Source organism: Denticeps clupeoides, chromosome 14 (genome assembly GCF_900700375.1).
Source record: "Denticeps clupeoides chromosome 14, fDenClu1.1, whole genome shotgun sequence".
In the NCBI taxonomy this organism is placed as follows: Eukaryota; Metazoa; Chordata; class Actinopteri; order Clupeiformes; family Denticipitidae; genus Denticeps; species Denticeps clupeoides.
The window spans coordinates 21,069,108-21,125,666 of record NC_041720.1 but is presented as its reverse complement, the minus strand read 5'-3'; the positions used below and the strand labels follow the sequence as shown (position 1 = coordinate 21,125,666).

The window sequence follows — 56,559 nt, the reverse complement described above, 5'->3', positions numbered from 1 at the left end:
CTCTCTCCTCTCTCTCTCCTCTCTCTCTACTCTCCATCTCTCTCTCCCTACACACTCGCCCTCTCTCTCTCTCTCTCTACACTCCATCTTCTCTCTACACTCTCTCTCTCCCTACACAATATTCATTTATAATTAGCAGTAACAGGAAAGGAAATAAAAACAAATAAATGCAAATGCCCCAAGGCAGTGGTGGGGCAGTGGTGGCCTTAGCGGTTAAGGAAGCGGACCCCGTAATCAGAAGGTTGCCTGGTTCGATTTCCCGATCCGCCAAGGTGCCCACTGAGGGTGCCCGGGCGCCTGTCATGGTGCCCACTGCTCACTCAGGGTGATGGTTAAATGCAGAGGACAAATTTCACTGTGTGCATAGTGTGCTGTGCTGCTGTGTATCACAACGACAATCACTTCACTTTACTGGTGGCAACTCGCCCTCATCTTCTCTCGGCTATACTCCATCTCTCTCTCCCTACACACTCTCTCTCTCTACAACTAGCTCTCTCTCTTTATATATATATATATATATATACTACCATCTCTCTGTCCCTACACTCGGTCCTCTCTCTATCTGTCTCCCTAACACTCACCTCTCCTCTTTCTACTCCATCCCTCTCTCTCTCTCTCTCCCCTCCACTCCCCCGCTATCTGGCCTCCACTTCTGAGTTTTTGAGACTGTCTGCTTTCCTGGATTGTGAGGTGAGCTGTGGTTGTCTTACCTGCTTTCACTTTGTATTTTTGTCTTTTCTAGCATGACCGTAATTAAGTAATTAATTAGCCCCCCCGGTTATTATATGTACATAACTCCATAAAGCTCCAGTTGCAGTGGATCTGTGAAAGGCTCGGACCCATTAAACAGAACAAAGCATTTAATGGCTTATCAGGACTTGTTCATAGAATCATATAGACAATAAAGTGTCTACGGATATGAAAACTATGTTCATATTTTATTATTAAGGACAGACTGGTACGGTCTATGCAGAGACAGGCTATAATCTCCATCCACATGAATTATGGGTCTGAGAAATGCCTTGGGGGATTTGCATTTATTTGTTTTTATTTCCTGTTACTGCTAATTATAAATGAATATTGTTCCTAGGCAACCTTAAAATTGAGTTACATCTCTCTTCAACTCCTGATCAGATTACAAGATTTGACGGTGTTTAATAATCTGAGAAAATGCTAATACATGAGTACTCATCATTTCTGAATAGAAGTAAAAGATTTAATTTTATGAAGAAAAGGGAAATAATTATGAATTGCAGATGATAGAACAATTCTGACTGCAATAATTTCAATTGCCCCACTTCTCCCCATCCACAAGACCACACCACTAAAATGTGGTCAACTGCTTATTTGGTCTAAATATCAATTCTGTGCCACCAAAATGATGTAATGATGAAATGAGTTCTTTGATTAACCCTAAAAAAAATGATTACACAGGACAACCGTGAAACCAAGTAACCCCTTCCGGACCGGATCATGACAATGAGCACTTTCAAACGGCAGCTCAAGACCTTCCACTTTAGAGAAGATTTAGATGAACTTGTAACCTTCTTCTGTATAGAAACTAGAACAGAGTGAATAAAAAGATTGTATTCATAGTTGGGGGTCCTAGTGAAGCAGAACTGATCTCTTCATCCATGGTGACATGGAAGCACGTTGTAAGTCCCTCTGGATCAGTAAATGTAAATGTAAACAACATGGGATATTTTTGTCTGTAACCCTTCAGATGTGTGTTTGATTGATTCGATTACAAGAAACTAATCATTTCGTTTCATTTTAACCTTAACATAATGAACATTCATACTAATATGCTTATTGCTGTTTATGTACGCAAGATTGACAGCTCTTGCACTCCTGACTTGCCAGATTTGAGGGGGTTTGTACTTGTGCTCCACAATCCTCGCCCATCACAAGGAGGTATAAAAATAGGATTCAGAATAGCATTATTGGTACATGATGTCATCTGAGGTTTTACTATAATTATAATTAGAGTGTAGAGCATAGAAGTGCATGAACTGTGACCTGCCGAAATTGGTGATTGCTAAATAATGGCAACTAAACTCTGATTGACAGATGAGCTGCTTTACAGCATTCCTCAGGAAATAAAGGTTATTGACCCTTTTTCTAAGCAGCTTGCAGAATACAGATCAATAAATCAGTAAATGAACTGGTGCTGTGGTCCTTCGTGTGGGGAATTAAAAATACACAACTCTGGTCATGAAAAAATGTCCCTTTGAGGGGCAAATGTCCCATTGCTTGTTGATGGTTTGTGAAAAAATACTTCATTCATCATCAACCAAATGTGGGACAGTTTGTTGACAGAATTGTGGAAAAATTATTTTTTTCCTAATGGAAAATACATTTCAATATTTCTCTCACATGTTTTTTGCTAAAACGGAATAAAACAGAATAAAAATTAAGTACAATACCACGGTCAGTAGGGCTGAACAACACAATTGGAATAAATGGGTGGGTGTGTTGGACGAACAGTCTTTGAGGAAGAGACCAGCGCTCTGGTGGCAGCAGCAGCAGCGACGCCCGGTGGGGCAGATGGTGAATGCAGCTGAGTGGGCGGAGTTTGGGCAGACGACGCTCTGCTTTCCAAGTAAACTAATTCTGTCCTCTTTGGACACCCCCACCCGTGTCCGTTGGCCTGCACCGAAGAACCACAGTCGCATTCAGTTGGTGTCCCTGTGTGACAGACAATCATGCGCACAAATCAGATGTGTCCCATGTTAAGGCCACACCCACAATTGTGAGAAAGTACTCGTGGTATGCTAGGTAGAGAATATTCATATTTCAATATAGTGAATATAGAAAATTGTTCAGACCCAGCTGCCAGAAAGACGGAAATGGAAATCTGGTGATGATGTCACTCAGATTTCTGTGATGTCCAAAGTCGCAGCAATCCTCGTCACTTCCTGGCCACCATGGATCGGACCACCAAGCTGAGCCCACATCTGGAAGCACTGGCCCTTCATTCCTGCAGTTTGGGAGTCAGAGCTTCACCCGTTTCTGATAGAGGAGGTTAATAAAGAGATGGGAGTGGGCGTGGCCTCTCTAGTCAAAAACAACTCTTTCCCTTTTTGGATGCAACCTTCACAGTCGCTCCAAATGTATCTACTGCCTTAAAAGATCAGTGTTTTCCAGCGATCCTAAAACACTTGCAAGACCCCTATGAACACAAAATGAGCACAAAAGTAAAAAGAGACATCATGTGAAAATGGGGGATGGGGCAGAGTGCGCAGCGACAGCAACTCGGAAGCGTAATCAGTGTCACCCTGTATTTGCTTTGTGTCACTTGCACACTTGATTTAATCGTGATTCATTTCTCTCTCACATGAGTGGCCCTTCAGTTGTGATGGCTGGCTCTTTGAAGAGTGTCCTCTGAGACAGAGGCAGGGGTTGACCCCTGGGAGTTCATGGGCAGAAGCAATCGTGGTGGACAGTCCAACTTCCGTGTGTCACGTGACCATTGCTTGGGGTTGGGAGAAGGTCATCAGCAGAACATCATTCACACATGGCATCACTGTGAAAAATCACAGCAATGAAGATGAAAGTCTGTGGTTTTCATGGTTCATGTCTTCAACAGAACATAAGATTCTTGCTACCTTGCTATCTCCAATCATCAGCCTGTAAGTAAGTCCTCACACTAAGCCATATTGACTGGTCCTGCTGCTAACCTCTTTGTGATTTTGCTTTAGTTCAGTTTTGCCCTGCACTTCCATAATATGTCCTCCCCATGTCCTGTCCTTCATCATTCCTACCTGTTGTCTGTATCTGTCTGACCTGTATGGGCCTGGATTATAATTATAATTATAAAGTGTGTTGGTGACAGACAGCCTACTCAGACCACCATGGTTGGTCCCCATGTAATAATATTCTGTATTTCATATGTAACCAATATATAAATATATCAAATAGAATATATGACAATATATGAAAATATTGCAATTATTGCAATTTTCTCTATTGAATAAATACAGTGTTATACTATTTAATGTATTATTATATATACTGAAAAAGGCATTGCAAATATATGGGGAAGTTTCTCGCATATTTAAATATATTTACCAGTGTATTGCAATATAAATTGTAGTATATAACAATTTACATTTGTGTTGTTTACACTAGACTGACGAGGACGACCCACAGCTACTCAAAAGACTGTGACCTACTGCCTCTTGGACAAGATCCACCGTCTCAGGACAGTCCATTTTAAATGAATGTATCTATTCACTTACTGTCCACAGCTGGGTCCTTCCTGTTCCAGGATGTGCTGTGGAAGCCATGGCACTGGTTAAATTTAGCTACAGTATTATGGACAGTGAATGAGTGGAGACTCATACCTAGAAGAATAAGCAGCAGTTTGCATCAGGGCTTCAGGGTGAAGGCACTGATCAAGGGAAGGGATTGCTAATACACATTGACACTGCAGGATAATGAAAGCGTCCAGCAGTCTTCTAGAGCACCAAACATGTGATCCAGCCTCAGGCCACCAGTGATGTTGCCACCAAAGAAGATTTTATACAGGTTTTGTAGTGGAGCCTTCAAGAAATACAACATGTGCTGGATTAGGTATTTCTCTCCATGTTTCTTTCAACAGATGTACATGAGTTATATAAATCATCTGATCAATCAATGAGCCATTGACAGTGATGGCCTGATGAAGGCCATGCAGGCGTATCTCCTGTGAACTGTGCTAAGCCTGAGAAGGCAAAACAACAATGCAGGGTTTACAGAGACATTATTGACCTCATTTTTCACTGTGGTGTGGACACATGGCAGAAATCTTCCACTCCACATGGCCTCTTGCCCTCTTTCTTTACCCCCCAGCTGAGCGGGAGGCAAGGGAGGTGGCCGCTCGCTGCCTGGGTCTCATTACATGTCACTGATGCCTCTGGAAGCCCGCTGGCTTTCAATTAGCCCTGCTAATTTGCTGCCGTTCTCCACATTGATGTTGTGTTCCCTGCTGTGTCATCCACAAATTCCAAGTATTTATGGATGAAACCACATTAATTTTGCATAGGGGCAGTAGCGGGTAAGGACATGAACCCATAATTGGAAGGTTGCGGGTTCAAATCTTGAAGCACCAAGGTGCCATTGAGGTCCCCTTGATGAAGGTACCGTCCCCACACACTGCTCCCCGGGTGCCTGTCATGGTGCCCACTGTCACCAAGGGTGATGGTTACATGCAGATGACAACAACAAAAAAAACAACAACATTTATTTCTTATATAGCCATAATCACATCCAGAATGTCTCAACGGGCTTTGACAGACCATTCAGTTGACACCCCCCACACTTGACCCTTCTGCACACAACCTTGGGAAGGAGTGATAGAGAGAGGGACCCCCTTCCAGGGTAGAGTGAGCCTGCAAGTGATGATTTGTCCAAGAAGAGAAAAAGTCCTACAGTTGTAGAGGTGGAAGTCCAGTATAGAGAATCTGTCTATGTTTGGAGGTACTGTACAGTGCAGAGTAGGTTTTAGTCCAGTGTCGTGGTGTACATTACGTGTCCATTCTGATGCTACTGGTCCATTTGAAGATCCCTGAAGATTTAGCTGTTTACTTTTCATGCTAAGACATCTCATCACCAGTTTGCTAGGGACTAGGATTCATCTGGTAGTCTCATCTGGAGGTGGTCTGGGCACATTTCAGTGTGTCACCGTGTGCTGTGTCCTGCAGTGTTTCACATGTCAAACGGCAACAATCTGGATTTTATTTGTCCAGTAAAATGGATTTTTTCTTGGATCATGTTTTGTGCAGACAATCTGTGTGTCATTTCCAACAACATGAGGGTTCATTAGCTATGAGGAAAAGCACAGGACCATGTCTCCATGACACTAATACGACTGCTTGCTGAAAAGGTTAGAGATTCATCCTGTGGTTGTTTGCAGAGCTGATTCATCTCTCATGCTGGAAACGGATGTGAAAGGTGTCTGTGAAGAACAGGTATAAACAAGAAACCAAAATTCCAGAGGAAATTTAGATGGGCCTGTCCGGGCTTTGGTCACAGCAGTGCACGTAGCCTCCTGAGCAGAGCAGGCGGTCGTATTAAAATGGCCGATGGGTCAGGCAGTCCCTTTAAAGCGTGGTGACGTTTGAAACATATTAACAAATTAGCATTTGAATGATCTAAAGTTTGACTATATGTCAAATTTTCAGTCTTGGCAAGATCTACAAGACAACATCAAACCATCTGGACACAAAGTCCAAAAAGGTCAATAAATTGCACGCAGACCGTAAATCTGACCAAGTCATATGTCAAACCGTCCGGAACAACAAGCCGCACGACCTGACATGAAAGCCGTGTGTGCTGTGAATCGTTTTTTTTAAATAGTTTGGTCACGATTTGGGGGCGTCCCGTAGTCCCCAACGAATGAGGTAAAATTATGATGAGAAACCTGTGTCTCCGAGGACTCTTGCTAACATTATCAAGCCAAGGATATTTGATTTGATTCACCCTGATTAAGCTTTAAAGAATTAGAGAATTAAAGCATTAGCAGTTTTGGCACTTTAGCAGATTCACCTTTTTCTGAAATGAAAGTATATCATTATATATATCATTTTTGGCCTGGTATATTTAATATTTTTTATAGATCAAGTCATTTTTAATGTTAACTCAGGAGCAAGTTTTGTTAATTATTTCCTGAGATGTTTTATAACTGAATATATGCAATATGATCGGCCTCATCATGTCATGAGTGGCTTTTCTGTTAAGTGAAGATGATCAAAATGCGAACCATTGTAAAGTCTAAACTAAATCACAGCAGATTTCCTTTCATAGCTTAAACATTTGGTGAAAGTAAAGTGATTGTCATTGTGAAGCACAGCAAGCACAGCACACGGTGACACAATGAAATGTGTCCTCTGTATTTAACCATTTTGAATAATATCAGGAGAAATGTGACCATATATATAAAAAAACATGTAAGGCAATGTAAAGGTTAAGTACACGCATCTAGTGTCACATTAAGTATTTTGCTTCCTTTGTCTCATTTAATGAATCATATATAATGTGAGCTTGTGAAAAGTTGACTGAAAGCCAGGTCAGGTTGGATATTGCAACATTTCTCCTGTTTCTGTCTAAAAATAAGAGAAATGCCATGAGCAATATTCATAAAAGAAGAGAGGTGAAGGAAACCATGCTAGATGTTGTCTTTTTTTAAAAGCGTTCAGGCACTCTGTGACAAGTCATCATTTGGTTGGCCAGTGGATCTTAGATGAGAAGTGTCGTGACCTTCAGTAAATGCACACTGTTCACTGTTTATTGACAGTGAGGAAGTAAAATGTTTTCACACCCACCCACCCACACAGAGATACCAGACTGTAAATGAAGCTGGTGAAGGATGGGCTTTCCATCGTCCAATTTGTCTCCTGGCCCTTGAGAAAGACGGTTGATTGGAATGGAGCGTAATCATGAGGAATATGGGCGGAAGGGAGCGTGGAGCAATGAATTACTCAGCGCTGATCGTTTCATGCCAATGGAATCGTCGTTAATGCTGACGCACATCCCATAGTGTGACTTCAAATGCATAAATCATATCACGTGCCTGTACCTCAGAAAGTCAGGGCAATAAATTCATGGTTCCATCTGATCCAGGGAACAGAACCACCGTTACATTAGACCAGCGGGGTCATTGCACCACACAGTTCACGGCGTCTTCAACATTTTAATGGTCATACGGGGTTAAAGATCTGGTCCTTGCTGGCTGCACTGCAATCAAAAGGGTGAAGCTAAATGTGAGCTGGTAAGAGACAGCAAGGAACCTTGGGTCAAACGGCAAGGACGTGTTGCGAGGAGGACATCTGCAGATGGACTGCTGTGGGTGTAACAACATCTGGGAGACATACGGTCACCAGAGGAGACACATGCAGTGGCAGACGTGTGCACACACACACACACACACACACATGCACTCCTCACCCGGTCTTTCTGAAATTTGAAATTTGTAATAAGCAGCAGACTGAGAAGAGTTGACGGCCATGTGATTTCCACTGGGTGAGATGCACCACCTACTGAATGGAATACTGAGTCCTGAGCTCGTCATCAGCTAGGGAACATAACGAACTTACAAAAAATCTTCATTTTAATGTAGTTTGTAAAGTTTCTACCCCTGATACAAGGCTTCCACCTGGTGGTCATAACATGTAACGGTTCAAATGCTTCAAAACTTCTGTAAAGGTGCAGTTCAGGCCATGACAAAAATGTTTAAGATTTAAGTGTGTGATTATAATGAACATATCCACTGCTTTTTATACATTAAAATGTGTGTATTATTTAAATAATAGATTAGAATGCAAGATAAATGATTGGTTATGTCAGATGAAAGATTATGCCAGAAGTAGTGATTAAACAGAGAATAGCCTGGCCAGTCTGTGTGTGTTCACTGCTCTTCTAAACTGGTGCGTCGATTACACCTTTTATCCAGTCAATGCACACACGTCTAACCAACCGGCCTATTCGAGGAAATATAAGCATTCAGTAATGACAGAATGATACAATATTTGGTTTGCATGGCAGGATTTAGGTATTGAAAGGTATTGAAAACAGGGTGTGAGGTCTAGTGGAACTGTGTAGACTTTCAGGATTGTCTCCAGGTGACGGATACGGCTGAAGCCAATTCTGACAGCTGTAAAAAAGTCTGCAGCGGCGCCATTTTCGTGGACTCGGTCATGAACTTGACTTTCTGTTTTTGTGTTTTTGACTTTTGTGTCTGCGGGCTCCCCTTTATCCCCGTTTTCAGCCATCGAGCTGGTTTTGGTTTCAGAATGTCCCGACTGCCCCTCCCCATCAGCTCGCCGTCGTGACATAGACACTGTATTTTAGTCTGGGTGCTGAACATTCATGGAGTAAATACAACATGAGTGTAGAATTAAATTCATTTTAAAAAGCACCTATTTTCATGCACAAGGCAAAATTAATTATGAGCATTTCTCTTCAAATTTTTCATCAGATACTCAAACAGTAAGGTGTTGATAACCTAGTGGTTAAAGCACTTGAACCATAAACTTACTACACTTACCGCCATCCATGTCCCTGAGCAAGACGTGTTCAGGATAAGTGCATCTGATAATGCAGTAAATGTAAATGTAAAATACAATAATAAAAAGATATGAAAGCAATTTTCTCAATTAAAATGATGACTCTTGTCCATAAAAAATCCTGTGGACATCTTGTGTATGGCCACTAAATTCCACAGTTGATGAAGCGCTCAGAAACAACATGGTATACAAGGTGAAGGGCACTGACATCTTGTTAATAGTGAGTGAGATGAAGCAGGATGGTGGCCTGTTGAAGTAGCAGTGAAATGATGTAAGCTGAAATAAAAATGTATTGATTTTCTTTCAGTTCCAGAAGAGTCAATTATGAATAAACAATCTCATCTTTAATACAGTGCATCTGGAAAGTATTTTCCACATTTTGTTATGTTACAGTCTTATTCCATAATGGATAAATATTTTTTTCTTCCAGAATTCTACACACAACACCCCATAATGTATTATGTATTAAAAATGAGAAAAACTGAGAAAGTACATGTACATAAGTATTCACAGCTTTTGCCATGAATCTCAGGTACACCATGTTTCCCATGATCCTCCTTGAGATGTTCTGCAGCTTTACAGTGTCATGGTGACTGCAGTGCATTGAGAGCTCTGACTGCTTGGTGGCAGAAGTGTCACAGTTCTGATGATGCGGAATGTCTGCCATGTGAGGGGTGGTGTGAGTCCTTCATTATATTCTGAGCTTAATGGATGAGGTGTTTCTCGTAGAGCTAGGAGATGCACTCTGACCTATCCACTGCAGGGTCTTCTGCTCAGCGACAGAGCAGTTCCGGTACCAGACAGTGATATAGCAGCAGAGAACATCTCAATGATCCCCTGGTAGAACGATGTGAGGATGGGAGGAGGGAGATTGGCCTTCTTCAGCTTCCTGAGGAAGTGCAGATGTTGCTGGGCTTTCTTGGTGGTGGAGGTGGTTTTGAGGCTCCAGGTGAGGTCGTCTGTCATGTGCACACCCAGGAACTTCACACTGCTGATGATCTCAACAGCAGATCCAGTGATGTGCAGTGGGGTGGGGACAGTCGGTTTCTTCCTGAAGTTGACAAGTATCTTTTTGGTCTTGGTGACATTGAGTGTCAGGTTGTTGCTCAGGCCCCAATCCACCAGATGTTTTATCTCCTCCCTGTAAGCAGATTCGTCGTTGTTGGTGATGAGCCCCAGTACTGTTGTGGCATCTGCGAACTTGATGATGTGATGTGAAGCTGATGGTCACACGGTCAGATCTCCAGAGGTCCTCTGTGGACAGAGGAGAACCTTCTCACGGTCATCCACTAATAAGGCCTGTATAGTAGAGTATCCAGACTTCCTAGTAAAAGGCACATGGCAGCCTGTCTGGAGTTTGCCAAAAGGCACTTTAAGGACTCTCAGACCATGACAAATAAAATCACCAGACCAACCAACACTTCCCATCCAACCTGATGGAGCTTGAAAGGTACTGCAAAGAGGAATGGGCCAAACTGGCCAGGAATAGGTGTGCCAAGCTTGTGGCATCATATTCAAAAGACCTGAGGCTGTAATTGTTGCCAAAGGTGCATCGACAAAGTACTGAGCAAAGTTTGTGAATATTTATATGCATGTAATTAATCTGAATCTGAACCTGACTCGCCAGAGCCGAGACCAGGCAGCAGACTGACCAGCTAAACCGAGCGTCTGCCATTTGTGTAGAGTCACCACCCAGCGTGTACACTATTGACACTTGATTGTCAATGAAATGATTACAGATCAGGGGTTTGATGTACTGTGCCTGACCGAAACTTGGTTAAAACAAAATTAATTTGTAGCATTGAACGAGTCTAGTCCTCCTGGATACAGCTATGTACACCAACCTCGCTTAACTGGAAGAGGAGGTGGCGTCGCAGTAATTTATAAGGATAACCTCGGTATTACTCATAAACCCGGACAAGGATTTAACTCTTTTGAGATTCTATATACCAATATAACTCATGTAGTCTCACAAAATAAAAATCCTAAATTCATTCCATTGATTATTATTTATAGACCCCCTGGACCTTATTCTGAGTTTCTTAGTGAATTTACAGATTTTGTCTCCAACTTAGTTGTATCTGTGGATAAAGCCCTAATTATCGGTGACTTTAACATCCACTGTGATAAATTAGAAGACTCACTAAGAACCGCATTCCTGTCTTTATTAGAGTTAACCAACATGTAACAGGACCTACTCACGAAGGTGGTCACACGCTCGATCTTGTGTTGACCTTCGGTTTAAATATAGAAGATATAGTTACTCTTCCGCAATCTGAAATGGTCTCAGATCATTTCCTCATCGCTTTTAAAATATGTCTCAGACACAACAAACTCAATCCCCCTCGTTATAGAGACAAACGGACAATTACATCAAGTACGGCACAGAGGTTTATTAACCAGATTTATCAACGCTGATAAACTCACCGTCAGACCCCGCTGAACTCGACCAAGCGACCAAATGTCTAGAATTAACACTGCGTAGTACGTTAGATATAGTCGCTCCCCTCAAAGGAAGATAGTAAGAGATAAAAACTTAATTCCTTGGTATAATGATCACACGCGCTCGCTTAAGAAGACCGCCCGGAAATTAGAACGCAAATGGCGTCAAAGTAAATTAAACATATTCCGAATAGCTTGGAAGGAGAGCCTACTTAACTATAAGAAGGCTCTTAGCGCGGCTCAATCAACATAACTCGTCTTTAACAAAGTGAAAGTGAAGGGATTGTCATTATGATACACACGGTGCACACAACGAAATGTGCTTTTAACCATCACCCTTGGTGACAGTGGGCACCATGACAGGCGCCTGGGGAGCAGCATGTGGGGACGGTCCCTAATAGACAAGAACAAAAATAATCCCAGACTCCTGTTAACACTATAGACAAACTAACCAGGAATAAGACAGAAACAGATACTATCACTCTGTATCACCTCCTCGTTCAACGTGTTTTCTTTATCTTCATGACCATTTACGTTGGTAGATTCTCACTGAAGGCATCAAAACTATGAATGAACACATGTGGAGTTCTGTACTTAACAAAAAAAGGTGAAATAAGTGAAAACATGTTTTATATTCTAGTTTTCTTTGCTCTGATTACTGCTTTGCACACTCTTGGCATTCTCTCGATGAGCTTCAAGAGGTCGTCACCTGAAATGCTTCTCCAACAGTCTTGAAGGAGTTCCCAGAGGTGTTTAGCACTTGTTGGTCCAGCTCACCCCAAACCATCTGGATTGGGTTCAGGTCCAGTGACTGTGCTGCGCACTCTATCACTCTTCATAGTTTTGATGAGTGAGAATCTACCAACGTTAAATGGTCATGAAAATAAAGAAAAAACATTGAATGAGAAGGTGTGACTTTTGGCAAGTTTCCTTCAAAATGATTAACTCGTCTCTTAGCACCGGCCACGTACCAAGTTCATTCAAGGTAGCAGTCATCAGACCCCAAATATCTTCTAAAAATACACATTAACAGATATTTCAATACAACCCGGATCCTGTTTTAATGTATGTATGTTTATATTATGGGGTGTTGTGTGCAGATTTGAAGTGATTGTCATTGTGAAACACATGTGCGGCACAGCACATGGTGCACATGGTGAAATGTGTCCTCTGCTTTTAGCCAATCACCCTTGGTGACAGTGGACACCATGACAGGTGCCCGGGGAGCAGTGTGTGGTGACGGTGCTCAGTGGCACCTTTGCATGGAGCATCATTATTTTTATTACAATTAGCAGAATAACGCGAATAATTCCGTAATACCTTTTCATTGGTTGCTGTGTTGCCTTCTGCCCACATACAGTACTGCTATTTTCTGATTGGCTGTTGTGTAGCCTTTTCTTTTTTTTTGAATGGCTGGTGATTGACGGCTCTAGAACCCAGGGCATGTTTCATAGTAAGGCGCTGATGTCCACAGTCTGAGAAATATGCATTTCATTTTTTACTGTGTAATTTAGCAAATGTAGCAAAAACTACACAAATACAGTAACGTGAGTAAATGTAATTCGTCACTTTCCACCGCTGCCTAACAGTTAGGATTAAGGGCAAACTATGTATCCCTGCTATCTAGCTTTGGTAGTTATGTAGATGTAATCCAGTGTAGAGAATACCCGATGTCTGTTTAACAGGCCATATATAGTCTGTCAGTCTTTTCATCGGTTTGATTAAAAGTTAAACTAACATTGCATTTGCGTATTATAATGGGATTTAACATTTAAATGAAGAATATATACAGGGTGGGCCATTTATATGGATCCACCTTAATAAAATGGGAATGGTTGGTGATATTAAGTCCTGTTGAGGGGGCAAACTTTTCAAGATGGGTGGTGACCACAGTGGCCATTTTGAAGTCGGCCATCTTGGATCCAACTTTTGTTTTTTCAATAGGAAGAGGGTCATGTGACAACTCAAATGTATTGGTCATTTCACAAGAAAAACAATGGTGTGCTTGGTTTTAACGTAACTGTATTCTTTCATGAGTTTATGACCACTTGTCACCAACCATTCCCATTTTAAGGTGTATCCATATAAATTGGCCGCCCTGTACATTGGAGTAAATTTCAGTTCACGTTAAAAGACCGACTTGATGACTGCATGTGCTGCTCAGCTTCACCACTAGAGGTCCTTCTTCCCCACTCTCCAGCACGGCATGATTGTGGTGGTCCTGCTGATCTGCTCGCACCGGCGTCCGGGGGGCGGAGGGCGGGTCCAGGCAGGCTGTAAATGATCGGCCGACGTTCCACGCCGCGCAGTGTGCGCGCCGGGCCGCTGAGCTATGGAGGTCGCCAAGGACGAGGACCGGGCCACCGAGCAGGCGGCCAACTTACTCGGGTCCGGACGGGACGGGGCGCGGCGTGCGGACGGCGGCAGGAGGAGCGAAGCCGGGAAACGCAGGATCATCGCCGGGGTGAGGGAGCCGCTGGCGCAGCCTCGCTGTTGCCAGGTCCGCCTTTTATCAGCTGCTGATCAGCTGCGCGCTTACTAACAACCGAAAAAGTTTACTTCCTTGTCCTTTTTAAACACACTTACAAGCTTTTTAAGTAGAACAGTAAAACATATGGCAAGAAAGTGGCTTCCATTTTCGCAGTTTGCTGATTTATATGAGTATCTGGCAACAGACTCTTGTAAGAAGACCCCTCGAAAGTTTACAGCGGGATGGAGTGGACAAGCAGGGGCTTTTTTTCCTCAAAACCTCAGAGTTGCACCAGAGGACGCAGGGTGTGGGACCAAATAGCCTGTTGCTTCCTGCCAGGATCAAATATTCGATCTAAAAGCATGTAATGGGTCGTTTTTGGACTCAGTAGCACCAACTGCTGAAACTGTGAGCTGTCTACAGAACACAGACACACACATTTATTTCAGGCTTTCAGATTATTCTGTTTGGTTTGGCATGAGGTTTTCTGTTGAAATGGTGTCCACTGATTTTCCAGAGCGACTCACAATCAGTAGTGACAGGGACAGTCCCCCTGGAGCAACTCAGGGTTAAGTGTCTTGCTAAGGGACACAAATTCATCATTTCACACTTGAATGTTCCGTGCAAGAACAGAACCATTGCACAGCGGACGTGCCTGCATATCAGGTTACTGCAACCCGAACCAGACGGGTATGCGGGCTAATGTTCCGACACCAAAGGCATGGGGCTGTGGGGTGGTGTTGGTCTGGGCCTTTTTGGGGTACCGCCCCAAGTCTAATATAAACAGACATTTTGCACACGCGCTCTCTCACATACACTCACACACACACAGACAGACAGACAGAGCGAGACCATGTGTTTCTATGCAGTCTGGGAATTTAATACGCTCTGGGTGCGTATTAAATCTCCTAATTATCATTTCTCCCTGCCACAATTAAAGAGAGCTGTCCCAGACGCAATCTCCTGCAGGCCGGGAGGATCACTTTAATTACAGAGCAAACGTCTTGCACACATGTGAGTGCAGATGGATGTAATAAACTCCCAAATGTTGCATCTTAACTCACTAAACCATACGAAGAAGATGTGGGCTCGCTGTACATGGACATCATATTGCATGCGTAAGCGTTTAGAGGTTCTTCCTGATGTATGCAAACCTTAGACAACATCTTTTGAAGGATATACAAAGCTGAAAGATGTACGAACTCAGAAATACCCTGCTGGCAACCATGAGATGGACCTTGGCAGTCTTTTTGTAGAGTAATAGCTTCATTGATTGTACTCAGTAGAATTAAAATGATGGATCTGATTGTACTGTGTTGTGTTGTTAACATCTGTCTGTATTTTCTGCTTCAGCTGTTGCTACTTTGCTTGGTGACTTCAGTCCTGGCTGTGGTTTTTGGCTTTAAGTCATTTCACCGGTGTAAAAAAATGGTGGGTCAATATTTTGATTTGAAGTTTTTCATGATTTTTTCATTGTCCGTTGCTGTTATCACCGTGAACTATGTTGTGCTTTGTGAATTAACATCTCCATAACCATGAAAATACACCAAATGGCAGTGAGATAGATAGATCTTATTACCATGGTTCAGAGTACAGCACGGCCTTAAGACAACACAGTTTATCCCTTAACCTCAAATAAGACTTCTACTCTACTATTATAACCTAGCAGGTAAGGAAAATGGTTGTGGGTTCAAATCCTGAGCTGCTCACACTGCTCCCCGGGCGCCTGTCATGGGTGCCCACTGTTCACTCAGGGTGATGGTTAAATACAGAGGACACATTTCGTTGTGTGCACATGTGCTGGGCTACAGTGTTTCACAATTACAGTCACATTTTTCATGCACACTGAAAAAAATCATTTTGTTCACATTTTACTTGAGTAGGGCGTTGTTTCTTTAATGAGGTGTGGCTGCCACATGACTATTTTAAGGGAGTGACATGACATGTCAGTGTTATGTCAGTGGTGGATTATAAAACTCTTTTAGAAATGTGATGGCGTCATGTTGCTTATTATGGACAGTTCTACTCACATTAGAATATAATTTTTTGGTTGAACAAATATTAGGATTATGTAAATGGTAATGCATTTGCACTCTAATTGTGTCAGCATCGTAGCCAATCTAAAGGCCAGGTTGGAACTAGTTGTATGAATTCTGGTTCTGAAAAAGATATTGTTACTGCGTGTGAATGCAGCTACATCGTTGTAGATGAAGACTCTACCTCCGTGGGAACTGATAATCTGTTGACTGGCAGCTGTGGTAAATTGGAATAAGTGGCTGAAATGAGTTTTTACTGTATTTGTACTCATTTGGCCCCCTGTATGCCCTTATATCTCCTCTATGACATGGCCGGGCTCAGAGAACAGCTGTAAATTCAGGTGCTTGTCTGCCCGGAACCCCTCTGGCCCCTCTGCCAGTGTTGATGCATTGTGTGAGAAGGAGGGTAGCTGCTGTGTGGACTACAGAGAAGTGTGTGTGGAACCTGGTGAGTGAGCCATCGCACTACATTCCTTTTCGTTTAGACACGTATTAGTGTAACTTTGGGCAAGTGTCAGCCAGGTACAGTGCTTTACGAAAGTATTCACCCCTTTTCCCCATTTTGTACATTCCAACCTGTAATTGAATCTAATGAATCTAATGTAATCTTAATTTATGTGATTGATCTGCAACGAAATAGTCTAAATTGGTGAAGTGAAATGAGAAAAAAATATAAAAAAAAAATTGTCATGTGCAAATGTATTCACCCCCCTTTTCTATGAAGCCCCTAAAAACGTTCTGGTGCAGCCAAACACCTTCAAAAGTCACATAACTAGTGAAATGAAGTCCTCCTGTGTGCAAGTGTCGCATGATCTGTCAGTATAAACACAGCTTTTCTGAAAGGTCCAGAGGTAAAGCAAGAGGCAGCACCATGAAGAACAAGGAGCGCTCCAAACAGTCAGGGACAAGTCTAGTTGTTTAAAATTACAAGTCAGGGTTGGGTTATAAAAAATATGATCCTCGAAGTGCCATCAAATCTTTACATGGAAAGAACATGGTACCACAACCATTCTGCCAGAAGAGGGCTGTCCACCAAAACGCACAGTAAGGAGGTATTAATACGAGGACCCTCCAGCACAGAGACCCTCCAGCTGAGACTGAACCATTCACTCCATATACCTGGTCTGAAAAAAAGGTATTACTCTTCTTAAAATAAGACAAGTTATGAATTTGACTCTGGTTGCTCTGGTCACTTTAGACTAAAGTTGAGCTTTTCGGTCACCAAGGAAAATGTTGTCTAGCACAAACCCAGCACATCCCATCACCCAAAGAAGACCATCACCACGTTGAAACGTGGTGGCAGCATTATGATGTGGGGACTGGGAAATGGTCCAAGTCAAGGAAAAGATGGATGGTGTCAATCAATTCATTCATGAAAGATTACAATGATGACTAATCATTCAAATGAGACAGAAAATGTTAATCTCTTAGGGCTAATAATTTAATGATTTAGCAATAGCTTGAATAGTCATGAGAAATGACACAAACTGAAACATAGCTATATAACGAATCAGTGTTCAGTAAAAGCCTCTGATTGCATAGTCCCACAAAATTCCACACATGAAAACATCCCAGATACCTTCAATCTGAGCAAGATCTTCTGGAATCTGTTCTGTGGTCAGATGCCACTGAAGGATCCCTGTTATGAGCTGCACTAAAATGCTCCAGGCACTATATTGACTGGCAGTAGAATGAGAGCAGTGTAATGGAATGCAGCTTGGCATGTGTTGACCTGGCACTGGGAGTTCAGAATGGTCTCCGGTGGGGGGAATCCCCTAGCCGTTTTTGAGGGCCCCATGTGACAGAAACCCCTTTTATGTGCTGAAAGCCGGTGTTTTTTAGGTAAGGATGTGGGCCGAGAGTGTTTTGCCATGCCATTCCCATGTAGGGCAGCACAGTGACTCCTGAAACAGACCCTTGGAGCCAGCGAGCTGCCCAGAGAGGAGCCATAAGTCTCTCACTAAGGCGCTAAAGTGCTTCCTCAGCATTCTGCACTATCCAGAGAACAAGGAGGCATGGTACATGATCATATATCCACTACGCACATGATTTCTACTGTACTTCCGACCACCCAAGTCTGAATGAGGGGTGGCCCTCCGATTGATCTGCAGCAACCAGCTGAATACTGCTCGCTCACTCCCACTCTCCAGACCCTCACTGCGTATAATCTGTAGTCTTAGAAGGAGGGCTACATCATCATCATCATCCTCCTCCTCAGGAAAGAGGGGCTATTCAGTGTCTTCTACTGGATAATTACTGGTTCCGTCCCCGAGAGACCAAAGGCAAGTTGTCTTGATCTGAGGGCGTACTCGCAGACATACTGGGGTTTATATACTGCCTGGTTACCGCTTCTGGGTGACAGTCCACTCGGTCGTTTGTATGACATTAAGGGAAAATTACAGGTTATTCTTTGAGGATCAATGTCCCACCAAGAAGATGCGTTTAGAAATGTATTCAAATGCACATTTTGGTTAGAACCACACCTCATATGAGTAAGTGAAGTATGATGTGAACTTCATGACATGAACTTCATCTTTGAGTGACCCAGTTCTAAACTCGTCTTCTTGAATTTGTCTTCTGAAAGTAGACAATTGAGGTGAAATCAGTGTGGACAATTTTGAGACTTAAGCAGCATTAGCAAAAAATGAGTTGACAGGACTTATCACGCAGGTGCCATGTTTGGTTTTTGCTCACAAGGTCGTGCCGACTGGCAAACAGCAGAGCGCTGCACTCAGAGCGCCAGTAAAGACCTTGGAAGTCGTGCTTCCGCTTCCAATCTGTCTCTATGTCCGTAATTCCGAATAGAACAAAGAATTTGATCTTATAAAGTTATCTCTGAAGCTTTTACTTTAAATCTCCAACAATTTACGGTAATTTGCCGTATCTGCTCCGTATCTCCTGCATGCTTGTTGCCACATCAGAGAAGGACACATTGTAAATAATGGATGTGGAGTTGGCGGTGGGTCATTCGTCCTTCTCCCCTTTTCACACGCCATTCACATCAGGTGAGCGTCCGTGTCATTCAGACCGTTACAATAAACGGCAGTCCGGGCGTAGAACCTGTTCGGAGCTGGACTGTCTGCGCCCTGCCGCCGGCGTCCCCAGTGTAAAGGAAAGAGAATAAATATCCAATTATTGCATAGTCAATCCAAACAAAGGTTTATTAAATCAGGGATTATACATTGATCGAACTGATTTAATCCCTGAGGAAGGTGGTTGCTGCAGGCCTGCCAGGTGCTGGTTTACCGGGGTGGAGGACCCCAACCAGAGCTTTTTACAGTGTCCATTGGCACAAAGCACCCCACATTAGAAAAGTGGTCAAGACCTCTAGAGAGCAGCCGAAGGTAACACCAAGGGTAAGCCATCTTGGTCAGCACTGAAGGTGAAAGTGACGTGATTGTCATTGTGAATCACTGCAGCACAGCACACAGTGACACGGTGAAATGTGTCCTCTGTATTTAACCACACACTGCTCCCCAGGTGCCTTTCATGGCTGCCCACTGCTCACTAAGGTGTAGCCATGACAGGCGCCTGGGAAGCAGCGTGTGGAGATGGTACCTTGATCAAAGGGAACCTCAGTGGCACTTTGGCGGGTTACAATATGCTGGGAAGTCGGAAGGTACCATTGTCCTTAGAGAAAGTAAATGGGGACTATACAGCCAAACCCTACATTTCCTCACATTATTCCATGCTAATCTGAGCTCTGAATTTTTAGTTAAAACGCCATGTGTCCCCTTTTTGTTTCTTTCCACCGACCCCTACCTGTCTTCCTGTTTCTCTTTTACGATGTGTTCTGTTTCTACCAGCTCAGCTCTGGACATGCTCGAAATTCCGGTGTGGCGAGGAGCGCCAGCCCCACAGCAAATGCTCCTGTGCCAGTGACTGTGCCAGCCTGGGTGACTGCTGTGCCAACTACAATAATATATGTGCAGGTATGCCGCAGTGTGGTTTTACTTCGCGTTTAGAGAGAATAGCCACGTATTCATCGCATGTCAGCGTGTTGCAGTATCTACACTGTTGTCTGTGTATCTAATGGAAATTTGCAGCATATAGTGTCCACAGCAAAGACCCGTCCCCTCAGCCAAGATATGTCCAACAAGCCATGACCGAAACATGGTCGAGACGTTCATTCAAAGCACCTTCACTGGTCCAAAATGTTCCAATAAACTAGACTGCGCTCTCCCAGCATTAATATTTAAGGCTCTTCTTCTTTTTTGAAAGGAGAGAAGAGTTGGGTGGAGGAGGAATGTGAAGACATCCAGACACCACAGTGCCCCGCAGGGTAACAGAAGCTCACTTTATTTCATGTTGTGTTGAGTGCATTTTTATTCTGGAATTATTTCATGTTATTTTCACACATGCGCCCTTATGATCGGGCACATGCAGACGGGGTTTTCACCCAGATACCTTTCTTGTCTGCATTGTTTTTCTGTATGAGTGGGATTTGTGTGTGTTTGTGTGTGGTTCTATTATATGATGTGGTTGTGTGAAAGTCACTCTTGTGCAATCAAACCTCTGACCCACCCTTCATCTGAACAACATTATTGTGAGAATTTCATGACTTTCATTCTGCAAGCTTTCACTTGGAGATCATCCCTCTGAGTGTAGATTTAAAGTGGCTCAGTCAGGGTCTGAGGCAGGAAATGAAACAGCAGGCACAAATAAGCCAGAATCGTACAGGTTGTCTATACACTCTATACACTCTTAAGTACAATAGTAATATACCAGCTTGAAATAAAGCTCCAGAAACTTACTGTGCTGAAGGCAATGTGTTTTCTCCAAATATCTTCTCCTTAACGTGTGTGTGTGTGTGTGTGTGTGTGTGTGTGTGTGTGTGTGATATATATATGTCACTCATTTGATGTTGGTTAGTGGGACCTTCCCCATGAAGAACAAGATGCACGCTTCAGTGTGTATACAGTGCAGTTTTTGATCGATGTCCAGTCTTATACTGTAACAACACAATGTGAGAAGGTGTCCAATGGAAAAAAATATGTAAACTGATGATTAATGTCCCCTTCACTTCTGGGTACTGCCTTGTTTATGGCCATTTTCCCGGTAGACAAATACAAACATGGTGAATTACAGCAAAAATGCCAAATATTACTACCTGAACAGTGCATTTTTCTCCCCCGGATCCTTGGAGATGCCAACGTTACGAACTGTCTGAGTTCACAAATGACTTCACTTTAAGTCTATTGAGTGAAATGATGTGGTTGGACTGGTCACAACACTCTGGAGTGAAGGATTTGAATGCTGCGCTGTGCCAGTCTGTTTTCATTTTGTGGATTTGGTCTGAGGTATAATTTTCCTTTGACCTTTTCTTCATTTTCCTGGAGTATTTTGGGCGCGGCCTGCATGCTGTTGTCCAGGGTATAAATGGAACAAGCGAGCATTGAAGCATGCGGCTTCCTGCTGAAAGGAGCCCTCCATGTCTGTTTTAGTCTGCTGCCTTGCTCTTTGCAGCCGCTGCTCTCGTCTCTGTGTGGACGGGTTCGGGACACCATGAGGAAAAATGGCTCCGGTTCCACCAGAGCCTGAAATAATGCATAACGTCTACAAAGTAATTTTCCTATTACTTCATTTAATCCAGTATCATTCTTTCTTTATTCTAGGTTCTCAAAGCCACCTTTGATTGTGGTTTCAATGGATGGATTTAGGGCGAGCTACATGGCATCCTACCACGACTTACTGCCAGTCCTCTCCAAATTAAGTAAGGGTGTGATCCGGCACATTCCAGCCAAATGTGTTAGTGGCAAGAACTGTTCAAATACAACCCCAATTCCAATGAAGTTGGGACGGTGTGAAAATGGAAATGAAACCAGAATACAATGATTTGCAGATTCTTTTCAACCTACACTGCTCAAAAAATTAAAAGGGACGCAAAAACAAGACATCAAGGAATGTCCTCAAAACGTACGGCCCAGTAGTGTGTGTGGCCTCCATGTGCCTGTATGACCTCCCTACAACGCCTGGGAATGCTCCTGATGAGGTGGTGCATGGTTTACTGAGGGATCTCCTCCCAGGCCTGGACTAAACCATCCGCCAACTCCTGGACAGTCTGTGGTGCAACGTGGCATTGGTGCATGGAGCGAGACATGATGTCCCAGATGTGCTCAGTTGGATTCAGGTCTGGGGAATGGGCCTGCCAGTCCATAGCATCAATGCCTTGGTCTTCAGGAACTGCTGATACACTCCAGCCACATGAGGTCCAGCATTGTCTTGCATTAGGAGGAACCCAACCACACCAGCGTATGATCTCACAAGGGGTCTTAGGATCTCATCTCAGTACCTAATGACAGTCAGGCCTCTTGAGAGCACATGGAGGGCTGTGCGGCCCCCCAAAGAAATACCACCCCACACCATTACTGACCCACTGTCAGGATGTTGCAGGCAGCAGAACGTTCTCCACGGTATCTCCAGACTGTCCCATGTTCTCAGTGTGAACCTGCTTTCATCTCTGAAGAGCAAAGTGAGTCAGTGGCCAGTGAAAATGCCAAACATGCTGCATGGTGTTTGACTTTAAGCACAACCCCCACCTGTGGATGTGGGGCCCTCGTACCGCCCTCCTGGAATCTCTTTCTGACCATTTGAGCAGACACATGCACACTTGGGACCTGGCAGTGCTCCTTCTGTTCCTCCCTGGAGGCCACAGTCCTGCTGCTGGGTTATTGCCTCCTTCAGCCTCCTCCACATCCCCTGATGCACTGGCCTGCCTCCTGAATGTGAAGTGAAAGTCATTGAAACATGACACAGCACACGGTGCACACAATGCAAAAAAAAAAAGCAAATGTGTCCTTTTCTTTTAACCCATCACAGTGTGCAGCCATGACCGGTGCCCGGAGAGCAGTGTGTGGGGACGGTGCTTTGCAGTGAGACCTCAGTGAGACCTCAGTGGCACCTTGGCGGTTCAGGACTTGAATATTTGCAAATGATTGTATTCTGGCTTTATTTCTGTTGTACACAACAACCCAACTTCATTGCAATTTGGGTTGTACTTGAGCGTCATATCACATGTGACCTTGTGACACTTAAATTGTGCATGAAGAGCTGTTGCTGTTATGATGCCAGGAAGTTGTAGAATGTTCCTGAAGTGCAGGGGTGTGAAAAAGTGTTTGCCCCCTCTCTGATTTCTTACTTTTTTCCTGTTTGAATCACTTTAAAATGTTTCAGATCATCTAATAATATCAAATATTAAAGGTCAGCTTTCACTTTGTGAGATTGTTTAACATGAATTCGAGTTCCCCTGGCCTGTCTGTGGTCCAGATTTCCAGATTTTCGGAAAGAAACACTAACATATCAACGTGTTCCTGAGTCAGTGTTAAAATGAAAACTCGTTCATCCTTTTCCACCAGGAAAGTGGTGTGTAAGAACACTCCGCTATCATGTCCTGTTTTAAAGGCGAGAGGAATAGGAGCATGAAATAGTTGATAAAGAAACTGAAGTGATACTGGCCTTAGCATTAGCCAGGCTGGGCTTTTACGAAGAAGACGCTAATGCACAATATGCACCTATAGGACAGCGCAACAAGAACCGGACTACCACCGGTACTTCAGAAAACCTGGTACCGTAACTTTTACATTTTTTAAAGCATTATCTCCACCGACCGTCATGGCTTCCATATGTGATTTGGATGTAAAAAAAAGCACAAATGTGCTTCTGGAATTCTTAGTTCCATCACGCCAGTGGAAATACGCAGACTCGACTTCCTGTCTGCGCCAAACATCATGGTTGGTGACGTAATTTCTGCCAATGGCCGCTCAACTTCTATAGGCCGCTTTCCTGGTCCCGCCTCTCTCCTCCTTATTTGCATTTAAAGCTACAGACGGCGAAACGGCGCGTCCCGGGAAATCTGGATCTAAGTGGCTATAATTCTGCACCGCGGCTGAATTTCAGAAAGAGACGTCAGATACGGTGTTAGCGAACCACTAAAAACTATATAAAAAATGTCCAAACTACATGGCCCTGTGTGGCTCTGTCACTGGCTAAGCCACCATTATTAGCAACAACTGCTATCAAGTGTTTGCGATAACTTGTAGTGAGGCGTTTACAGCGCTGTGAGGGAATTTTGTTGGAGAGTTTTTGATCATGAACCGTCATTTTAAGGTCATTCCACAGCATCTCAGTAGGATTCAGGTCTGGACTTTGACTTGGCCACTCCAAAGTCTTCACTCTTTTTTTTACTACTGGTATGATGTTCTTTTTCTGAAATGCCAGATGTAATGAAAACACACGTGTGTTGTCTTTGACTAATATTTAATATTTTTTGATGATAAGAGAGGGGAAAAACACCTTTTCACACCATTGGACATTTTTGGGTAAAAGAACAGTTTATCTCAGAACAGTACAATGCGTCCAGGTAATATAATATCCTCTCATAATCTAGCAAAAGAGCTTTTAACAAATGTAATAAATCATTATTGATGGGTACACTGGTCTATGCCGTTACCAGTGCAGATATTGCAGTGTAGCACTCTCTCAGATACTGTACCTTAACATGAATTAGATCTGTAATTAGAATGCTATACAGCAAAAGCCTTTTTAAATGATTAAATATGTTAAATAGTGGTGCAATCATCAATTAGGAAACGACAATGTGTGAATGTGCCTTTTCTCTTTTTTTTTTTCTAGAAAAGTGTGGTGTATCCGCCGAGTACATGAGGCCAGTCTATCCCACCAAAACCTTCCCTAACCATTACACCATCGTCACCGTAAGCACTGACTCTATCCCTTCTGTTCTTAAAGACTGATCAGCGTCTGCATTTATGTGACAGACCCCAAATCTAGAGAGATCCTGTATCCCAGTCAAAAGCATTGCTCCGTTGCGCTGTGAAGATATTACACTGCGATGCACATTGTACAAAATAGAATACAATATTTATTTTGATTCAGAAGATGTAGGAACATGCAAATCAAGGTTATTACTGACTAAAACCATTAGGCAGTATTAATATAATCTGTGGCCAATGTCTTTGATGTCCATTGCATTGGAGAAAATTCTGGGTTGCTAGGATTGATATTGCATATAAGGTAAATAAGGTAAAACTTTTTTTTATCATTTGTTTAGTGAACAGATCATTTTTACTTCTTCTTGCTCCTGTTTGAAAGGGAAAGTGAAGTGATTGTCATTGTGATACACAGCAGCAAAGCACAAGGTGCACACAGTGAAATGCGTCCTCTGCATTTAACCATAACCCTTGGTGAGCAGTGGGCACCATGACAGGCGCCCGGGGAGCAGTGTGTGGGGACGGTGCTTTGCTCAGTGGCACCTCAGTGGCACCTCGGCAGATCGGGATTCGAACCTTCTGCAACCTTCTGATTACGGGGCCGTCACTGACTAAGTTAGAAATATATTATATCAGAGAGAATGAATGCAAATGAAGACTGCAACACTAAGCAGACTTTGCCTCAGTTTCTTCAGTTAGACTGTGAATTGTCAGTTATTTCTGCTGTAAGGAACAGCAGCAAAGTCCCAGGTTCAAACCCCATTTTTTCAAACCCATGATTCTAAGGCACAAATGTAATATTATATGATATCATTTTTTTCATAATTTTGGTCAAATCATCATAATCTGTTTACAATTAATATTGGTCATAGGAAATCAGGATCCACAAAACATCTGTCATTCATTCTTCCACAGGGTCTGTACCCAGAGTCGCATGGCATTGTGGATAACAAGATGTATGACGTGACCAGAAACGTCAGTTTCAGCCTCAAAAGCGATGAGAAGTTCAGTAGCAGCTGGTACCAAGGAGAACCTGTGAGCAGAACTTTAACAAACATTCCTTCAATATCTTCTGTCCAAACCGATGGTAGATGCAGTACACCAATTACTACATTCACATACAACACTACTAAAGCGTTACTGGGACGTTTTGCAGGAACCACATTAACATGCAGAATCCAGCGCCTTGAAATGAGTCTTTATCTCGACCACAGGGCGAGTCCCCTGTCAGACTCGCTTCGCCTTTAATAATTATGCTGCTAAATGATGTGTTAAGGCCATGTGTCTGTTCTTCAGATGTGCTGTGGTTGTCATTAGGGGTCACCACCGTGGATCAACTGTTCTGGTTGGCTGCATAAATGATTTACCCAGTCCTGCGACCGCAACCAAGCAACACACAGTCACGTGTGTTGAAGGCCGATAGTGCCATAATGCAGCGTTTTCAACACACGTTCGGCATTGCATGGCGCCAACAGACCTTTAGTTAATGACTGGACCCTTCACGTGCATGTGGAGCGTGTGCTCAGACCAGGCGTTAACACCCGTCAGGCAATGCAAAATGTGTGATGGTGCATTTTTTTTGTGAATACTTGTTTTTTGCATAAAACCATGATCTTAAAAAGCATATGAATTATAGTACTTATGGTCTTCCGTACAGATGTCCCTAGTGGCTGGGTTTTAGATGTGTTGTGGTACTCTAGTTGAAATCTTTCTCTGGGGTTTGGCTCAGATCTATCTCAGTTCTTTTAACCATATCTTGAATACATGCACTGTGATGGACATGAAGCGAGAGCGGTTTGGTTGTTGGGTGCGGTTTGATGCGGCTTCTGGTTTACCCAGACTGCTGTGTTTACATCTCAGTTCAGTACAGTGCCATAAAACATGTTTTCTGTGGAACATGATGTTCTCTGTAACCATTTACACCCATCCACACTCTTTTGTATTGAGGTTTGGCTTACAGCAATGAAGAACAATATGACGACTGGATCCTTCTTCTGGCCAGGATCAGATGTGAAAATTAAGGGGAAATACCCCGACTTTTACAAGGTGTACAACAGGTCAGAAAGCAAGAGTGTCTTCTACTTGATTCAAATATATAAATGGAATGCATTTACCTAATTTTAATATTAATATTTTATTTTATTCAGGGCTATCCCTTTTGAAGAGAGAGTTGCTACTGTTCTGAACTGGTTACAACTCCCTGATGAAAAAAGGTATGTACTTTTATTAGTGTATATTTATATACATCGTCATCCAGTTAATACGTGGAATGAAAGTGTATGAAAATGTAAATGCATATAGTAAAGTAGTAAATACATAGAGTATAGGCATGACCTGTTTATTAGCCGTGTGTACTGTACTGAAGTTACAGGAGCATCTGCGGATCTGCATGTGAGTGTATGTGTGTGTGTGTGTGTGTGTGTGTGTGCGCTTGGATTACAATTAACCAAGACAGATCAAACAAGTATATCCATGGTTAGCCACACGGTTAGCCTATAAATAACTGGGAACTTCCATATGGTCTTTCATTTTCCAGACGGCCTGTAATTTTTATCAGACAAAAAGAAAAGGCATAAATGATTTTGGCCATGCCAAATGTGTGGACAACCGTCCGCTGTGGTGACCCCTAACAGGAGATTATTCAGATTCAAAAAGAGGCTCTGTTCCCCCTTACGTACTTTCTGTTTAAAGAAGATTATAGTTATAGCAGTTGTATTAACTGGTTATAGAAGATGCTGTAATGAATATATGTCTCTTTGCTTCTTGTTGCTGAGTAAATCTTTTAACAGGCCAGACCTCTACACTTTTTACCTTGACGAGCCAGATTCTGCCGGACACGTGTTTGGCCCAATGAGCAGTCAGGTATTTTATGCATTAAACTGTGAGAAAGATGAATGAATAAGCACAAAGACGAATAATTATCTCTCTTCTGGCAGGTTATTGTGGCCCTCATGAAAGTGGATAGGGTCCTTGGCCTGCTGATGGATGGTTTGAAACAGAGGGGACTCCATAAATGTGTGAACCTGGTTGCCCTGTCAGATCATGGTATGAACATTCAATGATCTCCAGCTTAGTTCACATTATTAGTTATTTAAACTAGTCTGTTCACTTATCAGAGGAAGTAGGGGGGCAAGGGGATTCTGAGACGTAATTACATCCAAATTTTTAATTCATCAATGCCTCGAGAACATATGTATGTAAAAATGTTCCACAGCATTCCACAAGTAATGTGTACAGCTCTGGGTCGATCCACTGCACCTCAACCTCCAACGTTCATGCTGTAAAACCTGCTTATCTGAAATTATCGTGACGGATTTAGCATGTATCCTTGATGCCCCACTTTTCCAACCGGATAAATAACTAGACTTGCGTTATCTGACTCCAATGTATCTACCAATGTTATCAACTTAAATAGGTAGATAGAATGAGGAAGATGATAGGAAATAGATCATTGTGTGCCTTATGAACTTATGACCCTGCAGATTTGTACCATTTTACAGGCACCAGGGACAGGATAGTTATAATGTATAACTTAAGGTTCACAAAATTCCCAAAGTGAATTGTCACTGTGATACACATCAGCACAGCACACGGTGCACACAGTGGATCTGCTTAATAGGATCTTCAATGATAAATTGTTCCAGCTTGTTCCCCCTATAACCAACAAATTAGATTTAAGATTAAGAATTACAATATTAACTTTTATTATGCTCCTCCTTGAACCCTCACCTTATTGTGGTGGAGGAGTTTGAGAACCCTAATGATCCTAGGAGTTGTGTTGTCTGGGGCACTTGGTACCCCTGGTAGGGTCTCCCATGACAAATTGGTCTTAGGTAAAGGGTGAGACAAAGAATGGTTCAGAAGACCTTTCATGGAAGGAAGAGCCAGTGTATCCGGCCCAGAGGGTTACTGGGCTTTCGCCCATGGGGCCCGGCCGGGCCCAGCCTGAACTGGATACATGGGCTCATCCAACTGTGGACCCACCACCTGCAGGAGGAACATGAAGGGTCCGGTGCAATGTGGATCAGGTGGCAGACCGAGGCGGGAGCTATGGCGGTCCGATCACCGGACAAGGAAACTGGCTATTGGACATGGAACGTCACCCTCTTCCTGCCTGTCCCAGCTGGGTCCTCATGCCTTCCAGGGGGCTCTATGGAAGGAAGAGCCAGGCCCATGCCTGGCCCGCCCTCCTCACCGGCTACCGGAGGACCCAGCTCTGTCGCTTCAACACCCACCCTCCCCTCAGGAGGATCCCCCAACCTGAACTGCACTGAAACTTTATGGGAGCACCCCCCTCCCGGCTGGACTGGTGGACGAAAAAAGGGGAAGTGGGGGCGATATATGGACACTTATGCCACGCACAAACACACAGACGGAGACAGACAGAAGATATCTGGCTCCCTCTCTGGGCTCTCCGGGACCTCCTCAGGAGGCACAGCCAGGATCACGGGAGGCGCAACCTTCTCGCCGCCTGCCAGTGCTGGGTGTCCTTGCACCGGATCCTGACTGCCACTGGGTGTGGTGGAGGGGCAGAGTTTAATCCCTGGCTCAGGCTCTGGCATATCAAACTCCGCCCTCAGTCTATCCAGGAATTCCTGAAAACCCATTCCGTCCGTCTCTCCCTGCTGCCACAGGGGGCTGCTCCCCAGCAGTCAGACGAGTGAGGATGGTGGTGATGTTCTCCGCGTCTGAAAGGGAGGGAAGAGCAGCAAAGTACACAACACAGGAAGTTATAAATGACTGGCATGTACCTTCTGCTCCACTAAAGGGTCCTGGGACCAAAGGGATGTCCCACACGGGGCTGGGCACGTCGGTGGAGATGGTGGTGGGCGTGTGCCGTGGAGGGTAGTGGACGTCCACTACTGCAGGCGGGGGCGCTGTTACTGCGCTGCCGTTCAGCTGGGGGACAGCCGGGCAGAGGAAAGGCAGGTTCGCGACCAGAGCTGGATGGGCGGTGACTGCTCACGGCACCACTGTCTGGTGCCTTCTGGTCATATGCAGCCCCTCTCGGTGCACGTCCCTGGTGCCAGTGTGGGGCTTTGCCAGAACATCCAGCTAGCCGTCGTCTTCCTCGTGGTCCTCACACCTCTGGAAGGGATGTGGGTCTCCACGGACCTCATGACGATCCTGGACTGGCCTGATGGGCAGAGCCATCCCGGCACCAACCGCCCACTTCACGTCTTCGTCACTCTCTTCATAGTCTGTGTCTCCCTCGTACCCCCAGAAGTCACATGGGTTGTCCTGGACTTCGCAAAGATCTCTGACGCGCACGATGGGCAGAGCCATCCCGACCCAGACCGCCCACCAATCCAGGGTGTCGTCCACCCTGCTGACATCCCGGACCCAGGGCGCGATCAGCTCCCACGGCCAGTAGTCGGGCCATTCCAGCTGGAGCCTGCCCATCAGAATTAATATTTCACACACACGCAATCTATATTTTATATATGTATATACTAATATTATATATCGGATTTGGTACATCATTGTTAAAGTGTACATTTTTTTCTTGTAGTTGCCCTGTCTTCAGTTCTGATCTTTGCTTTGTTAGGAATGGAGACTGCTTCATGTAAGACTGCAGCTTTTGTGTCATCCTACCAAGACAAAGTTGACGACATTGTTGTGGTTCAAGGACCCGCAGCCCGAATCAGACCAATGAGATCTGAGTACTTCTTTACTTGTGAGTTTGGTTTGTTTCACCTACATGTCTGATAGGCAAAAACTTTTGACTCTCCTCTCGTTTGCTTTCCAGTTGACTATGAGGGACTGGTGAAAAACCTGTCGGTATGAGAGCTTCCAGTGGAACCTGTCTTGATTGACTTTAATCATTTAATCATATTCTAATCTTTTGGCTCCATGCACCACCACAATGGATCTGACATTAAACAAACAAGATGTGTTTTAACTGCAGACCTTCATCTTTATTTTGAGGGTTTTTACATTAAAACCAATTGAACTTGAGCTTTTATAGGTGAAGCCCACTTTTTAAGGGACCAAAAGTAGTGGGACAAATGAACCTAAACCAAAGTTTCACTTTTTATTACTTGGTTGTAAATCCTTTGCAGTCAAAAAGTCTGCAACATAGAGTCATAATCAGCGGCTGCGTTGATGAGGAGATATTTCACTGATTCACTGATGTTTCCTTTCCTTCTCCATACTCTTCACCTTCCCATCACTCTGTCTCATCTCTTCCAGAACTGTAAAGCCCTTTTTAGACTTAAAACTCAGATCTGACCTTCGTGTTTTTACTCTGGTCAACTCTTCTCTTGTTGTCCTGGAGCGTGTTCTTCATCTGGAAAGCGGTTATGAAGGGAAAGAAATCTTCAGTCATCCGCCACAGTTGTTTTTCATGGTCTTCTGGCTCTTTTGCTGTTTCTGAGCTTACCGTTGCATTTTTTTCCCTTAAAAAGTGAGAGGCAAATCCACTGTGGTGTTGTGTGGAGCCAAAAAGATTAGAATTTTGTCCATGCCCCAATATTTATGGGCCTTACCACATTGTATACATTCTTCTCCCCTTACACTTTTGAAGTGCAAGAGCCCTGACCAGTCGATGCGACCCTACCTTAAAGAGCACCTCCCTAAAAGGTTTCATTTTGCCAATAATGTACGAATTGAAAGGGCCCACCTCTACATGAAGGAGACATGGCAGGCAGCACGGTAGGTCGGGATTACAGTGACCGAACAGCATGTTGATACTAAATCATGAACAGTTTTTTAATCCTGAATGTGATGAGTAAACTAATGTATTGTTGTATAGTCCGTTTTTACAGTTACCATACAGATTGATAAAAAGAGACAGTGAAGAGCTTTTGATTAGTACATTTTCCAGCTGGAAAACATGTTATTTTATTGTAAAAAATTCTCAAAATATTGTATTAAAAGTTTAAACTGTGGTGCTTTTAGGGTTGTTCATTCATATATAACTTCAACAAAGGGAACCGAATAGGAATTTTGAGTCTGTCGTCTGTTATATCATCTTCATAACCCCATACATTTTGTACCCTCAGCACACCAAAGGAAATCAAGTATTGTTATGGTGGCTTCCATGGCTCTGATAATGTGTTCAAGAACATGCAGGTCAGTGAAAGAGATCATTTGGAGATGTTGGGTTGGGTGGATACTGGATTTCTTTCAAAATGTCTTTACTGTGTTGACCAATGAAAATTCAACTCTCAACCTCAACACTGTCCCTTTGGTGGGTCTTCATCCTGCACAATAACCAACAGAAGGCTCTTTCTTCTGCCCCTCTCATTTTTTGGAACACCTTCTTCTTTCTCCCACTGATGTCCATATTTTCCAGAAGTGGAATGACAACAAATGCTGCTTGGATAGGCGGATTAATACAGATGCGCCTGTAATTAAACTTGTCTGTGTGTGTGGCGCTCCTCGCATGTTCAGTGCAGCAGTGTGTAAAATGCAGACAGTCAATATAATACTGACGTTATCATCCCTGCGTATCATATACAAACGCATGTGTATTTCTTCACCAGTTCCTATTCTAGGAAATCTGACTTGGCCAACTTTCTAACTAAACCTGTTATAAAACCCTCTATTCTATAGTCACTGTGTCTCACATAATGGAAATTGTTTTCAATGCTTTGAGTTTATGAAAGACATTTTTTTTAATAATAATAAATCACTCTACTTTTACAGAGAACCTGGCAAATACTTACTTTACTTTACTTTTATCCAAAGCGACTTACAAGAGGACACCAGCAATTCTCATTCGGTTTCTATAGATTTTGAGTTTACAAACTAAGAGCCCTGATAAGGCCCAACTTGTCAGGAATAGAACATGCAGGGAAGTGCTGGACAAACTTTTATTTTGTGTGTGTGTGTACGCATGTGCGTGTGTAAGTGTTAGATTTGTCTGTAATACTTTTTGAACAAGTGGGTTTTGAGCTGCTTCTTAGGGGAATTGTTGCCTGGAAAGTTCAGAATCTCAGTTTTTGATAGGTTGAGTTGGAGTTATTGCTCAGACATCCATGTCGATATGTCTGAGAGACAGGCTGAGATTTTTATCGCAATAGTGGCATCTTCTGGTGGGAAAGACAAATAGAGCTGGGTGTCATCAGTGTAAGAGTGATAAGAGAAGCCATGTGATTGGATGATGTGACCAAGTGAGCAAGTGTATATTATGAATAGAAGGGGGCCAAGGACAGAGCCTTGTGGAACCCCTGTGGTTACCCTAGAGAGGACAGATGTCGCACCTCCCCATGATACCTTGAAAGACCTGTCGTGAAGATAAGAGGTGAACCAGTTTAATATGGTTCCTGTCACTCCTAAATCTGAGAGTGTGGTGAGAAGAATTTTGTGATTAAATTTGTCAAAGGAGGTTTCAGTCAAATGTCCTTTCCTGAAACCAGACTGAAAAGGGTCGAGAAGATCATGCTGGTGGAGAAATGAAGAAAGTTGAGCCAGGACTGCTCTTTCAAGAATTTTTGAAAGAAAAGGAAGGTTGGAGACTGGGCGGTAGCTATCCAGTAGAGATGGGTTTAATGTGGGTTTTTTAAGCAGGGGAGCAATGACAGCCTGTTTGAAAGCAGTGGCAAATGTTCCTGTTGTGAGTGAGGAATTTAAGACATGTGTCAGAGCAGATACTATGGTGGGTTGTATGGACTGAAGGAGGTGTGAGGGGATGGGATCCAGGGAGCAGCTTGACTGGAGAAGTTTAAACACGTCCGATTCAGAGAGTAAGTACTTGAAAGTACTCAAGTGGGATCTTAGAGGGAGGACGTTGACCACAAGTGATGGTGTTTTTAGAAACGGCTTTAGACCATGTTTGACGTGTCATACCAGCACAGTTTGTTCATTTGAGAGCCATTTGTTCATCTGCAGACTGTGTTCATGGCGTATGGACCCTCACTGAAGCACAAATCACAAGTGGCACCTTTTGAAAACATTGAAGTCTACAACCTGATGTGTGGTGAGTGAAATGCAATGGGATGTTTGATTGACCTTATAGTTTCCCATAATATGGATGATTAAATCCCTATCTTGGCAGGTGTAGCACAGCGTCTGTACTTTCCTGACAGAAATTCAAATGTCAGTTTTACTATTTGATTTTGTTTTTATCAGCTCCCCTCACGGTTTGATATGTTCTAATATGCTGGTATGAATTGATCTCCAGATTTATTAAATATTGATCCTGCTCCCAACAATGGGACTCATGGGAGCTTGAATCATCTCCTGAAGAGTCCCTCTCACCAACCAGTATTCCCTGCGGAGCTGTCACCAGCTTCCATCTGCAGTGCCAGCCGCCCTGACCCCACCGATGACCTAGGCTGCACCTGTAGCTCTCTTACTAAGGAGAAGGTACCACAGAAGGATTTATGGAACACGTGTTAAAGTCATAAGGTTCTGTGTTGGTGCGATGTAGACCTTGTTCAAATTTGGACTTGAAAGATATTTGTTTTCCTAAGGATCATTGCAGTTTGATTTTATTGCTTAACTATATGTTCAGTATGGAGCCGCACAAGAGTCTTTTTTTCTATTAATATGCTTCACTTGGGTCAGATCATAAAAAATTTCATTACTGAGCATATGATGTACAACTCTAGCCTAAAAAAAGTGCATGATCTACATCCTCTTTGCCTGTATGCACCAGCTGGTTGTGTGCATAGCATTAAATACACAATAAAAAGTAGCTTCAGATTATATCAGATATAGACACTTCATTTGCACACATCAGGGCTGTTAGTAGAATCCTGACATAGAAATGCAGGCCCTCTTTCTTAGTTCCTCAAAGACAGATGTCCGCTTTAAACTGTGGGATGCTGTAAGACCACATCTTAGTGATAATTATATATCATGAAAAAAGGAATGAATTCAAACGTACTCCTCGTGCTTCACTTGAGTTTCCCTTTGAAGCCTCATAACAAAATGGAAACATACCTAAATTTTTTTATATGAACAGAAATGATGTTTTTGCTCTTGCTTGCTTTAGGTGAAGACTCTCAACCAACAGCTGATAAGCTCCAGTTCCAGTAAGTAGATCTCAGCGTCGAGTTCGAGTTCAGTCACAAAGGCAATGATCCAGATTTGATAAGAAACTCAACTTGAAATCCTCTGTAATGAACTGTGATGGAAAAAATCATTCTTTTATGCATTTATATTTTATGGAGGGAATGCAATATACACATTATACACACAATACAAGTCGTCTAAAATTAGAACAATTTATAATCTACAATATAAAATGTATGCAGAACCTGGTCCAAGGAGAAACCGCTGTGGCTTCAGCTTGTTTACCTTTCAGTCGCCGCCTCCTATGGCTGTGAAGGCCTCACCTTGGTGGCAGAGGTGGCCTAGTGGTGGCAAGGATGTGGACCGGAAATGTGCAAATCCCAAATCACCAAGGGTGATGAGCAGTGGGCACCATGACAGGCGCCCGGGGTGCAGTGTGAGGGGACAGTGAGGGGAAAGGTGCTCAGTGTCACCTCAGTGGTAGCTTGACGGATCGGGACACGATCCAGCAACCTTCCGAATAAGGGCCCATTTCCTTAGTTGCTAGGCTACCACTGGCCCAAATGCAGAGACCACATTTCACTGTGTGCACTGGGTGCTGTGCTGTGGTGTGTCTCATGTGCCCACTAAAGAAGCCTGGATATGTGTCTCAGGATCCTTTTGCCTGTGTGTTGGACGTGTAGAACTATGAAAGTATTGTCCTGGTATCCTGCAGGTCCTGGGGTCATGGCTCTTCATTGTCCATACGGCGTTCCGCGAGTGCTGCAGCGGAACACCAACCACTGCCTGCTCCACCATTCCGACTACATCACTGGATTCAGCCGGGACACCCGTATGCCGCTGTGGGTTGCTTACACGTTGAAAAATCCGGTACGTTTCTCTCTGCTGTTGTAGATCTTCATCCAGATCCTCATCATGTGGTAAGAGCTGAAACCCACAGCAGATAGTGTTTTCCTTCTCTGGTCTATGTGGTGTGCATGTGAAAACGTCTTTTTGCCTCAGGACTGATTTGACGTGTGTCCTGATGTCCCCACAGAACAGCGTGGAGCCTCTGAGCGCGAACAGTGACTGGTGTGTGCGTGCCGATGTCCGTGTCCAGCCCAGTGTGAGTCAGTCCTGCAGCTTCTACAAAGATGACCCCAAACTGACCTTCGGCTATCTGCATCCGCCCAGTACGTCCTGCCTGGGTCACACTTCGGCACGATAATGCAGAAGTCCCATTCATCATCCACCCAGTCCTGTTCATGGTAAATTACAGTATTCACTGCTTCCTTCTCTCCACAGATCTGAGTTCCAACAGAAGCACGTCTGATTCGCAGATCACCAGCAACATCGCCCCCATGTTCCCGCTTTTCAGAGGTGACTCTTCACCACTATGGGACTTTATCTATTGTTTTTTATAGAAGAGACCGAGTAACAGGCAGCCGAACAACCCCAAAAGATCGTAAAGCAGGGATCACCCACCCTGGTCCTGCTTAGATCTTTCCAAGTTCCACCACACCTCATTCAACCAAGAACTGGGTGGTGATAACGAGTACAGAAGTTGAACCAGGTTCAGGCTAAATGAAGAAAAGGTGTCCTCTGCACCAGGGCCGGTGACCCCTGTTCTCAACATTTCTCAAGCAAGTTACCAAAATCTCAAATAAGAAACAGTCTAATATAGTCGCTTGTTTTATCATGAAAACCAGCATTTGATGATTTAAAGCAGAAATCACTAAACTAATTACTACACAAATGGCACCCAAACCACCTCTGAAGACAACAGGGACTTGTAGGACATGGCACAATGTACTGTAGTTTAGGTACCAGTATGAACCAGTAAAAAACAAAACCACTGCTTCTCCAGCAGAAATACAATCTGTTCTCAACCCCCAGTTCTTCTACCACATCTCTGCAGATTCGGGTGTTTCACACTTCATTTTCGAAATTACTCAGGGTCATGTGTCTTGCTCAGGGACACAGTGATCGTGGTTTGAACCTGGGTCTTCCTGGGTGATATTATGGAGTAGTGGCATTTGGACCATATTGAATTGGACTGCCATCTAGAGGAAAAAGCAAAGTGGAACTGCATCTCCTCTACATTTTATGGCCCATGTTACAATCCACCGAGTTTCATGGAAGTTCCGTGGTAGTTTTAGTGCAATCTGAACTGGACTGAGAATATCAGCTCTTATATCGATTTTTGGAGTTTCTGAGAATTCTAGATCCGCCGGATTTCTTATTAATTAAGACCAAGTGCAATGCTTTTATGATTATTATGCTTTGTTTGCTCTGTTCCTGTTTTTAGTGAGTGGCTTTTCTACAGGTTGCCATGTTGCAGTCTCTGGATGTTCAGCAGCAGAGTACATTTCTTCCTGCACCCACAGTTATTACAGTTCTGAGGGATGTGTTTAGAACTCATGGCAACAGAAGTGTGTGTTCCGTGCTGGAATGCAGGACCCATCTTCACAGTATCGCACCTCCTCCGCTGGCTTCTCTTCTTCCTGTAGTTCCTCCCACTTAAACTCCACACATCCACATACTGTAACCCTGATGAACCCTAGTGATCTTTTTATATTATATGATCAGCGTATTCTCTATGCTGTTTATTTTTTATCTTGTACTGTCCCATGATGCTCAGCCCCACGATTCTTTGATTAAGGATCCGCGTCCTTACCCTCTAGGCCACCACTGCTCTATGATGTGCAGCCCCGCACCTTTTTCAGCAGTCTGGGGCACCATAACTGCCACTGTGCATCGCCATGCTAGAACCTGCTCCTGTTGGTCAGGAGGGTCCCACAAGAGTCTTCTATGAACAGTATAAACGTTCGATACAGAATGCATGGGAAAAGTGGCTAGGGTGGTAGTTTCCTAGTGGTAACACACTCGCCTATGAACCAGAAGTCCCAGGTTCAAATCCCACTTAGTACCATTGTGTCCCTGAGCAAGACACTTAACCCTAAGTTGCTCCAGGGGGGGACTGTCCCTGTAACTAATGATTGTAAATTGCTCTGGATAAGGGCGTAAATGTAAAAGTGTTCTCACCTCTACAACTCATCATAAAACACACAGACAGTGCGGGTTCCTACATTAGTGGTCGTGTGAGAGACTAGACAGTGTACCATGCAGAAGATTCTCACTAGGCTACTACCTGTTACTACCTGGATTAGCAGCAGCAACTGGGAAGGTTGCTGGGAAACTGTCTGCAACTCGGTGAGTGCTTTGCTCATGATTGCGTTATGATATTATTTTATAGAGCAGACAGGACACAGTCCTTTTTTGTTTTTTTCCATAACCCTTATCTGTGTTACACTGCCATCCTCTGGCTTCCACATGAACTACATCTAAAACATTAACTATTCATACATATCATGACATCAAACAACTGCACAAACAGAAGAATGTTCCTTTGACTCTTCTTTTTGGACTCTTCATTTCCGCTGTCCATCAGGCATCTGAACTACATAGGTTCTTGGATGTTCAGAGAGACTTGTTACCTGGTCTGGCTTCCACGTTCGGACATTGTTTCTGAAGAGCTCTAGTTCTCTGATTCTTTCTGTTTCTGTTGGCTTGTTTCTAACACTGCTGCACTGTGTTAGTGACCGTGTGGGCTTTCACCCTTTGTGATGTTGGAAGTCTTGTCTTCATGCATAGACTCATTAACAGCTGAGCTGGTTAATGTCCTCCTCAGATTCAGAAAAAGACGAATACGAGTTTAACTGTCTGTATTTCCATGTCATCCTCATGGTGAGGGCTGGTTGCCTTGTGAGTGAAATCCCACTCTTTTGCACAGGCCTGCAATTCACGACAGCTGAACTGTGGTCTGTCATCTGAAATGGAATTTCAGGAATTCTATGTTTGATGAATTGTGACTTTGTGATATTCCAGACCAGAAGAGAACATCTCTTCCAAGTGACTTTGTGAATATGCTTTAGCATTTCAGCTCTTATTGCTGCTGGAACAATGAGTTACTCTCCTTTAACTCCATCCACTACTTAAATTACTACTCTGTAGTTCCAATACGATTGTATTTCTTTCGTAGATTCTGGCCATCCATTCAGGACTGTCTCTGTAAGTTTAGTTAGTTCCATATCATGTTTCCTTTCTTCTAATTTCTCACTTGCATTGTGTAAGTTGGAAATCCCCATGTTCACCTGAGCTTCTATATCAGTATCGGGTGAGCTGGTCACTGGTAAATATGCTGCAAACAACATGTCTGCGATGTACATTTCATTTACTGGCTTGTAACAACACAACAACATTTATTTCTTATTGTGCCCAGAATCACATACAGTATGTCTCAATGGGCTTTGACTGGCCCTACAGTTGACCCCCCCACACTTGACCCTTCTGCACACAAGGAAAAACTCCACAGAAAAAAAAGAGAGAAAGGAAGAAACGTTGGGAAGGGTAGAGTGAGCCTGCAAATGGTGTCAGTGCAGGTTGGTGATGGAGTGAGCCGGTAGTTGATATCAGTGGGTGGTAGTAGCCTAGTGGGTAACACACTCGCCTATGAACCAGAAGACCCGGGTTCAAATCCCACTTACTACCATTGTGTCCCTGAGCAGGACACTTAATCCTGAGTGTCTCCAGGGGGGACTGTCCTGTAACTACTGACTAAGTCGCTCTGGATAAGGACGTCTGGTAAATGCTGTAAATGTAAATGGGTTAAATAAATGCTGTTATGAGTTGGTGATGGAGTGAGCCTGTAGTTGGTGCCAGTGCAGGTTGGTGATGGAGTGAGCCTGTAGTTGGTGTTAGTGCAGGTTGGTGATGGAGTGAGCCTGTAGTTTATGTCAGTGCAGGTTGGTGATGGAGTGAGCCTGTAGTTGGTGTCAGTGCAGGTTGGTGATGGAGTGAGTCTGTAGTTGGTGTCAGTGCAGGTTGGTGATGGAGTGAGTCTGTAGTTGGTGTCAGTGCAGGTTGGTGATGGAGTGAGTCTGTAGTTGGTGCAAGTGCAGGTTGGTGATGGAGTGAGTCTGTAGTTGGTGCAAGTGCAGGTTGGTGATGGAGTGAGTCTGTAGTTGGTGCAAGTGCAGGTTGGTGATGGAGTGAGCCTGTAGTTGGTGCCAGTGCAGGTTGGTGATGGAGTGAGCCTGTAGTTGGTGTCAGTGCAGGTTGGTGATGGAGTGAGTCTGTAGTTGGTGTCAGTGCAGGTTGGTGATGGAGTGAGTCTGTAGTTGGTGTCAGTGCAGGTTGGTGATGGAGTGAGTCTGTAGTTGGTGCAAGTGCAGGTTGGTGATGGAGTGAGTCTGTAGTTGGTGCAAGTGCAGGTTGGTGATGGAGTGAGCCTGTAGTTGGTGTCAGTGCAGGTTGGTGATGGAGTGAGTCTGTAGTTGGTGTTAGTGCAGGTTGGTGATGGAGTGAGCCTGTAGTTGGTGTCAGTGCAGGTTGGTGATGGAGTGAGTCTGTAGTTGGTGTTAGTGCAGGTTGGTGATGGAGTGAGTCTGTAGTTGGTGCCAGTGCAGGTTGGTGATGGAGTGAGTCTGTAGTTGGTGCCAGTGCAGGTTGGTGATGGAGTGAGCCTGTAGTTGGTGTCAGTGCAGGTTGGTGATGGAGTGAGCCTGTAGTTGGTGTCAGTGCAGGTTGGTGATGGAGTGAGTCTGTAGTTGGTGTTAGTGCAGGTTGGTGATGGAGTGAGCCTGTAGTTGGTGTTAGTGCAGGTTGGTGATGGAGTGAGCCTGTAGTTGGTGCCAGTGCAGGTTGGTGATGGAGTGAGCCTGTAGTTGGTGCCAGTGCAGGTTGGTGATGGAGTGAGCCTGTAGTTTATGTCAGTGCAGGTTGGTGATGGAGTGAGCCTGTAGTTTATGTCAGTGCAGGTTGGTGATGGAGTGAGCCTGTAGTTTATGTCAGTGCAGGTTGGTGATGGAGTGAGCCTGTAGTTGGTGTTAGTGCAGGGTTGGTGATGGAGTGAGCCTGTAGTTGGTGTTAGTGCAGGTTGGTGATGGAGTGAGCCTGTAGTTGGTGCCAGTGCAGGTTGGTGATGGAGTGAGCCTGTAGTTTATGTCAGTGCAGGTTGGTGATGGAGTGAGCCTGTAGTTGGTGTTAGTGCAGGGTTGGTGATGGAGTGAGCCTGTAGTTGGTGTTAGTGCAGGTTGGTGATGGAGTGAGCCTGTAGTTGGTGCCAGTGCAGGTTGGTGATGGAGTGAGCCTGTAGTTTATGTCAGTGCAGGTTGGTGATGGAGTGAGCCTGTAGTTGGTGTTAGTGCAGGTTGGTGATGGAGTGAGCCTGTAGTTGGTGTTAGTGCAGGTTGGTGATGGAGTGAGCCTGTAGTTGGTGCCAGTGCAGGTTGGTGATGGAGTGAGCCTGTAGTTGGTGCCAGTGCAGGTTGGTGATGGAGTGAGCCTGTAGTTTATGTCAGTGCAGGTTGGTGATGGAGTGAGCCTGTAGTTGGTGCCAGTGCAGGTTGGTGATGGAGTGAGCCTGTAGTTGGTGTCAGTGCAGGTTGGTGATGGAGTGAGCCTGTAGTTGGTGTCAGTGCAGGTTGGTGATGGAGTGAGTCTGTAGTTGGTGTCAGTGCAGGTTGGTGATGGAGTGAGCCTGTAGTTGGTGTTAGTGCAGGTTGGTGATGGAGTGAGCCTGTAGTTGGTGCCAGTGCAGGTTGGTGATGGAGTGAGCCTGTAGTTGGTGTTAGTGCAGGTTGGTGATGGAGTGAGTCTGTAGTTGGTGTCAGTGCAGGTTGGTGATGGAGTGAGCCTGTAGTTGGTGTCAGTGCAGGTTGGTGATGGAGTGAGCCTGTAGTTGGTGCCAGTGCAGGTTGGTGATGGAGTGAGTCTGTAGTTGGTGTCAGTGCAGGTTGGTGATGGAGTGAGTCTGTAGTTGGTGCCAGTGCAGGGTTGGTGATGGAGTGAGCCTGTAGTTTATGTCAGTGCAGGTTGGTGATGGAGTGAGCCTGTAGTTGGTGTCAGTGCAGGTTGGTGATGGAGTGAGCCTGTAGTTGATGAACATCTCTTTTTCTATTTGTGCGTAGCTGTCAATGCACGTGATTCGTAAGCAACTGGCGTGTCCTCTTGGAATAAGGCCGCACCCAGTCAACTGTCCAGTGTCACTGGAAGCTTTACGTCATATTACTTGAGATTGTTATTAATTTGTTGAATGCGTGCTGATGCTCACCTTCCCACTACCATGCAACTTCATCCCCAGACGCGAGAGCGAGCTTCAACTAATTTAAGTTGGCAAAAACCTGAGCTTGCATCCAGCAAAGGGAATTATGCTGGTTATTTCTTCGACTGTCTGTAAGTGGTAATGCTCTCTCATTATTGCTGCATCTCATGGAGCTAAGCAGATTCCCAGTTGTCGTCCATTAGACTTTTCCACAGTTCTGTTTGGATTTACCCATTGCTCCTTCCATGCTTGTGACACTCTTGTTTTCCTAATTAATCCCACTTCTGACACCATATTACTTTATAGAGTAGACACTACACCAACTTTTATGTTTTACCAAATGTAATCAGAAGGTTGCCAGTTTGAATCCCGATCCGCCAAGGTGCCACTGAGCAAAGCACCGTCCCCACACGCTGCTCCCCGGGCGCCTGTCATGGTGCCCACTGCTCACTCAGGGTGATGGTTAAATACAGTTATTTCACAATAACAATCACTTCACTTTCTTTTATCTTTGTTACACTGCCATCCACAGGCTACCACGTGAACTACATCTAAAACATGAATTATTCATACATATCATGACAACTTGCAAATAATTTGCGTTAATTGTTGCGACCGCAACATCATGACTTCCTGGAGGGCCTGGTAAGTACTGAGCACAGGAGGTAGGTTCTGGAATACATGGAGAATGATTCCACCTCCGTAATATTCATCACAAAAGATTTCTTTATTGTCATAAAAGCATAACTGTGTACAAGCAAATAATGAACTCATGTAGTTCTTATTTTCATTTATTGATTCCAAATTGATGTTTGTCTGTTTCCATCATTCCTTTAGATGTTTGGGAGTACTTTCACAAGGCCACGATACTGGAATATCTAGAGCGTATGAATGGAGTCAACGTCATGAGTGGACCCATCTTTGATGAAAATGCTGATGGACACTATGACTCACACTCAACAAAGTGAGATCATTTTACTCTAATTGTCATTTATGCTCTTCAAGGTATATTATCATTACTGAGTGTCAGGGGGGGCATCTAAAGGTTGTAGGTATTCTTGTTGTATAATGATTTCTATATTATGTTCAACCCTGATTAAATGCATGTTTCTGGTATTGTCTCTTATATTTAACAGGGAAGAGGTTCCAGTCCCAACACATTTCTTTGTGATTCTCACGAGCTGCAAGAATTCCTCCTTTTCTCCAGATGGGTGCCAAGGTCCTCTGACTGCAGTTTCCTTCATCTTCCCACACCGGCCAGACAGACTAGAGACTTGTTCAGTAAGTCTAACAAAGCATTTCCCATGTCAGTACACAGGGGTTTAAATAAGAGAATTTATTTCACTCCCATCATTAGTTTCAGGCCTGAAAATGCCTTTACTGGTCCCCTGAATGAATTACTGCTCTTTTAAAAACTCACACACTATCTATCCATCACTACAGCTATGCAGGGTGGCAATGCACTTGGGGCGTGGCACAATCTTACGGCAGAACATGCGTGTGCATCCATTATAGTGCTGCTGCTTGGTGTGTAAGGCAATTGGACAGAGGAGCCATGACGGGAACGTCTTGTTGGAGGTGTATGACAGCTATATGTTCTTTTTGGACAAGGCATTTCTGTAATGGTGTAATAGTACCATTTACAATACAATATTTCCATGTAACTGCAATAGTAATCAACCTGTGTTAATATATCAGATCAAAGATGACCGATGAGCATCTCTTTTCGATATTCAATGAGACTTTCCAGGCTAGTCAGAGCACTTCCAGTTTTGATGCCATTTCCATTCCAATCTGTCCTGCTTGAGTTGACGGGTGTGGTGGTTTTCTTTTTTAGAAATCAACTGTGGGATACAGAGACATCATGTTGAGACTGTCCCTCATCTGTTTACAGGATAAACCAGACTTCCAGTGGGTGGAGAAGTGGGCTAAGCTCCATGTGGCACGGGTCCGAGATGTGGAGCTACTGACTGGGCTGAGTTTCTTCCATGACCGGATATCTGTTGAAGAAACGTTGCTGCTCAAGACGTATTTAGAAACATTTTAGAAATATTCACAAAGAACTCTCTCGCTCGCTCACTGTTTTTCTCTCTCTCTCACTCACTTTTTCTCTCTCGCTCGCTCACTCTTTTTCTCTCGCTCGCTCACTTTTTCTCTCTCGCTCGCTCACTTTTTCTCTCTCGCTCGCTCATTCCTTTCCTCTCTTGCTCGCTCATTCTTTTTCTGTCTTGCTCGCTCATTCTCGTGGTCTGTCTATTTTTCTCTTGCTCTCTCTCTCTCTCTCTCTCTCTTTGTGCTTATGTAATATGGAAACATTGGGCAACTCTTTGTGTTTTTGGAGCTTCACCAGAGTTCAATCAGAAAAGACTTCAAAGACCGAAAAGCTCTCAGCTCCTGTTAACATCTTTCCATTACATAAGCAAAGATGAAATACTTTCTGAAAACTTCAGGCATTTTCAGAATATTTTAAGCCATTCTGATATTGAAATATTGTGTAAATCTTATCAGGGTTTCAACTTTCAGGTCTCCCTTCTCTTCATGCTCAGTGTTTTGGGGGAGGTACGGCGTAGGGAGGAGTAAAAGGCACACTATTTGTATTTTTTTATCGGATCTTTTTTAATTTTTGTGTATGTGTATTGAAATTAAAGTGTTAATATGTGTTAATATGGTTTCTGTTTTTTTCCATCACAGAGAACAGTAGATAGCTGGTCCTTTTACAATTACCAACATATAATATAGTTGGAATAGTGGAGAAGTGGAGGTCCAGAACAGTTCTGCCACAGATGTCACTAGATAGATGTCACCCTACGTATAAAAATACCTGCGCACAGACCAGTAAAGTGTCCTCACGTCCGCCGTGGTTGGACACAGCACCTGATCACTGGAAGGAGGTTTGGATTTCCTCACAGTCACGTTGTTCTGTCGTGTGTAGAAGTCATTCAGGAGGGGTCACTGTCATAGGCAGAGGTTTTAGTCCTGTAGTTTATCATGGCCTGGATGTCACATGCGTTGCGTGTCACCGCTGTCCTGGAAGTGGCTGTGAATTTTCTGAATTTTAGGGCCACCTTGTCACCCTTTCATTGTGTTCTGTACGCTATACTTTGTACATATGACAATAAACTTCAACCTCCCTGAACATGTCAGTCAGTGCACTCAAAACAGTCTTGAAGAGCAGAGATGGCTCCTGCTGGCCAGGTTCTCACCTGCTTCAGAACTGGTTTTCCCAAAGGAGCACAAGGCTGGAGATCATTCTGCATTGCTGATTAAGTTAGAAGAGCAAACTGGATGCTTTAAAAGCTTGAAGAAGAAAATGTGAGTGCTACCATCAGTCCTGTCTCGTGCCAACAGTAAAGCATCCTGAGATGTGAAGAACACAGCCATGAATAAAGAATGATACCAAATCATCCTTTGACAGCAACTTCTCCCAACCATCCAAGAACAGTTTGGTGAAGAACAATGCATGATTTCCAGCATGACTTCCAGCATGATGGAGCTCCGTGTCATAAGGCCAAAGTGAGGACTCAGTGGTTCTGGGAAATTGTGGTTCCCTGGCCAGGAAACGCCCCGGACTTAATCTCCTTGAAATCTTGTGGTCCTGTGAGGTGGGTGGACAAACAAAATCTGATAAACTCCAAGTACTGATTATGAAGGAATGGCTTCGTGATGTCGGGTGATAGCGTCCTTCATTCCTCATCTCCTCGTCACTCTTCGTCCTCCTCTCCGTACACCTGCCTCATCAATCCCGCATGGTCGTGACAGCTTGGAATTATACTTCAATACACCACAGAATCAACTGACAAAAAGATCTAAAAACGGTGAAGCAACAACAACAACAACATTTATTTCTTATTTAGCCCAAAATCACATACAGTATGTCTCAATGGGCTTTGACAGGCCCTACAGTTGACCCCCCCCACACTTGACCCTTCTGCACACAAGGAAAAACTCCACACAAACTCCACACAGAGAGAAAAAAAGAAAGAAATAAACGTTGGGAAGGAGTGATACAGAGAGGGACCCCCTTCCAGGGTAGAGTGAGCCTGCAAATGGTGTCAGTGCAGGGTTGGATATGATATAATAATAAGTCCTACAGTTGTAGGGTTGGAGTAGTCCAGGATGTAGTCAGTGTCATGGTCTAGATTACGTGTCTGTAATGATGTTATTGGTCCATTTGAAGATCCCTGAAGCTGTAGTTGTAATGGTGGTGACCCTCTGGTTTGTTTCATGGTATGTCCTTGTTTAGCAGTTGTCAGGAACCAGGATTTATTTGCTGGTCTGATCACTGGGGTCTGCCAGTAGTCTGGGTGCTTGATTCCGTGTCTCGGAGAAAAACAAACAGAAGCAGCGGCAGACGGTTGCACTGTACGACCGATACTGAAATATGTGGTTATAGTGGTATATTGGTGCTACAGGGGCCCGGTACCCTAACTAGGACAGCCTAACTGGTGAATTTAACTTTGTCTGTGTCTAACAGGGGGACTCTGTGATAAACTGGACTTTATAATTGACACTGCGTCAAAATGAAGTGAAATGAGGGTCTAGGACTTTAGCAAAAAGCCAGAGAAAACAGATAGGTTTTGAGATTGGATTTAAACACTGAGACTGTGTCTGAGTCCCGGACACTGACAGGCAAGCTGTTCCACAACTGCGGAGCTCTATAGCAGCAAACATTCTCAAAACTATTACAGTTCCAGTGACCACAATGCAATGTTTTGCCGATGGCCCGGCCTCAAAATAACTTGTGTGTTTTTCCCCACCGCACATAAAGGAGCCCAGGGAGATTGGAGAGCACCAACGATGCTGACCACGCTCCCCAGAAGATGCCAACCACAGACCTCCCCTTCACGTCAGTTCATTGTGTACAGACTAAGCAGCCCCTCTGGGGCGTTTCATCTTACAACACTTTTCCAACTACAGGAGTGGAGAGAAGTCGGATTTCCGAGTCCCTGCCCACTGCCATATATGGAACTTTTACTCAACACCTCTGTTGTGGGTTTTCGGGTCAACAGGCAGCCAAGGATGTCCATTGCTGTCCATCTCGGAACAAATGGTGGAACTCACTCGTAACACCAGCCAACTGTCAGCCACTGTGGAGTCTGCAGTAGTACATTTCCATTACAGCCTTGAAAAAATACTCATACCCCGTAAACTTTGTTAATATATTATAAAAATATTAAAAACACATTTTTCTCCTTGGCTTTTAACTCTGTCTGAGATGTTGGTGTAACTGTTTTATTATAGTTATTATTTATAAGCATGTGAACTTGAACTAGCCATCAAAAAAATGGCCTTTTATGGTAAAGCTTTACCACGGGGTTAGTGGGTAAAAATTTATGCTGAAAACGTGGCACAAAAAAAATTAATATTCTTTGTCAATTGTTGTTGCTGCAACAATGAATCAATTAAAATGCCTGCGGCGCCTCACAGACAGGGCGGAGCCAAAATGTAAAATTGAGCGGAGGTAGAGGAAACATACAAGGCCATACGGGCCATAATTCGGGTGCATTATAACGCATGGTTTTATGCTAAACACACACGTTTCTATGAAAAAAGTGGCGCATTGAACAGTGTTTCTAACAGTGGAAGCAGGCAGCATGCAGTGGTCTGCACGTGCTTACGTGTAATAGCTTCATCATTGTCGTCAGGAATCTGTCACTAGGGTGGATCATTAGTCATATACCAGAAGTAGCCTGCATAGTCTATGGCTTTATGTCCCTTATAGGACAAACCAATTAGTGGAACTGAGATGGTGGCAAAAGAGTTCATGGAAAAATACACTTTTATGAGGAACCTGTGTGCATGATTAATACCACTTTTGGACATGTTAGGACCTCGACTGATCTCTTCCTTCTTGACTGAGGGAAAACAGAAAGAGATATGGGGTTTAAAGAGAGGGCAGAGTTAGTAGGGGCAGGTATGAGGTTAAGTGTTAGCTTATCATATATGCAGAAAGGATGCAGGGACAAGGTTGAGTTGGTAGCTTGGCACGTGTTGAAGTAAAGACACAGATTCCCTTACTCATCTTGCTCGGGTGCGCTGTTGGAGTTGGAATCCTCTTACAATGAGACGCATGGATCCATGTGACTCTCTCTGCAACCTTGACTGCAAGAGTTGTGTAGAATGCACGTTTGTGTCATTTCTGTCAGTGTATGTTCGTTTCAGCGTGTGTCAGTGTAGATGTACATAACCTTATGTGGAACTTTCTCCAGGGCTTCAGCCATGCCTCTGTCTGGAACTGCATCTCACGTCACCCATCAATCCAGTTGGAAATGCCCATGGTGGACTTGTCCTCTTCTGTGTCCACGTTTTCCACCATAGGCGTCCTTTTCCTCTGCTTTTGTTGGGCCACATTCGGCTACAGCAGAAGAACACATCATACTGTTTTTCGCTTTGTTGATGAGCCAAGCCACAATGTGCAAATCCTAGACAAGGCTGCTCCCCCTCGTTCTGCTTTAGGGAGCTGCTTAGAGGAGTTCAAGAGGTTATCAGTTGTCCAAGGTCTTATAAACATAAACAGGGCCATCTCCTCCAGCCACCTGGACCATGGGGAGGGTGGTCACCGCAGGGTCATGGGGGTCTTGGAGGGAGAAAATGGATTCATCACATTTTATACCAGTCCAGAGAGTCCACTACCTGAATGGGGCCAACAGTTGTTCTGGAGTTGGTTGGCTCTTGTAGAGTCGGAGCAGGGACTTCTTCTGACGGTAGTAAGTAGTACTGCAGCAGGAATCGGCTGTGGAAGCCATCTTCTTGGTCTGGTAGGGGCTGTACATTTTTCCAGGGTGGAGGGGCGGAGTCTAGACTCAGACAGGCTGAAGATCCTCTAGAATTTTGCATAGAAAACAAAGACGCAACAGCAGCAGCAGAAACGGTATTTAGTTTCACAGCTTCAGCGTTTTCCCCCTTTTTTTGTTCCTTCATTCACCTTCCGTTTCCCATATTTTAAAATACTTCTCCATTTTGTCCATTCCTTGTAACACTTTACCCTTCTTAACTCTCAATATTTCCCACTTTCTACCTTCGATCGAGAGAGAGAACGGAGGGGTGAACGCCCACTGTCATGATCCGGTCCGGAAGGGGTTACTCCGGTCCGGGATCTGTCTGCTCATACACAGACAGGCATTACCATGGTTTTCTTTCTTTTTTTTATCATTATATACGTTTCAAAACTAATAGGAGCTTCACTTTTCCCATTTGACTGGTCTTGTCACTCAAGTTATTATTAACTTGCCTGGAACTCACAGCCACGAAAACAACTGCTCTTGCTAAGAAAGCTCACAGGTTATGAATTTCTAATTGAATGTTGCACTAATGGCTCACAATTCTCTCGTTTTATGTTTTCTTATTTTATGTTTTCACAGAATCAAGCAAATATGATGTCATTAAAATGTTAAGAAATCAAATATTTTAGCTCACAGGCATGACCGATCCCACTTTGTGGAAGTTATTTCCATCAGCGAGCGTCTGAGGAGTCAACATGAGAATTTAGTCTTTATTTACATGCGCGCATGGGAAGACTCGCTAAGAATCTCCAAAGGTCTGAACACAGTGACGTGTGCTTTTTATTCATTTCTAAATGGTTCAGGTCCAAAAAACAGTCACATAAACAAGCTACATGACTGAATCTGAATCTTAAAACCCTTATAAAGAATCTAACCAAAACCCACTAAACTCAAAGTAATGAAACATCACAGCAAGTGGTGAAGGTGGTGTGATGTTGACCAGGGTCTGCTGTGGTGGGTGGAGTTGTAGAAGAAGGACCACACCATCAGACCAAATCAACCAAACACAGTCAGTAAGAATTCTAGAGGTCATGGACTGTGGACAGCTGACCCAGCAGGAGCTGGCGGGGATCATGGGATGTTCATGGAACATTCCTGTGCAACTGGGAAACTCTTTGAAATGAATCTTCTCACGTGGTGTAAGGGTGGTGTATTCATGGTAAGTTGTGGTGGAGAACGAGTCCCCACCAGTGTCCTTTCATCCCCAGCCTGTCCCTGTTTAAGCAGAGCTGCAGACAGACAGCACGATCAGAGGAAAGTCCCACCGCTGAACAGACCGGACGTCCCACAGGGGGACCTTGTTCTGATTGACACAGACGCTACTTGTCAGACAGATCGTAAGGGTCGTAAATCCCGAACAACGGGCTGGAGAAGTAGGATGTATAAAAATATAAAACTATACTACGTTTGTGGTCAGTAGCACTGGTTATTAGGTCAGATGTCGGTCAGGTGACCATATCTGCACTTCCAGGAAATGATGTGTGGGTGTTGTGGGGACAGTTTGTGGCAGGACCGCCAATGATGTCACTTCAGGTAAATGCAGTCATCATGAGCTCTGTCAGTTGCCTTTTCAGTCACAGACTGAAATGAAAGACATCAGGGGACAGGGGACGTTTTCGGATGATTTGCATTATGCTGACCCTACATCATTTTATTGATTTTATGTGATTTAATAATCCAGGTGGTTATTAATGTTCCACCAAATATACCATCAGAATTTCACCATCTCCAGTCTGGTCTGGGAACGCCTTGGGGTCCTGCCGGAGGAGCTGGTGGAGGTAACTGGGGACGAGGACGAGGACAAATTTACTATCAATATGTCCTACTGGCAAAGTTTGTGTGTGTGTTTTTACACCAAAAAACACGTGGTTACTGATGGCAGGCCTGTCAAACACAGGGGACTCTTTCACCTACTCCCCCTTATACTAAAAAGGGAGACATGCATCAATAATGCACTAGGTGGCATTTAGTGAGTGTGTGTGAGTGAGTGAGTGAGTGAGTGAGTGAGTGTGCACCACAGACAGGTTAGGACCGGCTGGCTGCTTCCTGTTTCACGCTCTGAGAAGTGAATCTCACGGCCAGTGTGTGAGGAGCTGCTGTAACCTTCAGGTGCACGATGAGGACATTGTCATAAGAATAAAGCCAGAGGAGATTATGGATCTCAGTCTGCTCAAAGCTCTGGAGCGGGAGAAAGTTCTGGAAGTTCTGCACAGAGACAAGATCCTGCGTTCTATGGAAGAGGACCGTATACGGTAAAGTCTATGTTCTTCATTTAGCCTCTAATATTAGTGTCTCTTCTATTGGACAGGCACTGTGCAGTAAACACAGGATCCAGTTGGGATGTTAAATCACCCAAACAACAGGAATGTGTTTAAAATGGTTCATTATAATTATGACCAGTTTAGGCGTCATTGTCATTGTCACCACATTCTAACTGACGATGATTATACAGGGACAGTCCCCTCGCTCAGTAAGAGGGGTTTGGGGTCTTCTTCCCCAGTTAGTCATTAATATAATTCTAATAATTATTAATAATTCTTAAGATTGATCTGTACTTGAACGTGTTACCAGGAGGCTAAAAGTGGAGCTGCAGGACCTCCGGCGCAGGGGTGCGAAGAGCATCTCGCGGCAGTATGGGGAGCGGACATGTGCCCGCTGCCAGAAGCCCCTTGGAAGGTTCTGGAACACTGGAGCTGTGTGTCTAGGCTGCAGCCACCGGATCTGCGGCAGATGCCGAGTGTTCCTGACCAGGAGGTTCTGGAGGTGTACTGTGTGTCACGCGTACAGGTGTGGACATCCAATCAGAGAGCAGCATCAGGCCACCGAGACCCCATGATTCTCCACCGCAGTATAATATGAATATAATACGCGCTTATTAAAAGTATTAATGCTTGTTTCTGGCAGGGAGGTTAAAGTCAAGTCGGGCGAATGGTTTTTGGAGGAGCGAGGAAAGAAGTTTCCACATGAAACAGGTACACAACGTGCATCCATCTCGGAATTTATGGCCTGGATATGAATATGAAATCTTGGGGTTTGTAGTTGCAGCCGTTCTGTTACTCGGTGCAGAATGTGTGCAGTGAGCAACATGATATTAATATTTTAGTGATTGTGTGTTGGCACAGATGAGGCACAAAGCAACAACAGCGTCCAAAATAGTAATATTTAAAACGTTTTTAATATTGATGCTTATATATTTTAGGAGTATGGTGACGCACACTGTAGATTATATTTTTGGCCCCATCGTATTTTGTTTTTATTTGATAGTCTAATCTGAGTAAAGATTAATTATTGCTTGATGAAGGCAATGGCGTGGTAGTGGCCTAGTGGGTAACACACTCGCCCATGAACCAGAAGACCCGGGTTCAAATCCCACTTACTACCATTGTGTCCCTGAGCAAGACACTTAACCCTGAGTGTCTCCAGGGGGGGACTGTCCCTGTAACTACTGATTGTAAGTCGCTCTGGATAAGGGCGTCTGATAAATGCTGTAAATGTAAATGTAAATGAAGGCGATTGGTCAAATGGTCCAATTATAATGTAAAATATAATATAATGTCATTTTAACAGGTTACATTTACACACTTTCCCTGTTATCCCACCTTACTGGTGCTCAGCAGGAATCTCAGTAATCTGGTCCAGATCAAACTTCATCTATGATCTAGTAAGAGTGTTTTCCTGTTTTCAGCTCAGCATGAAACCATTGGAGAAAAGTTACTGAAGTCCCACCAGAGACTGGGGTGAGAGATGATGCTGGGCTCGTTTTGCACTGCGTTCAAATATGCAGGAAGATTTTCACTTGAAAATGTGTGTGTGTGTGTGTGTGTGTTTGGGTTCCAGTAACATCTCTATAGTTCCACCAACCCCTCCACCTTTTCAAGATGTGGCCAAGCTATCATTCAGCCGGTCTGGGGTGAGCTGTTCATCTCATGTTCAATATGAGCTGTTCATCTCATGTTCATTCATTCATTCCCGTGGGGTTTCAGAATTTCACTTCTTCGCCTTTAACAAAGTCCATGGAGGATCTTGTGATGTCTTTCAACTCTCACATCAGGAGTACGTTCCAGATTTTCTAAATGATGTAGTGAAACCAGACAAGTTTTATATGAGTGTCAACCTGCTGAAATTTGTATGACAGGGATCTCCAAGTCTCAGAGTGACCTGAGGGCTGACCTTCTGACTGTGAACTATGACAGGACCATCAGCATGTCCAAGAGCCAATCAGACACTGCCATCAGCACTGCTTTCATCGTAAGACACGTACAAAAGACTCATCAGTTCCTCAGGTGTACACAGCCCTGTTAAATTCGCAAAAATGTCATATGTCACCTTTCCTGTGACCTCCTGTGTGCAGGAGCTTTAAAGGAATACTTTAGGAATACTTAGGAATACCCTGCCATCAGTTATCAAATTCTCCTTATAAATCCTCTGTACCTAAATACAAAATGGCACATTTCATTTATTCATCAGCTGAACAAAGGCCCAAGCCTTTCAAATATATTTAAGAAGTTTAAAGAGTGGGAGCAGCAAACGTCCAAGAGTCTGTCCTCTGGGGCTCTCACCGACCGGGACACATCGCTGAGTTCAGGAGAGACGAGGGTGAGAAATTATTATCACCTATATTTAAATGAAGCATGTTACTGCTGTGCACTACTAGCTGTATGGCGCTGCGTGAAGCAGGACGTTGTCTTATCCGTCTCACATCAGACTGAATAAGACTCGTGGTCCGTGCTCGCAGCTGCTGCACCACACTGCTCATCTCATGCATCAGAGGTCAGGACCGGACAGTCGAGGAGAGAAGCTGAGGAATAATGAAACGGAGTTGAAGTGTTCGTTCCTGTCGCAGGGCAGCAACAGCAGCATTGAGACAGACGCCGACTCCTCTGGAAACCCCAGTGTGACGGGAGAGATCGAAATCGCCTTGGCCTACAGCTTCAACACTTCCTGTTTGGAGATCCTAATCAGCGCCTGCAAGAACATCATGTTTGGGGGCTTCAAGCAAAGGAAATGTCACCCGTGAGTCCAGCTGATATTTACAGGGCCTCACTGTGCAATAGTATCGATATCGCTGCCTTTCTAGCGTTGACTTGATCTTGTTCCAGGTATGTGAAGGTCTATCTTCTACCAGATAAATCTTCAGGCAGCAAACTGAAGACCACAACCAAAAAGAACACAACAGATCCCGTATTTAAAGAGACGTTGCAGGCGAGTTGCAAACACGGTACAATGTATGACGGCAGAAACTGTTCTAGTTCCTCCAGTCCTGAATAATTGAACAAAACTTCACATATAGAGTATATTTTCTACACACGCAACAGGAAAAAAGAACTAACCTGGTCTCATAACCACATGTAGGACAGGTTCCCCTGGAGCCTGGGGCTTTAGATCAGTGCCCCCCAACCAGAGGTAACAAATACCTTCAGGAATTTAAATGGGGATTTCTGATGATCCTATTGGGTGTGTTATTGGGATTTTATCCATTTAATGTTATTAAGTATAATTTTGGTGTCCTCAGGTTGGGACCAACTGCAGAACATGATGCTTGTAGTTCAGTCTGTTTTGGGTCTCAATTTTTTTATGTAATAATACATATTTTTTAACTGATGATGCATTAATGTCTCCAGTATTCTGTGGAGCGCCACCTGTTGGCCAGTAGAACACTGCACGTGTCAGTATGGCACTCTGAGACGCTGAAGCGAAAGTTCTTTATCGGAGAAGTTCTCATCCCACTGGAGGGATGGAGGTTTGAGGACAGCAGCACAAAGAGTCCCGCTTGGTATCCGCTTCAGCCAAAGGTATGACATTTAAATGGTAAATCAGGGTAAACAACAGCAACAGGAGAAATGTAATAATGTCTTTATATCCGCAGTCAGATGGGGGCGCTGTGGACCAGGTTGTGGGATTGCTGCTTGTTAAAGTAAAATTTTCCAACCCGAAGCACACAAGTGGTGAGATCAAGCGTCATATTTTCCAGTGATGCTTCTACAGTACGCACTTCAAATAAAGATCAGTGGAAATAATGTCTGAAATGAATAATGAGTTATGATTATATATCCAGTGAATGTGGATGTTTTATGTAGACAGTTGCAGTGTCTCACATGAAGCTGGTCAACTGACTGTCCTTGTCACTGGTGTCCAGAACATGACCGGCTCAAAGTCAGGAGCTGCCTTTGTGAAAGGGTACGAAACGCCTGCTGCCTGTGTTTGCATGTTGAGGACCAGCATGAGAATAGAAGAGTAAACCTGTTTTGCCCGCAGTGTAGATCACGTTTCCACCCTGCCTTTGCTCCAGGAGTCTGACTTTACCTGGAGGCCAGATCCTGAGCCAGAGAAGCCCAGTGGTGAAGAAGAAGTCCAATTTGAAATGGGCCTTACAGCTGGTCTTCAGCAAGGTGACTCTCCATGAGCTGAAGGAGTCTGTGCTCCACCTGGATCTGTGGGACCAAGCGACCTTCAGCCTCTCTGAACGTCTGCTGGGTACAGCCAGACTACAGGGAGGTAATAGAAACTCCATCGAATGCATATATCCTTCACACCATGTTGATAATAAAAAAATGTTCATAGATGGACAGACAGATGCTTGCTGAAATAGCTGAACATAGTTCGTAGTAGAGGAGTTCGTTCAGGAATTGGTACTAGCGTGCAGGAATCCATAAAGCCCCTGAATAAACTGGGCTGTGCAATATTGGCATTTCATTCTGGTGCTATGATTCAATATTAGGATGTGGCAGAAGAATGCAGCAGCACAGGTTAATCATTGAGACTTTATGCTACTTTTTATCATGGCCAGTGAAGCCCTGCAGTGAATTCTTTTTTTATGAATGATTGTAGTTAATAATCTAATCTGATATACATAAAATGAAAAAAAAAACTTGACAATTTGGCAACTGTGACACATGCTGAAAGGCTGGAACTGTGTGCTGCTGCAAGCGAGAGCAAGATAGTGAAGGTGTGATTTGAGTTTCGGGAAGTGACGTCACTTTCCTCTCTCTTTCTCTCTCTCTCCCTCCCTCTCTCTCTCTCTCTCTCTCCCTCCCTCTCTCTCCCTCTCTCTCTCTCCTCTCTCTCCTCTCCCCCCCCTCCCTCTCTCCCTCTCTCTCTCTCCCTCTCTCTCCATCTCCCCCCCCTCCCTCTCTCCCTCTCCCTCTCTCTCCCCCCCCCTCTCACCTCTCTCTCCATCTAAGCTATCTCTCCCTCTCTCTTCTCTCTCTCTCTCCTATCTCTCCAATCTAGTCCCCTCCCCCCCCCCCCCCCCTCTCTCCCCTCTCTCTCTCTCTCTCTCTCGCTCTCTCTCTCTCTCCATCTCTCTCCCTCTCTCTCTCTCTCTCTCCGCCTTACAGCACCGTCCTGGCAAGCCCTGCAACAAATGCCCAGTGTGTGGCACAGCTTCAGCCTCGCCCTGTGTACCAGTATCAACACACGGAAACCATGACAACGCTTACCCCACCCAGTAGAGCCTCATCTTATTCAACATCAATCAATCAAGTCTTTATTTATATGACTTTTACAACTACATTGTACAAAGCACCAAAACAAATAGAAACGTTCTAAGTCCCAGGTGAGCAGGCCAGAGGCAACAGTGGAAAGACGAAAGCTCCCTCTAACAAGATGAAAACCTGGAGAGGAACCTACAGGATTACAATAAAATACATTTCAAGATGAAAGTTATTGCCGTCCACTTGTCTATAATGATGTGTGTTCGAGTCCCAGCAGGTGACTATCAGATGAGGTCAGCAGAGGAACAAGTAGGACAGTCCGTGGAGGTCAGCAATGTCACATGGTGAAGGATAGTGGAAGTGGTCACATGTGACACACCACAGCACAGTACCCAGCGGACACAGTGAAATGTGTCCTCTGTATTTAACCATCACCCTGAGTGAGCAGTGGACACCATGACAGGCGCCCGGGGAGCAGTGTGTGGGGACGGGACCTCAGTGGTACCTTGGCAGATCGGGATTCGAACCGGCAACCTTCTGATTACGGGGCCGCTTCCTTAACCGCTAGGCCACCACTGC

General features: G+C 44.2%; 2 protein-coding genes and 1 long non-coding RNA gene across 4 annotated transcripts; all 3 read left to right on the top strand.

Annotated features, from left to right (window-relative positions):
• The first annotated feature begins 13,737 nt into the window (after nt 1–13,737).
• LOC114803311 (ectonucleotide pyrophosphatase/phosphodiesterase family member 3-like) lies at nt 13,738–44,429 on the top strand. The gene is made up of 25 exons (XM_029002810.1): nt 13,738–13,950; nt 15,310–15,387; nt 16,317–16,440; nt 19,799–19,924; nt 20,214–20,274; nt 21,608–21,705; nt 24,624–24,703; nt 25,634–25,753; nt 26,666–26,775; nt 26,866–26,931; nt 27,508–27,580; nt 27,655–27,763; nt 30,267–30,395; nt 30,468–30,499; nt 31,245–31,372; nt 31,723–31,792; nt 33,554–33,641; nt 33,846–34,030; nt 34,662–34,701; nt 35,397–35,551; nt 35,718–35,853; nt 35,966–36,040; nt 42,603–42,729; nt 42,902–43,046; nt 43,660–44,429. Exons 1-25 carry the CDS (start codon nt 13,819–13,821, stop codon nt 43,810–43,812), a joined length of 2,640 nt encoding a protein of 879 aa, XP_028858643.1. The 5' UTR covers nt 13,738–13,818; the 3' UTR covers nt 43,813–44,429.
• Nucleotides 44,430–46,312: 1,883 nt separating this feature from the next.
• Nucleotides 46,313–46,961, top strand: LOC114803313 (uncharacterized). Its single transcript, XR_003751902.1, has 2 exons — nt 46,313–46,611; nt 46,683–46,961. It is a non-coding gene; the product is annotated as an uncharacterized LOC114803313 (long non-coding RNA).
• Nucleotides 46,962–48,247: 1,286 nt separating this feature from the next.
• On the top strand, nt 48,248–56,006 carry LOC114803309 (synaptotagmin-like protein 3). 2 transcript variants are annotated; one of them, XM_029002806.1, is made up of 15 exons: nt 48,248–50,799; nt 51,119–51,334; nt 51,452–51,519; nt 52,233–52,284; nt 52,385–52,457; nt 52,531–52,600; nt 52,683–52,795; nt 53,015–53,143; nt 53,283–53,560; nt 53,647–53,749; nt 54,169–54,339; nt 54,414–54,492; nt 54,625–54,724; nt 54,837–55,042; nt 55,885–56,006. In XM_029002806.1, the coding sequence occupies exons 1-15, from the start codon at nt 50,702–50,704 to the stop codon at nt 55,974–55,976; spliced, it is 1,848 nt and encodes a 615-aa protein (XP_028858639.1). In that variant the 5' UTR covers nt 48,248–50,701; the 3' UTR covers nt 55,977–56,006. The 2 variants fall into 2 exon arrangements, with proteins under 2 accessions (XP_028858639.1, XP_028858640.1); XM_029002807.1 differs by having other exon boundaries at nt 48,252–50,799; nt 53,391–53,560.
• Nucleotides 56,007–56,559: the final 553 nt, after the last annotated feature.

Bases quoted from the DNA above. Each gene is read 5' to 3' on its own strand.
- LOC114803311 (XM_029002810.1), top strand. From the start codon at position 13,819: ATGGAGGTCGCCAAGGACGAGGACCGGGCCACCGAGCAGGCGGCCAAC. The intron at 13,951-15,309 runs GTGAGGGAGCCG...TTTCTGCTTCAG, and splicing joins AACGCAGGATCATCGCCGGG to CTGTTGCTACTTTGCTTGGT. The intron at 31,793-33,553 runs GTCAGTGAAAGA...GTTCATCTGCAG, and splicing joins ATGTGTTCAAGAACATGCAG to ACTGTGTTCATGGCGTATGG.
- LOC114803309 (XM_029002806.1), top strand. From the start codon at position 50,702: ATGGATCTCAGTCTGCTCAAAGCTCTGGAGCGGGAGAAAGTTCTGGAA. The intron at 53,561-53,646 runs GTGAGTCCAGCT...ATCTTGTTCCAG, and splicing joins AAGCAAAGGAAATGTCACCC to GTATGTGAAGGTCTATCTTC. The intron at 55,043-55,884 runs GTAATAGAAACT...TCCGCCTTACAG, and splicing joins TACAGCCAGACTACAGGGAG to CACCGTCCTGGCAAGCCCTG.